This window comes from Hippopotamus amphibius, chromosome 6, assembly GCF_030028045.1.
Source record: "Hippopotamus amphibius kiboko isolate mHipAmp2 chromosome 6, mHipAmp2.hap2, whole genome shotgun sequence".
Lineage (NCBI taxonomy): Eukaryota > Metazoa > Chordata > Mammalia > Artiodactyla > Hippopotamidae > Hippopotamus > Hippopotamus amphibius.
This window is the reverse complement of record NC_080191.1, coordinates 147,424,147-147,496,235: the sequence shown is the minus strand read 5'-3', so window position 1 is coordinate 147,496,235 and position 72,089 is coordinate 147,424,147. Positions and strand designations below refer to the sequence as shown.

General features: G+C 37.6%; 2 protein-coding genes across 6 annotated transcripts; both read left to right on the top strand.

The window, feature by feature from the left end:
- The first annotated feature begins 13,955 nt into the window (after window positions 1-13,955).
- EIF5A2 (eukaryotic translation initiation factor 5A2) lies at window positions 13,956-29,432 on the top strand. Of its 2 annotated transcripts, XM_057740009.1 has the most exons (6): window positions 13,956-14,088; window positions 14,760-14,959; window positions 15,500-15,604; window positions 24,798-24,929; window positions 25,514-25,605; window positions 26,406-29,432. In XM_057740009.1, the coding sequence occupies exons 2-5, from the start codon at window positions 14,795-14,797 to the stop codon at window positions 25,571-25,573; spliced, it is 462 nt and encodes a 153-aa protein (XP_057595992.1). In that variant the 5' UTR covers window positions 13,956-14,088; window positions 14,760-14,794; the 3' UTR covers window positions 25,574-25,605; window positions 26,406-29,432. The 2 variants fall into 2 exon arrangements, with proteins under 2 accessions (XP_057595992.1, XP_057595991.1); XM_057740008.1 differs by having other exon boundaries at window positions 25,514-29,432.
- Window positions 29,433-40,168: 10,736 nt separating this feature from the next.
- RPL22L1 (ribosomal protein L22 like 1) lies at window positions 40,169-43,785 on the top strand. Of its 4 annotated transcripts, XM_057740379.1 has the most exons (5): window positions 40,208-40,220; window positions 40,569-40,703; window positions 41,840-41,932; window positions 42,101-42,222; window positions 43,530-43,785. In XM_057740379.1, exons 1-5 carry the CDS (start codon window positions 40,212-40,214, stop codon window positions 43,672-43,674), a joined length of 504 nt encoding a protein of 167 aa, XP_057596362.1. In that variant the 5' UTR covers window positions 40,208-40,211; the 3' UTR covers window positions 43,675-43,785. The 4 variants fall into 4 exon arrangements, 2 of the variants coding, with proteins under 2 accessions (XP_057596363.1, XP_057596362.1); XM_057740380.1 differs by lacking the exon at window positions 40,569-40,703 and having other exon boundaries at window positions 40,169-40,220; XR_009054448.1 differs by lacking the exon at window positions 40,569-40,703 and having other exon boundaries at window positions 40,193-40,220; window positions 42,034-42,222; window positions 43,530-43,555.
- Window positions 43,786-72,089: the final 28,304 nt, after the last annotated feature.

Below are 72,089 nucleotides of genomic sequence, written 5' to 3'. Positions count from 1 at the left end.
GTGACCTCTACGAGCTGAGAACAATCTCTATCTGACAGCCATCAAAGAAATAGGGACTCCAGTACTAAACTGCATAGAACTGAATTCTGCCAACAACCTGAATAAGCCTGGAAGTGGATTCATCCTTAAAAGCCTCCAAAGAAACAAAAAAATGAAACAAACAAACAAAAAAACAACACAGCTCTGCTGAAAACTTGAATTTGGCTTGCCAAAATCCAGAGAAAAAACTGAGCCACACTCTGCATGGACTTTTCTTTTTTTTTAAACCTATTTTTTTAAAATAAATTTGTTTATTTTATTTATTTATCGGCTGCGTTGGGTCTTCATTGCTGTACATGGGCTTTCTCTAGTTGCTGAGAGTGGGGGCTACTCTTCATTGTGGTGCGCAGGCTCCTCGTTGTAGTGGTTTCTCTTGTTGTGGAGCACGGGCTCTAGGTGTGTGGGCTTCAATAGTTGCGGCACATGGGCTCAGTAGTTGTGGCTCACAGGCTCTAGAGCACAGGCTCAATAGTTGTGGCGCAAGGGCTTAGTTGCTTCGTGGCATGTGGGATCTTCCCAGGGCAGGGCTTGAACCCTTGTCCCCTGCATTGGCAGGCGGATTCTTTACCACTGTGCCACCTAGGAAGTCCCCTGCATGGACTTTTGATGTACAGAACTGTAAGATTTTAAAATGGGTGTTATTTTAGGGCACTAAATTTGTGACAATTTGATATTACACAATAAAAAAGAAATACAGAGAGAGTACAGTCAGTCTTTCACTGTTGAATATGATGTTAGTTTTCCACCTCCACCCGACAGGTGTCCTTTATTGGGCTGAAGAAGTTCCTTCATGTTTTTAATTTGCTGTTGCTCTCAGGAAAGGGTATTGAATTTTGTCAAATGCTTTTTCCTCATCCATTGAGATAATCATATATTTTTCAACATTTTTCTGTTAATATGGTTAATTATATTGATTTTCTCTATATGCTTTTTATTAATATTCAGGAAAGTCATGATAACAAATGGAGTTTTTCATGCAAGGCATACAAAGGAGTAGGCTTGCAAAAGGGCCCTCAGTATGGTATGGCAAAATTATTTATGCTGAGTGGATGAGTATTGATCCTTACTTTTTAATCTTTTCTTAAGTAACAGCTTCATTGAGGTAAAATTCATATACTATATAATCCCCTCTTTAAAGCATACAATTCAGTGATTTTTAGTACATTTAGGGTTGTACAACCATCATATTATCTATTTTCAGTACATTTTCATCACCCCAAAAGAAACCCTATGCCCATTAGCAGTCATTTCTCATTCTCCCCTCCACCCAGGCCCTGACAACCACTAATCTCTTGTCTGATTCTATGGATTTTCCTATTCTAGACACTTCACATAAATTAAATCATTCAATATGGAGCCTTTGAGGCTGGCTTTTTTCATGTAGCAAATTTTTAAGGCTTATCCACATTTACTATTTATGTTGGGTTGGCCAAAAAAAGTTCCTTTGATTTTTAAGTAAAAATAAAAGACATTCTTCATTTTCACCAAGAACTTTATTGAATAAAGTATTCACCATTTTGTTCCACTACCTTCTGCCATTTTTCAGGCAACTTCATAATTACATCTTCCCAAAACTTTTTATCTTTTTGAGCAAATAACTCTTCCAGGTGCCTTTTACAGTCTTCCAGGGAATTGAAATTTTTTCCATTAAAAGAATTTTGTAAAGACCAAAATAAATGGAAATCCAAAAGGTGCAATGTCTGGTGAATATAGTGGCTGAATCATAACTTCCCAGCCAAGATGTAATAGTTTTTACCTGGACATCAAAGAAACATGTGGTCTTGCATTATCCTGATGGAAGATTATGCGTTTTCTGTTGACTAATTCTGGACGCTTTTTGTTGAGTGCTGCTTTCAGCTGGTCTAATTGAGAGCAGTACTTGTTAGAATTAATTGCTTGGCTTTCCAGAAGGAGTTCATAATAGAGGACTCCCTTCCAATCCCACCATACACACAACATCACCTTCTTTGGATGAAGACTGGCCTTTGGTGTGGTTGGTGATGGTTCATTTTGCTTGCCCCATGGTCTCTTCTGTTCCAGGTTATTGTACAGTATCCACTTTTTATCACCCATCACAATTTGTTTTAAAAACAGAAAGTTTTCATGATGTTTCAGTAGAGAATTGCATGCAAAAATATGGTCAAGAAGGTTTTTTTCACTTAACTTATGTGGAACCCAAACATCAAAGCAATTCACATAACCAAGCTGGTGCAAATGACTTTCAGTGTTTGATTTGGATATTTTGAGTATGTCAGCTATCTCCCAAGTGCTATAACATTGATTGTTCTCAGTAAATGTCTCAGTTTGATCACTATCAACTTCGGCTGGTCTACATCACATGGAGCATCGTCCAGCAAGATACTCCAGCATGAAATTTCGCAAGCCACTTTTGATATGTTCAATCAGTCACAGCATCTTCTCTATACACTGCACAAAAATTTTTTTTGGGTTTCAGTTGCATTTTTAGCTTTCTTGAAATAATATAGCAAAATATGCCAAAAATGTTGCTTTTTTCTTCCATCTTCAATATTAAAATGACTACAAAAAATTCACCATTTTTAAGTTTTTTTTAAAATGCACGCTGATATGACAGCTGTCACAATACAATCTAACAAAATTGTTTTGAATGAAGTTAAAGACAACTAAGCGCTACTAGAGCCACCTTACTGAAAAAAATTGAAGAAACTTTTTGGCCAACCAATACTTCGTTCCTTTTTTATTGTTGAATATTCCATTACATGTAATAGCACATTTCACTTATCCATTCATCTGCTGATGAACAATTAAGTTGTTTCAAGTTTTTTACTATGATGAATAATGCTGTTGTGAACATCAATGTACAAGATTTTGGAGGGTGTACATTTTCAATTCTCTTGGGGATATAACTGGTGTAGAATTGTTAGGTCACATGTTCTCTCTCTGTTCGATATTTTGAGAAACTGCCAAACTGTTTTCCAAAGCAGCTGAGCTATTTTATAATCCCACCAGCAATGTATGAAGGTTCCAATTTCTCTACATCCTTGTCAACAGTTGTTATTGTTTGTGTTTTTATTTCAGCAGTCCTAGTGGGTGTAAAGTGGTATCTCATTGTGGTTTTGGTATGCATTTCCCTAGTACCTAATGATGCCGATAATCTTTTCATGTGCTTAATGGCCATTTCTATATCATCTTTGAAGAAATATCTATTCAAATCCTTAGCCAGTTTTAAAAATTGGGTTGTCTGTTTATTTTTTATTTTTTAAAGGTTTTTTTTAAGGTTTATTTATTTATCTATTTATTTACTTATTTTTTGGCTGCGTTAGGTCTTCAATTCTGCACACGTGCTTTCTCTAGTTGTGACGAGTGGGGGCTACTCTTTGTTGTGGTGTGCAGGCTTCTCATTGTGGTGGCTTCTCTTGTTGTGGAACATGGGCTCTAGGCACATGGGTTTCAGTAAATGTGGTGTGTGGGCTCAGTAGTTGTGGCTTGCGGGCTCTAGAGAGCAGGTTCAGTAGATGTGGCTCACAGGCTTAGTTGCTCCATGGCATGTGGGATCTTTCCGGACCAGGGATTGAACCCACGTCCCCTGCATTGGCAAGGGGATTCTTAACCACTGCACCACCAGGGAAGTCCCTGTCTGTTTACTTTTGAGTTGTAAGAGATCTTTATATATTCTATATACAAATCCCTTATCAAATATACGATTTGCAAAGATTTTCTCCCATTCTATGGTTTTTTCTTTTCACTTTCTTGATGGTATCTTTTGAAGTACAAATGTTTTTAATATTGATGAAGTCCAATTTATGTATCTTTTTTTATTACTTGTGCTTCTGGTGCCATATCTAAGAAACCATCACCTAATTCAAGGTCATGAAAATCCATTTACTCCTACATTGGTTGATTTTTAAATATTGAACAGACTTTGCATTCCCAAAGTGAAACCCTCTCGACTTCTTGATCATTATATATTACCCTTTCGTATATATATGGTGAATTAAACTTGCTTATATATTGTTAAGGATTTTGACATCTATTTTCATAAGGAATATTAGATTATAGTTTTCTTGTAATTGTCAGGAGTTGGAAACAGGGTTATGCTGGCCTCAGAAAATGACTTGAGAAATATACTCTTCTATACAGTCTAAAAGCATTTGTGTGAAATTGGTGTTATTTCTTAAAGTTTTGATAGAATTCAGCAGAAAACATATGGAGCTTTCTTTCTGGAAATATTTTTGATAATGAGTTCAATTTTTAAAAATAGACATAGGGCTATTCTGACTTTCTGTTTCACCTTGTGTCCATTTTGATATGTTGCACTTTTTTAAGGATGCGTTCATTTTATAATTTGTTAAAATTATTGCCATAAGTTGTTCATACTACTTCTATATTACCTTTTCATTTTGAAGAATCTATGGCAATTGTCCTTCTTTCATTCCTGATATTGGTCATTTGCGTATTTTCTTTTTTTGTTGTTTTTGTTGTTTAGAAGTCTATCTAGGCTCAGCATTGGCTATTTTTAAAGTACCTTACTGATCCTGTGTTTAGAGTTATTCTTTCCTGCTTTCTACTTCCTCTAAATCATGGGTTTGTGAACTACAACCATAGGACAAATCTAGCCAACCTCTCACAAACTGCTGAGAAAGGTATTTAAAAATACCCAACTGTGATTGTAGACTTGTCTATGTTTCCATTTACTTCTATTAGTTTTTGCTTTATGTATTTTTAAGCTCTGTTACTAGGCATATACACACTTAAATTATAGATTTTCCTAAAGATTCAATCCTTTTATCATTATGAAATGTCTCTTTTCCTTTGGTAATATTCTTTGTCTTAGGGTCTACTTTATCTGATTATCAATATAACCACTCCTACATTTTAATGCTAACTGTTTGAATAGCATCTACTTTTTCATCCCTTTACATTCACCTGTATGTGTCTCTATTTTTAAAGTATTTCTTGTAGATGGCATGTATTGTGTGATTTACCAGTTGGACAATCTCTTTTAATTGGAATGTTTAATCCATTTATATTTAATGTAGTTATTGATAAGGTTAAATTTAATTCTCTTTTTGCTATTTTTTTCTATTTACTCCATCTAATTTTTTGAAACTGATAATGTATTTTTAATCTAACATATCCATAATATCATTTCAACATGTAGTCAGTATAAGAAATTATTAATGAGATATTTTACATTCTTTTTAAAACTTTACGTTGAGGTATAATTGACAAAGTTGTAAGAAAATTAAAGTGTCCATCATGATGATTTGATACATGTATATGTTGTGAAAGGATTCCTCCCATCTACTTAATTGGCACATCCACCATGTCATATGCCATACATTTATTTTTATTTTATTTTTTGGGTGAGAACATTGACATTCTACTCTCTTATACAATACAGTGCTAACCAAATATAGACATCATGCTATACATTAGATCCTTACACTTCATTCATCTTATAGCTGAAGGTTTGTACCCTTTTACTAACCTCTTCCTATTTGTCCCCAGGCCCTGGAAACAATTTTCTATTCTGCTTCTGGCTTTTTGTTTGTTTGTTTGTTTGTTTTTAAAGATTCCATATATAATGAAATCTAAATGCAGCATTTGTCTTTCTCCATCTGGCTTATTTCATTTAGCATGATGCCCTCAAGGTTCATCTATGTGTCAAAAGTGGCAGGATTTCCTTCCTTTGCATAAGCTGAATAATATTTTATTCATTGTGTATATATACCACATCTTTTTTATCCATTCGGCTACTGACACATTATTTCCATACCTTGACTATGTGAACAATACTGAAATGAACATGGGAGTGCAGATGTCTCTTCAATATCCTATTTTCATTTCCTTTGGATATATACACAAGAGTGGGATTGCTGGATCATATGGTAGTTCTATTTTTAATTTTTTGAGGCACCTCTATGATGTTTCCTACAGCAGCTACACCATTTTACATTCCCAAAAACTATGCACAAATGTTCCCATTTCTCCACATCTTGCCAACACTTGTTATCTCTTGTCATTTTTTATGATGGTCATTTTAACAGGTGTGAGGTGATAATCTAGTGATTTTGATTTGTATTTCCCTGATGATTAGTGACGTTAAGAACATTTTTATGTACCTGTGGGCCATTTGTATGTCTTCTTTGGAAAACTGTCTATCCTATTCCTCTACCTATTTTATTTATTTATTTATTTATTTATTTATTTACTTACTTACTTATTTTTGACTGTGTCAGGTCTTCATTGAGGCATGCAGGATCTTTGTTGCAGCATGTGGGACATTTCGTTGCGGCTTGCAGGCTCCTCGCTGTGGCACATGGACTTCTCTCTAGTTGTGGCACATGGACTTCTCTCTGGTTGTGGCATGCAGGTTTTTCTCTTCTGTAGTTGTGGCGTGCAGGCTCCAGGGCATGTGGGCTCTGTAATTGTGGCACTCAGGCTCCAGAGTGTGTGGGTTCTGTAGTTTGCGGCACACAGCCTCTCTAGTTGAGATGCGCAGGCTCAGTCGTGGTTCACAAGCTTAGTTGCCCCACAGCATGTGGGATCTTAGTTCCCTGACCAGGGATTGAACCTGTGTCCTCTGCATTGCAGGATGGAGTCTTTACTACTGGACCACTATGGAATTCCCCACCTCTGCCTATTTTAAAATCAGATTTATTTTTGCTATTGAATTGTCTGAATTCTTTATGTGTTTTGGATACTAAGCCCTTATCAGATGTATGATTTGCAAATATTTTCTTCCATCCCATAGGTTGTCTTTTCACATTGTTGATGATTTCCTTTGCTATACAGAAGCTTTTTAATTTGATGTAGTCCTATTTGTTTATTTTTTCTTTTGTTACCTTTGCTTTTGATGAAATATCCAAAAATATCACTGCCAAGACCAATGTCAAGAAGTTTACCCCCTGTGTTTTCTTCTAGGAGTTTTGTGGTTTGGGGGTCTTATGTTCGCCTCTTTAATCTATTTTGAGTTGATTTTTGTGTATGCTATAAGATAGGGATCCAGTTCCATTCTTTTGCATATGGCTATCCAGTTTTCTCAACACCATTTATTGAAGAGACTATCATTTCCCAATTGTATATTCCTGGCTCCTCTTTCATAAATTAATTGCCCATATAAGCATGGGTTTATTTCTGGGCTACTTTTCTAGTCCATTGAACTATGTGTCTGCTTTTGTACCAATACCATACTGTTTTGATTACTACAGCTTTGTAATATGGTTTGAAATCAGGAGGCATGATGCCTCTGGCTTTGCTCTTCTTTCTTTAAATTACTTTGGCTATTTGGGATATTTTGTGGTTCCATACAAATTTTAGGATTTTCTATTTATGTGAAACATGCCATTGGAATTTTGATAGGATTTGCATTGAATCTGTAGAATACTTTGGGTAGTATGGACATTTTAACAATATTAATTCTTCCAATCCATGAGCATGGAATATATTTTATCTGTGTCTTCTTCAATTTCAAAGTCTTAGAGTTTTCAGTATATACATCTTTCACCACCTTGGTTAAATTTATTCCTTAGAATTTTATTCTTTTAGATGCAATTGTAAATGAGATTGTTTTGTTATTTTTTTATTAAAGTATAGTTGATTTGCAATATGACACTGGTTTCAGGTATACAGCATAGTAATTCAGTATTTTTGCAGATTATTCTCCATTATAGATTATTACAGGTAATGGGTAAATTTTTCTGTGCTATACAGTATATCCTTGTTTGTAATCTATCTTATATAACAGCTTTTAATCTGTTAATCCCAAACCCCAAATTTGTCCCTTCCCCCCTTTGATAACCACAAGTTTGTTTTCTGTATCTGTCTGTCTGTTTTGCATACACATTCATTTGTATTATCTTTTTAATTCCACATATAAGTGATATTATACAGTATTTGTCTTTCTCTGACTTATTTCAATAAGCATTAATATTCTCTAGGTCCATCCTCATTGCTGAAAATGGTAGTATTTCATTCATTTTTATAGCTGAGTAATATTCCATTGTGTGTGTGTGTGTGTGTGTGTGTGTATGTATGCCATATTATCTTAATCCAACCATCTGTTGATGGACACTTGGGTTGCTTTGGGAATTGTTGTTTTAGTGTCCCTTTCTTTTTTTTATACATACATTTTTTTCCTTCTTTCTTGCTGTACTTGTGCAATAAATTGTGTAGATTTTTTAAATTAATTAATTTATTTATTGGCTGTATTGGGTCTTCATTGCTGTGCATGGACTCACAAGCTATAGAGCACGGGCTCAGTAGTTGTGGCACACGGGGTTAGTTGCTCTGTGGCATGTGGGATCTTCCTGGAGCAGGGATCGAACCCATGTCCCCTGCATTGGCAGATGGATTCTTAACCACTGCACCACCTAGGAAGTCCCTAGTGTCCATTTCTGATAGTTCATTGTTAGAGTGTAGAAATGCAACTGTTTTTTAAATATGCATCCTGCAACTTTATTGAATTCGCCTATTAGTTCTAACAGATTTTTTGGTGGAGTTTTCAGGGTTTTTGATATGTAACATAATGCCACCTGTGAATAGAGACAAGTTTACTTCTTCCTTTTCAATTTGGGTGTCTTTATTTCTATTTCTTGCCTGATTTCTCCGGTTAGAACTTCCAATACTATGTTGAATAAAAGTAGCAAGAGTGGGCATCCTTGTCTTGTTCCTGATCTTAGAGAAAAAGCTTGTAGCTTTTCACCATTGAGTATAATGTTAACTGTGGGTTTGTCATATGTGTCCTTTATTATATTGAGGTACATTCCCTCTATAAAGTTTGTTGAGAGTTTTTATCATGATGTATGTTGAATTTTGTCAAATGCTTTTTCTGCATCTATTGAGACAATGATTTTTATCTTTCATTTTGTTAATGTGGTGTATCACATAGATTGATTTGCAGATGTCAAACCAACTTTGCAACCCTAGAACAGATCCTTCTAATATACTGAATTCAGCTTGCTAATATTTTTGTGGAGGATTTTTGCACTACGCTTGTTATTTTCTTTTCTTGTAGTGTTCTTGTCTTGGTTATCAGAGTAATGCTGGCCTCACAAAATGAGTCTAGAAGTGATCCCTCCTCTTCAATACATTGGAAATTTTATGAAAAATTGGTATTAATTCTTCTTTAAATGTTTGATATAATTTACCACTGGAGCCATTTGGTTCTGAACTTTCCTTTGTTGGGAGGTTTTGATTACTGATTTTACCTCCTTGCTAACAACTGATCTGTTCAGATTTTCTGTTTTTCATGATTCAGTCTTGGTAGGCTGTATGTTTCTAGTACTTCATCCAGTTCTTCCAGGTTTTCCAATTTTTAGCATATAATTGTTCATTGTAGTCTCTCACGATCCTTTGTATTTCTGTGGTATCATTTGTAATGTCTCCTCTTTTGTTTATTTTATTTATTTGGGTTTTCTCTCTCTTTTTCTTGGTAAGCCTAGCTAAAGGTTTGTCTATATTGTTTATTTAAAAAAAAGAACCTGCTCTTATTTTCATTCTATTGTCTATTTCATTAATTTCTGCTCTAATCTTTGTTATTTCCTCCCTCTTGTAACTTCAGGCTTTTTTTTTTTTTTCTTCTAAATTCTTGAGATGTAAACTTAGGTTGCTCATTTGGGATCTTCCTTTTTTTCTTAATGGAGGCACTTATTAGTGTAACTTACTTCCTAGGACTACTCTTGTGGCATCACATAAGTTTGGGTATGTTGTGTTTCCATTTTCATTTGTCTCAAGATATTTGTTATTTTTCTTTTGATTTCTTCTGTGATCCATTGGTTGTTCAGTAGCATGTTGTTTGATCTTCACATATTTGTGAACGTTCCAGTTTTATTGCAGTTGATTTCTAGTTTCATACCCTTGTGGTTGGAAATGATGGTTGATATGATTTCAATCTTATTAAATTTATTAAGATTTGTTTTGTGGCCTACTATATGATCTATCCTGAGGAATGGTCCATGTGTTCTCGAGAAGAATGTGTTTTCTGCTGCTACCAGGTGGAATGTTTTGTAACTGTTAAGTCCATCTGGTCAAACATGTAGTTTTAGTCCAATGTTTCCTTATTTGTTTTCTGTCTGCATGATCTATCCATTGTGAAAGTGAAATACTGAAGTCCCCTACTATTATTGTATTGCTGTCTATTCTTCCCTTTAGGTCTGTTAGTATTTGTCTTATATATTTAGGTGCTCCCATGCTAGGTGCATAAATATTTACCAGTGTTAACCCTCTTTCTGGGATTGACCCTGATATCATTATATGACTTTCTTTTCCTGTTACTACAGTCTTTGTCTTAAAGCCTATTTTGTTTGATATAAGTATAGCTACCCCAGATTTCTTTTGGTTTCCATTTGTATGGAATATCTTTTCCATCCCTTCACTTTCAGTCTGTGTGTGTCCTTAAATCTGTAAGTCTCTTGCTTGAGCTGTAATCATTATCTATATACTGATGATTCACAAACATGTATCTCTATTTAAGATATAACTTTCTCCCACAGGAACCTTAAACTTGATCTACCCAAAAGCAAACTCAACTTTCCCTGGAAGCTTGCTTCTTCTCTTATATTTTCTATTTCAACAAATGGTGCCACCATCTTCCCAGTTTTTAATTCAACCCTTTCCTCTTCTTCACATCCTGTGTCTCCCTTCCCTTTTGATCCTCAACATTCAATTAATGATGACAGTCTTTCCACTTACCCTTATAATTCTCTTGAATCTTTCTTCTCTATATTCTCATAGCCACCACCTTCATTCACCAACATAACTATTTCTTCTTAATTGGTTTCATATTTCCAATATATTTCCCCCTAAAAAATTCTCATCACAACCAGAAAGTTCTTTCTAAATAAAAAATAAATTCTTGTCATTTTCTTATATGTACCATTTCACTATTTCTCTATTGCTCGTGGGAGAAAATCCAAACTCACCCATTTCTTTTTAGAGTAAACACCAGTCACACTAAACCATATGCAGTCCAAGATGATGCCACAATTCTGACACCTATAGGCCTTTGTACTCCCAATCCTTTTGCCTAAAATGATGTTTCCAAACTCATCATTGCTTTTACTCATTTTTCACATCTCAAACTAAGATATCATCCCCAGAGAAGTAATCTTTAAATCTTATAGACCTGTGATGTACAATATGATAGCCACACACAGCTACTGAACACCTGAATATGGCTAGTCTTAACTGAAATGTAGTCTATAGCAGATTTTGAAGGCTTAGTATAAGAAATGTAAAATTATCTTAATTTTTATATTGGTTACATGTGAAATAAAATTTTTGAATGTATTGGGTTAAATGAAATATATTATTGACATTAATTTCATCTTTTTTACTTTTTTATGTGGCTATAATAAAACTCAAAATTAATTGTTGCTGGCATTATATTTCAACTGGACAATATCTGAACCAGATGAGCAGGACCAAGCTACTTTTTCCAGCACCCTATAGTTATTTCTTTAGCAGTATCTTATCTGTTAAAATGCTAGATTGTATCCTGCAACAGACTGCAAGCATCTAATGAATAAGGGGCTGTCTTGGTCAACACAGTAATTCCAGTGCTGAGGGCGCTAAGATAAAAAGTCAGTCCTCATTTTTCATGGATTCCATATTTGTGAATATGTCTAGTCACTAAAATTTACTTGTAACCCCAAAATCAATTCTCACTGTGATTTCGTGCTCATTTTTGGACATTCACAGAACAGCAGAAGATTTGAGTCATCTAATACACATTTTCCTAGCAGAGGTCAAACAAGGCAATGCTCTGCCTTCTTGTTTCAGCTATCAAACTGTAAACAGGTTTTTTTTTCACAGTCTATTAGTGCCACTTTTTGCATTTTTGTGACTTTCGTTGATGATTTTAAAACGCTCCCCAAGCATAGTGCTAAAGTGCTGTCTAGTGTTTCTAAGCACATGAAGGCTGTGATGTGCCTTACAGAGAACATATATGTATTAGCTAAGCTTCCTTTGGGCATGAATTACAGTCCTGTTGACTGTGAGTTAAATGTTAATGAAGCAATACATATTAAATAAGGTGTCTTCAAACAGAAACATACATAAAGCAAGATTATATATTGGATAGCTGACCAAAATGTTGCCACGCTTGCAGGAGCATAGTATGTACTTCCTCTAGTAGCAATAGTTCAGTATCTGCTAATTCAATGTTCCAGCAACTTTACTAGAATCAATATATTGAATGAAGCTGGATCATCTGATTCCAAATCCAGCTCTTGTGTGAATGCAGTATATGATGGTATACAAGCAGCATGTGGTAGTATATGGTGGTAGCAGTGATTGCGGAGCCAAACTGACTTAGAGTTCAATCCTGGCTCTCTGACTTGCTAGCTGTGTAACTTGGGGCATACTACTTAACTCTTCTCTGCCTTTTTCCACAACTGAAAATGTAGACAAAAGAGTAGTTGCTAATGGTGGCCAGAGGCTGGGTGTTGGGGGAGGGGACTGACCACAAAGAGGCACAAAGAAACTTTTGAAACGAGGGAAATATCCTATATCTTGTTTATAGGATTATAGTGGTAGTTACATAACTGCCTATATTTTTCAAAACTCATAGAACGAAAAAGGGTAAATTTTACTTTGTATAAATTATAACTTACTAAATTTTAGGTTAAAAAAGGAGTAACAGTCAAGATTAAAAGAATAATGCACATAACACATTTAATGCACTACCTGCTTACATAAATACTTTTTAAATATTTGTAGCTTTTCTAATAATAACAGGGAAAGGTTAGGTCGTGTTAAGTAAAAGCGGAGTGGGCTCATGATCCAGGGTTCTAATCTGGCTCTTTCACATATTAGCTAGAGGCTGAGCTCAGTTTAGGGAGTTCACTTGCTTACTGGAAAGGTTAGAAATATCTGTGAAAACCATACAGCCACAAAGGAAAGTGAGAGATGGGATTTTTCATTAGGAAGCAATACAAAATCACAGGGCCACATAAACTGGGGCGTAAAGGTCACCTCTCCAAGGTAGGCGAATGTGGTGGGGCTGTGAAACCACTGAGAAAAGGAGAACGATGCACCTCTTTTTAAGAACCTCAGTCCCAATCGTATTCAAGTCGCTATTGGCTCTACATTGATTCCAAGACAACCCAACCTGTCTAATGAGGTACGGACATACCTCAAACTGCAAGGAATGCCAATGCCAAGAGGAAGCAAGAGCTGAGTCTGGCAGAACATCTTTCTGCTGTAAGATGCAGTAGGAGTCAGGCACCCATTCGCCTCCAAAACTCCATAACAGCTTCTGATGTGAGGAGTGAGGTAGGTCATTTCCCACTGCTTTTTAAGTTGCCGGATGTCTCAGGAGTTCCCACCCGAGAGCGCTGCTGATTCTAGCGGAGGAGCAGAGGCAGTCACTGCCGGAATCTCATCATGGGTGGCTGGAATCCACCCCCGCCAAAGTCCACGGTGGGAGCCGGGTGATAACACACTGCACTCGGGCTCTCCCTCGAGGAAGAAGCATGGTTTTCAACGCCAAGTAGGGCTGCACGTTGGGCCAGAAGTTGGAACCCAAAAATTCCCTCCACAGCCACGAGGAGCGCCCGTTGAATGCGCACGCCTCGCGAGTTTTGACAGCCGTCACACTACAACCGCCACGCATCGGAAGGCAAGGGCCAGCGAGTTTGTGGCCTGGTCCACGTGTTAACTTCGACTGGGACCCAAACTTAACGAACCTAAACGTTTGAGGGAGCAAGTTTCCTTGCCGGCGAGCTTACCCTCAGCAACCGAACTCCAGAAAGTGCTCTTCACGCCGGAAGTGCACTAATCCGCAGCACGTGGGGTTGCCAGGGCGCTCTTCACGTGACTGGGAGGGGCCTCGGGAACCGCGTAGCCAATGGTAGCGCGAGAGGGCGGTGCCTATGACGCGCTGGGACCTATCCCGGAAGTGGGGCTGAGGTGGGGGCGGGAAAGGGCGGGGAGGCCGGGGTGTGGAAAGTGTGGCGGCCCCGCCCCGTCTCTTGGAACTGCCGCGGCCGCCACCGCAGCCGCCGCTGCCGCTGTGGGGGACGCGCGAGGGTACGCAGGCGAAAGGCGCTCTTTCCCTGCCGAAAGGTGAAGACTCGGGGAGAAGGTGGTGGGTCTGCGACCGGAGCGGGGCAGGGCCGGGAAGGAGGCCGGAGCCGAGCCCCGAGCGAGGAGAGGAGGAAGGATGGATGGGGGACCGAGCGAGCACGGGACCCGCCAGGGCTCAGGCCCGGGAGGGCCGGGGATGCCGGCAGGACGGGGGGAGTCTGAGAGGTCGAAGGGACGGCTTTGCGGGCTGGGGGGAGAAGTGCGCGCCGGCTGCCCGCGGGCCAGAGGCTGCTGGCCAGGTCCTGTTATCTCCGTGCTCCTTGGGGACTCGCGGCCTGGGCTGGGCCCCCCGCAGTGAGGATCCGGGCGGCGGCGGAGGGCCGGGCGGCGCGGCGCGGTGCGGGAAGGTCGCCGGCTTCTCCTGCAGCGGGACGGTGGGGGCCGGGATTTGCTGCCCCCAGCGCGGGTGAGCGCCCTGGGCGGGTATCCCCCCCACCCCAGCGATCTCTTCTGCGACCTCCCTCCCACCTCCTCACCACGGGATGGAAAAGTTTGTAAGGCCGGAGTTAGAAAGTCCCCACTGTTCTGGGTGGGTGTTCTGTAAATGCAAAAATAATAGGTCCATGATGCTTGGCTCGTAAGCTGTCCGAAATGAGGCGTTTCCCTGCCTGCATGCCAGTTGTTAAAAAGCAAACAAACTTTTTGCATAGTACCCTCAGAAAAGCAACCATCTCCCAAGCCCACCATGGCGGATGAAATTGATTTCACTACTGGAGATGCTGGGGCTTCCAGCACTTATCCTATGCAGTGTTCGGCCCTGCGCAAAAACGGCTTCGTGGTGCTCAAAGGACGACCATGCAAAATAGTGGAGATGTCAACTTCCAAAACTGGAAAGCACGGTCATGCCAAGGTAAATGCCCTTCCAGGTCTGTCATGGCGTTGGGATTTTGATCATTTGTATTCCGTTACAGAACATGAGATTTCTGTAGTTATGTGTATAATAACACGTTGTTTTTTTCTTCCTACAATTACTGGGTGATCAGCTATTTGAATACTGAAAAGTAGCATTTCCTTCTTTGGGCCCTTATAATGTGTCATTAACTGGGAGCTGAAACTTTCCTGAATTCTAGTGACTTAGACAATCTATTCAGTTTACAGATGAGAAAACCTGCTCTAACATTCTAAGGAACCTCACGTCATTTTTCTTAAGCACTCTTATGATTGAATTACTAGACTATATGATATTGGGTCTTGATATGTCATGATACTGTTTAGTTGTTCACTGCTTCTCAATTGTATGACCACTGCATTTTTTTCTAAAGTAAAATTAAATGACCTTGGAAGGAGAAAGAATATGTCATAATCAGCGTTGGTATTATGCTTCTGTGTATGTAATGAGTGATATCTTGGCAAAGATTAAACAGGTTTCCTGTTCTCCCTTCTCTGTTAGGTTCACCTTGTTGGAATTGATATTTTCACGGGCAAAAAATATGAAGATATTTGCCCTTCTACTCACAACATGGATGTTCCAAATATTAAGAGAAATGATTATCAGGTAAGTACTAATTTCCTTTAGAATGCTGCTTGTTTCCTAAAAGTGCAAATACTTTCTACTGTCGATTGTAATAGAATAAAACCCATAAGTAGTTTTGTAGGTTTTTCTAACCAATTGTTAGGTACCAGTTTTCTTAGAAATTGGAGAAATAGTGCTATTTAACACTTGTACCTTATCTAGGATGACTGCTAGTTTACCATTTTTTAACATTCTTGCATTTTAAAAAATTCAAACACATGATTTCTCAAATCAAGTGACTCCATATTGTGAGTCCAATGTTTAGTAAAATTACTATTCTCTTTCTTGTAAATTATTTCTCTTTGTTGTAAATACCTTCCGGGTATTTCTTTTCCCTTACCAGACCTAAGACTTTCAAGAAATTATTGGAATTCATGTTCCACCAGCCAAGTTTGTGTGTATTAATGAATGTGTGTCAGAACTTGGTATTCCTAAATAGGGAAATCAGTTGAACGCCATAAATACAAAGGGTAAAGTGTATGGTCCTTGAATATGGTGAAGAAAAGACAAAAATGTCGTAATTGTTTTATTTATATTCAGTGACCATGCTGTGACCTCCTGTTAAATTATAGGTATAAACTGCGAGTTTTAGTTCCAATTATACATTTGGATAAGTCATGTTTAATGATAGCATTTTCTTGTTTGGAGTATTGATGGTAACCAAACCACTGACCTCATGGGATGTGGGAGCTCAGATTAATCATAACTAAAGTCTTTCTTGAAAATCTTCAATTTCTCTTTCAAGCATACTATATATAGAACTCTTTTCATTTTACATAGTGAAAAATACAAGTGACACTCGGATTTATTTTACCCAATTTAAACTTGTTTCTTTCCATACCTTATATTGTGTTATATAATTTTTAAAGAATGTCGCCATTAACTGCAATTATCCAGTGATTTCCTTTTACTTTTTGTCAACATGTAAACATATTTTTACACAGTTTAAATTTAGTAAGCAGTTTTATATTTTCATTTTCCCACTTATAAGTGTTTTCTGGGTTGCTTTCGAGTCTTTGTAGAAATTTGAATTGTCTTAGTATAATAATAGCAAGTGTTTTTGTTTTTGTTTTTTTAAGTCAGGCACATCTAAGTTTTAATTTAGTTTTGCCACTTTCCAGCTGGGTGACATTCAACAAATTATGCAACCTCTCTGAGTCTTCTCATCTACGAAGGAGGGATAATATGAAGATTAAATGGAAAAATGTACCCCATAATTCCCTCATAAGTAGATATGTACCAAAAAGTAGTTTTTTTCTGCTTCCCCTTTTCCTATATAAAAACTTCACTTAATTATTCCATTATTCTTGGAGCACCTAATTTAGACATGGCATATAGTGGATGATCAATAATCATTTGTTAAATGCATACATGATTATTCAGTGAAGTAAGGATAGTACAGCCAACTAAAACTAAGCATAGAATTTTCTTTTACCAAAAATGGATTTCTGTTTTCATCTTTAACATATGAATGCTTTGAATATTCAGTATTCATTTATATTCGTTCAATATTACAATGCTTTTGCCCTTGAGTGTTTCAGAAAGATGGTATCAGTAGTTCAGGTGACTACCACTGTGATCAAATTAGCCAATCATTGATTGGAGCTCAAGATTTGACATAAAGGAAAATTTTGGTTTGGGTTTTATTTTGAGATAAAGCAGGACCTGGACCAGGATGAGGGGAATAAGATGAGTGGGGCCCTTGCCTCAAGCACAAAATTTTAAATAAAGACAGGACCAGTAACAATGCCAAGCCACATAGGGGCCTAAGTGAAAAGGAAAAAAATCCGTAATTCTGCTCCTGTCTGATGTTTTGTTCATTATAGAATTTTTGCATTGATTCTAATTTTTAAAAATATTAATCTGATCACTGAGGTGGGGAGTGTGTGTGTGAGCGTGTGCCACCTTAAATTTTGTACCCAAGACGAGTGCCTTGCTTCCCAGCCTTTGGTATGCAGTTTGTGTTGCAGAGCGGATAAGAGAATGACTCAAGCCTAACAGTCTGGGTCCAGATCCTTGCTTTGGCACTTACTAACTGCATGACTTCGGTTAGCAAGTTATTCAATTTCTCACCTGCCTTTATTTATAAAATAAGGATAAGAATAATAAACTCCTCCTGGAATCACTGTGAGGTTTAAATAGTTAATTCTTAGGACAGTGACTTGCAGAGTGAGCACTCAGTGATCACATCCCTTCATTATCAAGTCACCATAGAATACTTATTTCTGTTCATGAAAGAAAATTAGTTCTATGAGCATTTCCAGTTATATTTATTGTGCTATGGTGATCTGCACTCATCTATACAAGTGCCTTGATTAAATTTCTACTCATTATTTAGCTACATGTAGTCCTTTGTATTTGCTGAATTCAGTATTTCAAGTGCCAGTTTGACAGTCAGCTAAAATGAAATATATATATATATATATCTGTTCATTATAATAATTAAAAAGTAACTATTTAGGAAAAGAAATGTATCAATATTTATAATTTTAATTTTACATATTTTAAAATAAGTTCAGAATGAGAGGAGAATTGTCTCCTGAATTCCATTCCAAGATGTAGCTTGGATTGGGGTTGCTAATTTCCATCCCTTCTCCCAAAAGCAGTTATGGTTGTCTGGGGCTCACTGATGATGTAAAATACAAATACACCCAGACACCTTTGGGAGTCCCCAGACTCTTAAATATAGAAACACTTGTTCAAACTCTGGTACTCACTTGAGTCATGTTTCTTTAGAAAATTTGATGTTCCTGTGCACCACACCACAAGTTAAATGCCTTTTTTGCATTTATTAAAGTTTTATCTGTCATTTAAAGACCACTTTTCAGAAGGAAAACTAATCACTACAGGACATGTTAAAGTGTATGTTATGAATCTTTGGATTATTGATGAATTGCCAAAGCTGTGAATATTAAATCCTAGTATATTCTTCAAATAAGTGGTATGCCTTTTGCATATGGAGTTGAATTTTGTTGTTGCAACTTAAAATAGATAACAGAGAAAATAATGATGCTATGAATTCTTTGTGCCTAAAGTCTTTTTATAATTTTTACCTGTTCTGTGGAATCTTTGTGTTCCCTGGTAGAAGCAGTCTTTCTTTGGAATAGAAAACCTCTAAACCAGCAGATCCCAGTATTGCAGGGACAAGAAACAAATATTTTGCTACAGTATCAGTAAGGGTAATAGTGAGAAGAGCCTCCTACCTTTGGTTCCTAAACCTGTGTCTTCTACCTATGGGAGAAATAGTACCCTATACTGGAATATATTTAACCTATAAAACAACGCCAAGGCCCACAATGTGTCATTCAGCAGGTGGCAAAGATGAGTCTTCAGTAGGCAAATGCACGGAGGCAAACTGTCTTAGAATGATGGAGTACATGGACCAGTGAATTCTCTGAGCATTGTCCTATTGTCTTTTTATTTTGCCTGTCAAATGAATTTTTTTAGCCAGAAATGATGCAATGTGAGGTCCTGAGAGTAATGTGACAGTTTATAAATCCACAGATGAGATTTTAGCAGAAGCACTGCAGGCAGCAAAGGCAGGTTTGGGTGTGGAGTAAGGATCTCTTACAGTGAGCAGAAACTGCTGCCTCTTGTGTGATGAGAGGAGTACATTATTACCAGGTAGCTGGCTCCTCCCCCTGGGAGATGGTGCCATATCAGGGACATTGTATTGGTCACTGCTGTGAGGTACCAGCAGGGGCTGTAGTCAGATCAGCTTCCGCAAGAGAAAGCCGGTATCATTGAGCCTATGCCACCATGGTCAGTTGTTCATGAGCCCATTGAGCAAGGACTGGGAAGACTACAAAAAGAAGCTAGATGACATTCACAGATAGAATCATCTTGTCACCCAATTGTCTACCTCCTCTGTAGCATGTCCCCTTGGTAAGCATTTATATGGACACATTCTCTAACTATTTGGAGAAGTCCCTCCACATATCGCTTCCCCAGACCTTATCATCAGCAAGTTTCCCCTCTTTTTTTTTTTCGGTGCTGTTGACTTTCCATCCATACTCTTAGCCACTGTCCATAATCAGTGTAAATCCAAACCTTTGGTTCTCTCTTCTTTCAAGTCCAGTGCATGAAGTTCTCATCCCCTCTGTCTTTCAGGGCCACCTCTGAGTAGTTTCATCAGATCATACAGAACTATCTAGAAACCATTGTGAATTTTGTTTATCGGTCAACTGATCATAGTGAACTCCCCACAAAGTCATTGGTATGAGTTGAGGGAGAAATTGTGGGTGCTGTAGAAGGTGCTCTGAGTCTCATACAACTTGTTTTATGCCTTCAGGACCTGCTCAAGTTGATGTCACATATGCAACTTCCACTTGATGATGGAGTGCTGCTGTGCATTCCCAACTTGGTGGCTTGGTGTGTCAGATAACACTCTAGTTGATGATAGTGTTATGTGCTTGTGTTGTCTGATAACAGTGATCAGACATTCAGTCCCCACCCCACCCCCCACCCTGGACCAGCAGCTCTAAAGAAGTAGCTTGATAGTACTGAGGGAAGAGGAAAAAGAAGAAGGAGAAAGGAGGCGGTCTTGCCTAAAAGTCTGATTGTTTTGAAATAGATTGAGAAATAAAATTAAATTCAGAAGTTAGGGCTAAGAAGGCACCTGTAGTGATGCTATTTCTTCTCCAGCCTTCTTCTGTTGTATACCAATAATACAAATACAGGCAAAAAAGTTCCCCCATAATTCTCCTTTTTCATGTTCTTTCTTACCAGACCACATCATGGACAGAATCTGCAGTCACTAACTCTCCCCACAGCCTTCCTTTCAGTTCATGCTTTGCTTCCTCAGCTCCCTGTACCTCCAACTATTTAGTGGTTACAGTGCTCTTTCTAGAATTCTGATACACCATAGCATTTTTCTTTCTTACTTTTTATTGTGGACATTTTCAAAACATGATGAACCTCACACATCCATTATCCGTCCACCTTCAGCAGTTATCAGTTATAGCCAATCTTGTTTCATCTGTACCCCCTCATCTATTTTTATTTCCTGTACCCTCTACCTCTTGATCATTTTGAAGCTAACCCTAGATATTATATCATTTATCATTTCATTTGCAAATATTTTGTTATGCATTTTTTAAAAGGTCTGTAAAAAACAAAACCAAAGCATACTGTGGCACCCCCAAAATTAGTAATTCCTTAGTATCTTCAAATATCCAATCAGTATCTACATTTTCTTAATTGTCTTAATTTTTTTGTTTGTGTTTTGCTTTTTTGGATGTGATGGTTGTTTTTGTTTTACAGTTTTTCTAAATCAGGATCTAAATAAAGTCCACACATTGAAATTGGTTGAGGTATCTCTTAAATCTACTTTATGGGTTCTCCTCTCTCATACATGCATTTGAGTCTCTCTTGCCTCTCTTTCCTCCCTTCCTTCTTTCGCCCTCTCTCCCTCTCTCCTCCATTTTTGATGAAGAAACTAGATAAGTGGTTCCGTAGACTTTCACACAGTATATATTTTGCTAATTTCATTTCCTTGTTGTTTAACACGTTCCTTTGTCCCACATATTTCCTGAAAATTGATCATTAGATGTACAGACTTGATCAGCTCCAGTTTAGATTTTTATTTTCTTCCTCTTTTTTCTTTAACAAGAACTACTCCATAGATGATGTTCTGTGCAACCATCAAGTAAATGAGTCTGATGGTTTTTGTGTGTGTGATGTTATTAGATATGTAGTAATTGCTTCAATCCATTAATTTATTACTTTTTTTTTTAAAGCCAGAACACTTCTATAAAAGAGAGTTTCCTTCGTCAGCTTTTTTGTCTACCCTATGGTACAGTGTATAATAGGAAAGCCAATATACATACTTGATTCTTTCCTTTTAATTACCAGTTTTCAAAATTAGTTGGTTTCCTGGCATCTACTGAAAGTGGTTTTTTTTTTTTTTTCCACTATGAACTCAAGCATTTAAACACATTTATGTTTCAATCCATTGTAGTTACTATCATAATTGATTCTCAAATTGTTCTGTCTTTGGCCATAGGGACCTTATTCAGGTTAGCTCCTGAATCCCTTTGATATGAACCTAGTGGTCTTTGATAGCATCATGCTTTCTCATCTTGTATACTAGGAAGTGTGGGTTCCCTGGACCTGGAATTATCCATTTTCCCAGGAGCCCTATGGAGAGAAATGGCACCATACGTTGGATTCTTTTAGTAGGAAATAATAGATACCACATTCTGGTACTAGTATTTGGGGGGTATGGTATAATTTCTAATGTCATTAAGTTTGGTACACCACTGCATGCCTGACTTCTCTATTACAAGTCTTCTGACCCTGCCCACTCCTGTCTCCTTGCTTGCTGTTAGGAAAATGATTGCTCCCTCTAGGAAAAAAAAAAAAAATCATAAACACCTCAAAGTTATCAAATAAGTAGAATTTGCTTACAAGTGAAGGATCAGAAAGAAATATTTAGAATATAAATATAACTTTCTTCTTACCATCCTCTCCTTCCAACTCTACAGAGTTTGAGAGGGCTTTGAGGGAAGATTGAAAAATTTTCACAGAAATAGTCTTGAAACACAAAAATGACACCCTTAGCTTTTTTTTTTTTTTTTTTAGGATTGAAAATTACAAAAGGGGAAATGGTACCTTGAGAGAGGAAAAATCTTGCAGATACTACCTTGGCCAGGTGATCAAAGTTAGTATCACCAGTAACAGGACAAATTGACATCATTTGCCTCTTTTTTTAAAAAAATAAATTTGTTTATTTTTATTTATTGGCTGCGTTGCTATGCGCGGGCTTTCTCTAGTTGCAGTGAGGGGTGCAGGGGGCGGGGAGGCGTCTCTTCCTTGCGGTGTGAGGGCTTCTCATTGCAGTGGCTTCTCCTGTTGTGGAGGATGGACTCTAGGCACATGGGCTCAATAGTTGTGGCTCTCGGGCTCTAGATCACAGGCTCAGTTGTTGTGGCACACGGGCTTAGTGGCTTTGTGGCATGTGAGAATCTTCCTAGACCAGAGCTTGAACCCATGTCCCCTGCGTTGGCAGGTGGATTCTTAACCACTGCACCACCGGGGAAGTCCCTCATTTGCCTCTTGATGTGATACTCTGAGGACACATCATCTATGTAGTAATCCTTCTAAAAATGCACTAGCTGAATAATTAGGAAACAAACTCAAACTGAGGAACATTCTATCATACAGTGAACCTGTGCTGATCAAAAATGTCAATGTCATGAAAGACAAAGGGTCAGGAACTGTTCCAAACTAAGTGACTAAACTTACATGATAGGCAAATAAATTAGAAGGCATGATCCTGGAGTTGGGAGGGAAAAATTCTTATCAAAGACAATATTGGGACAATTGGCAAATTTGAATATGGACTATATATTGAATAATATGTTAGCAATATTGAATTTCCTGATTTTGAAAAATAAACTGTGGTTATATGAGAGTATGTCCTTGTTCTTGGGAAAAACATACTAAAGTATTGCTGCTGAAGAGTCATGATGTTTGAAACTTATTCTAAATGGTTCAGTAAAAATAAGAAAAGAATAAGAATGTGTATGGTATGCATTTTATGTATTCCATATTACAGAGAGAAAAAAAAGCACATGTGATTAAATGTTAACAAAGTAAATCTAGATAAAATATAAAGGATATCGTTGCATTATTTTTGCAACTTTTCTCAATATCTGAAAAGTTTTAAATAAATAATTAATAAGATCAAATAATTCATTTTTATTAATTTTATTTTTCTATAGCTTAGCTTTATTTTTGAAATTTTATTTCTTATAGCAATTTATTTTAATGTTTAATGTTTATAAATACATATTTTAGTAGATGTTTTATAATATGTCTATACATTTTGTATTTGAAATGCTTTGTATTTCATCCCATGGCTTATTTTATGAATTCCTCTTAAAAATAAAATACCATATAAATATCAAAATACCAGTATTATTATTTGGCTTATGTGGTTCAGTCACTTATTTTTGGAGTGGGAACTTTTAATTCTTAAAATTGACAAGTTCTACTTCAGGAAATTGCTAAAAAAGCCGAAATAAAAAAGATGAGCTTGTGGTTGTTTAAAGATTACTTCTGTCTCAACCTCCTTGCTTCCCACTTTTCTATCTCACAAATGTTTGAATGACCAAAAGATTAATTAAAAGTTTTTGTGGTGGCTCAATAGGATGGTTTTTTGTTTTTCAGATTGTAGACATGTGCAAAAACTGAAATCTCCTGTGGTAGGTGGGGTTTCTGTGGAAAGCCATTGCCAGAGTTGGTAGTGCCACAGAGGAGAGCTTTGAAACTCTACCTTTATGGTATGCCCGTGTTATGTCATAGTGGCTAAAGGGGACCAGGGACCATGTCTGTAACTCTTTTTGTGTATGTCAATGTAAGCATCCGGTATGCTAGGTGACTGCGTTTTATAAAACCTGTTAGAATTCTAGGCACACTGATGGTGTGCATGCTTGTAGGATAAATGAATGTAGCGTGGCTGTTTCCTCATACCTATAATGAAAGAAATTCAGTGATATCAAAACTGTGCCTTTTTGCAGGTTAGGTTGATGACTGGGTTTGTTTCATTAATGTCATCAACAAGCTCATGTTTTTCTTTCTTAAAAAATCTAGTGTTGTTAGCAGTGAGCTGGAGACCAAAAATTTTCGACTTCAGTTTGTTCATAATCAAATTATAAAACACGTTGTTTGTAATCATGAAAAAATGAAAATAATTTTTATACCCATTAATACAAAAATGGTTAAATCAGTTACAGTATATTTATGCAATTGTAAAGTGATTAAAGAGACTAAGGTAGGTCCATATTTTCCAAAATGGGAAGATTTATAAGACATGTTAAGTGAAAACAACTTGCTGAAAAATACTTATAATATCTCATTTATTTTTTTAAAGCAACTACATTTATATTATGTACATAAATGAAAATGCTTCGGGATACCCTATAAAAAAGCCTACACTGTTTAATAATGTAGAGATTTGGGGGAGGGGAGAGTGCAGGAAGGAATGAACTTGGACTTTTTGTCTATACCTATTTTATGCTTTTGTATGTGTAGCGTTCTTAAGCACCAAAAATTTATTAATGTATTACTGTGTACTTATACAAATTAATGTAGATGGCAGTTTAACTATGTAAAAATTACAAAGGAGTGGATATAATCTAACCAGTGCAAATGATACAATTTCTTTCAATAGCTGATATGCATTCAGGATGGTTACCTTTCCCTGCTGACAGAAACTGGTGAAGTTCGTGAGGATCTTAAGCTGCCAGAAGGTGAACTAGGCAAAGAAATAGAAGGAAAATATAATGCAGGTGAAGATGTACAGGTAAAGACCTATGGGGAGATTGTTTTTTAAACCATTTCATAAAAACTTTGACCTAAACTAGTTAGCATAATATACTGTATGTGAAATATAGCTTTTAAATAGTGCTAAAATGTTGAAAATGATCTCTAGAACTAGGCCGTTTTCCCATACCTTTTACCATGCCCATTACCAAAGAAAGTATGAAAGTTCATTTTTTACTACATAGATACTGTCAACCCAAAATTTGTTTTGAAGATCAGCCTGAACTATTCTTAAGGATGAGAAAGGATGTTATGGGAATACTAAAGGGTGAAGGTGATTTACTTTATCTTTGTTGTAACTTTCAGAAGTATAACATCTAATAAGTATTGAAACATTTATAGTTCTTATTCTCCTTTTCCCTGGAAATTGTCTTAAAAACCACAATTTGAGAAATTCAGATTTAGAAAACTATAAAGAAAGTAGATTATTTGCTCTTGGAATACCTCTTTCCAAAATCAATATGTATAAAACATCCACAAATATCCAGTGTATGATGAATTAACTATATCTTATATATGTATTGCCTTTTGAGTAACTTTTTGCCTGCCTTTTTTTCCTTCTAGGTGTCTGTCATGTGTGCAATGAGTGAAGAATGTGCTGTAGCCATAAAGCCCTGCAAATAAAGGGGAACATCAGGCATGAGCAAAATGTTTAGGTCTGGATCAACTGCAGATCTAAAGTTTGGTTCTAAGTTGTCACCAAAGCTATGGCCTTCATAAGCAACCTCATTTCTTTTTTAATTGTTTTGAAATTGTGCTGAGTTAGTTTTGCAGGCAATTAGTAATTTTAAAAAATGATCAAGATGTATAATTTTTTTTTTAATTTTGTAGGTGTCTTTCCTATAACATTCCTGTGGTTTTCAGTATGTAAGTCCAAGAAGCAGACAAGATAGCTTCAGCAGATATGATTTGTCTGAGCAAATCATTTCTAAATTTTAGTTAAATGATAAATAAACCAGGGTTTTAAATCAAACAATGTAGCATCTAGTGGTATTGAAGTACCACATTTAAGTTGAATTGCTCTGCATTAATTTCAAACATAATATCATAGAATAAGTAGATTATAGATTGGAATTGTCAGAGTTTCAGCATGGGTGTGGCAAGTACAGATCCTTAAACAAAAATCATGTTCTCAAAAAGTGCCAGTTATCTTAGTAACCATGTGCAGCCCACCTGTATTACCTCAGTCATCCTGTTCTTTGCCAAATTGCTGGCAGACTTAATATAACCTGTATTATGGTGATTTTAATACTTTCTTGTGACTGACAGAAGCATTAAACTGTTGCGTGACTGTTAGCAAGTCATATTGTAAAGAAGACACGAAGGACAGTGGCAAAGGGTGTTGGTTAAAGCTATAGGTTTTTATTTGAGACCTTTATATTCAACATAAAAACAGGAAGTTTCTATTTGTGTTTTTGCTTTATAACTTTTGTTTTCTGTCTCTCTTTATTTAAAGGAGTGACCTGCTTTACAGAATACTATGCAGTACTTCTTATCAATTATGTTGAATAAATGTTGGTATTTGTAGTAGTCACTCTTTTCCAGCCATTTTAAAGTAGATTTTGACATCAAAATATTTGTTAGACAAAAACTGGAAATTGTTACTTTAAATTGATTTGGAATATTTGTTAAATTTATGTATTTTTTTTTAATGTGAAAGTGAATCATAGAAGAAAAGTTACTTTATGTGATAATTATTACTTAAGAAGTGTATATATTTTATCTGATTGTCGTGACTTAATTCAGTTACTGCTGTGAGATATAACTAGGAAAGAATTCTATAAACTGAATTATTTTTAAAAGTGTTTTAGGTGATTCTGCTACATTTCTGTTTAATCTTTTGGATCATATACATCTTTATTTCTAGAATTCTAGGCATCGTCACAGGGTTTGTGAGGACCTTTGACTCAGTAACAGTCATTATATCACAGTGAAACTTAGAACAAAATCACCATTTCAGTAATACCTTCATTCTCTAAGACTGGTTATGAGACCTCTCCCATCATGCTTTGACTTCTAAAAGGCCTTTGTACCTATCATCTAGAGGAAAATATGTATGATGCTATAACTGGTCTACTCAGTGACTGGAAATAGCATTAGGAACAGAAGATTCCAAAGTTTTAGTTACTTAATTTGCACACACTTTTAAATTTTGTATTGGCTTCAGCAAACCTATTCGGAGAAGAAGCAAGATACTTTAAGGAAATGCAAGAGGAATTCTAAAGCACAGGAAATATTAAAGTTGTAGTTAATCATTTTTAGCATAACATTTTAGGTTTTGTGCATATAAAGCACAATTAATAATTAGGCTAAATTCTTTCCAGTATTCAAGTACTACATACTCCTCTAGTTTTTCAGTACTCAGTATTATGTATCTTTACTTGTGACTGGTTGGCATTGTTACCCACAGGAACCCCAGAAAGTTATCAATCTGTGCTACTTGCTGGTCACTCATATGACCCCAGTTAACCACACTCTAGTGTTCTGGTTTAGTATTAATTCTGGATTAGCATGCCCTTGTTCTTCCTAATTTGTCAAACTTCACATAAATATATTTTCAATTGCGCGGTAAGTGTATATAAATTATAATGCATCTGTACCTTCATATCTTGAATGGCAAAAAACTATGCTTAAATATTTCATTTTAAGTACTATAATGAAGTGTAAATACTCTTCTGACATGTAATTAATTATAAGTATAGATTTTAAAGATATGGGACTGTTTATTTTCACTTAAATCAATACATGTTTCTCTAGAACAGTATATTCCATTTAGAAAAGCTTTATTAAAAGGAAGCAGGAAACATATTTTTTAGCAAAACAGAAGTGACTTCATTCTTTTTTTGACATCAGAAATGTTAAAAGTTGATTCCTAGTATTTGTTGTACTTTTTTGTAGCAAATGTTAAAAATCACAGTTACCATGTATAGAATGTAGACTGTCATGTTGATAGATTATACAGTGATACACCTTTTTGTCTGTAGGCATTTCACCAATATATATACAATATTATAGTAACAAGTGGAATATTTGTTTCTTTCTAGAACAACATATTTTATTTCTACTGGGAAGACTTTGTTATACCTTATTTGCTACAAAGTTGTATACCCTCTGAAATAGATCATATTATTGCTACTTTGGCTTAGCATTTGCATCATAAACATAATTATGATGTTTCTTTCATGCTCCCCTCCAAGGGCTGTCAGTCACTTGAAATTGTTGCTAACCAAGCTCTTGAATCCGTTTCCATTTATGGTACAAAATTCTGTACCAATGCTTTATACCAATTACCAAAACTCGCCTGCAGCCAGAGCATGAAATCTTTAATAGGAGATGCTGCAATAAAAGGTTTAGGTTATAAAATTTGGGGACACAACTTTTCATTATAGCACAATGAGTGTGCATGTGCACACATAGCTTTGTATGTTTGTTCTTTTTACAAAGTCCTTCCAACTCTTAAAAGTACTGTAGTCTGGTAGTGCCTCAAATGTTGGTAACTTTTTTTTTTAATTTACAATTTTTCCGGAATTTGTTTTTGTACTTTAAAGTTTCTCAATTAGATTATTTCTAGTTGAACTGTAATTTGAATGCATCGTTCTCAGGGCTGTTTGTGCTAAGAGCTGAAGTTTCATTATTTTAAAGCTAACTGCCTGAAAGCATATTGCATATTTTTCCCAAATTGTGATACAGTGATACATACAAATAAAAATCCGTAACATCAACATACTGAAACTGTATGCTAAATATTCAAGGAAAAAAAATGGGAACATTAGTAACATCTATACTGGAATCTTGCCATATTTTTTTCATTTTAGAAAAGAATTTGGTAGTCTTATCTTAGAACCTTGTCCTTAATGATATATTTGAAAGCATTCCTTTGTCATGGACCCCAAAGATAGTTTTAGAGCCAACATTTGATGTGATTCTCAAACATATTTAGGGACAACAGAATGAAAATTCATAGTACTGTTTTGGATGCATTAAAATGTTTACATATTGAATTGTGTAAAACAAACTAGGAACAAATTTATTATGAGAAAATATGACCCTTAAGCAGTATATGTGAAAACTAATAAGCATGTTTCCATAAACAGTATATTATATTGAACTGGTTAACAATTTAAAATTTTCTGATATCATCTAGGCATAATATTTCACAGTTTTCAAGTGTTTTTTCCTCCTAGCCTTGAGACAAGTAATAGGCAACAAAGGCTTAAGAAAAATTTATTGTGGAAAATCTTAAAATTGAGAAAATTCAATCTATTAACTTTATTAAATTTTTTTTCTCTGAATTGGGTATATGGCATTATTTGATTTTAGCAGGGAACATTTGGATTTAGCTTACGGAACACAGATGTTCTGTGGGAACATGACTTGAAGTTCTATATAATTTAATGTTTTTTCATTAAAAAAAACATCTGAACACCAACCTAACTACCAAGTGAGGTCAAGTGCCTGAAAAACGCTGTATACATCTGATGAGCAGTTTTCCTTGCATGAAAGATACATCTTAGAGCAGTGCAGATCAGGCTTTCACCTGCTAAAAACATACTTGTTGCCGAACTTTACCATCCACCATTATTCCTGTCTCCTTAGAACAGGTCGAAACCTATTTTACAATTGAAAGAGAGGTTCCTTTATTTATATAAAGTCCCTAAAACTGTCTTGATATTGGTAGACTTAAGTTTATCTTAGTTTAAGATTGTACTTTTTTAAAACTCTGGATTTAAATTTTATTCAGTGATGACTATACAGTTTGTCATAAGTCATAGTTGTGACCTTTCTTGAAAGGAATTCTTTATTGTGGTTAATATCTACTATAAGTAAGCCCTCTTGTGCTTGTTATAAAGTATAATGCAAATTTAGTAGCTCTGTATTGTTTTTGTCCTCTTCTCCAAAAAGAAAATAGTTGAAATGGCATTGTCTAATCCAGCAGCACTTTATTAGTAATACATTTTATTTGTCATAGGTATAAGGGAACTCATGCTTTTACCTGCAGAGACTCATATGTTTTAGCAAAAACTTTAAAATTGTAAGATATGTAGTATGGGTATTATTATAATTATGTATTTTACATTTCAAAAATGGGTAAAAATCAAATATTAAGCCTTTGACTATATTAAAATGATTGTGAAATCCTTTCAAATGTAGATGTTAAATTTATCAATTATAACTTTTGTTACATTAAAATATATTTGTCTGTTAACTTCAGTTATATTAAATAAAAATAAAGTTAATTTAACAGCTTACACTATTCTTGTATATATACATTCCTAGAAACATTTTCATACTAGAAAATTCAATGAATTAATGTGTCTATTACCGTCAAAAGAAAGTCTATTTTTTTTTTTTTCAGGTTCTTACTATATAGCACCTTAGCTTTACATCTGGGAATGTTAACTTCTAAATTTTAGTTCCAGATTTAGGTACTTTTTTAATCTTTAAATTGTTAATAATTTTTAAAAATACATAAAATACATGGTTCAAAATTTTATTGGTACAAGAATAAATACATCTTCCCATCTTCATCCTCTTTCTGTGCATTCTTCCAGAGATATACAATGCAAGACAGTTTAGTGGTCCCTCCCCCATCCCAGACCTCTCAGGTACGCGGTGTTCCTTCTGTACCAGAGTTGTTCTCTTTCCACAGCGATGTGACTGGTGTGATGAGTCCCTGAAGCAAACTCTTTACCCTTTTCTCAGTCCTCGCCATACCTAATCAACACCACCTGGTCAGGTTCATCCTGAGGTGGCTCAGCAGTTTCTCCCTTTTATACACTGTACCATTCTAGGTCCTCCCTCTCACTTCCTGACATGTGGACCATACCAAGACTTCCAACGTAGTTGTCATCTCACATCCATGATCAGTATCACTGTGATCCATAACCTTCCAGATCCAGCAAGCATAACTGGGCAGTGGAGAAGCACTAGATTAAAGTTTTCCACCTCTCAGCCCCACTCTTTTTTGCCACTTGCAAATACCAGTACCTTGTTGCCCAGAAGGAGGCATGGGAGGAAAAAAATAGTGAAATGTGACTAATTGTTACAAATCAGCCTGTCTGAGTTTCCTCTTCCCCCCACCCCAAACTCATATTTAAAACATGCTCTCCAAATAGGCGGTGTCCTATGTTATTGCCACTTTCAAAACCCTACTGCCTGTCTAAAGTGTGTGTTCCACTGGAAACTTAAAATATCCACTCTCTCAATACATTCAGCAGGATCACTTACAATCATTCGATGTGATCAGCTCAAAAGAACCCACCTACAAGGTTTTATCAATCCATTTTTGAATCTGAGAGTGACTTCTGAATCCAGTCAAAATAATATTTTGACCCCACCCATGGGTACTACCCAGCACCACAATGACTTGTGTCCCAGTGTTTAGGAGGGCCAAAAAGGCCTGGCAACCACAGTGGCTATCAGATTCCCAACAAAGATTCTAATTGGGAAAATGGAGGTTTATCTACCTAATAATGACAGTGTGTCTGCTTTTTTTGGTTCACAGTTATGTGTGTGTTTCACTTAAATTGTCACGCTAGTTCATCTTAATTTCTGTACAATCAAATGAGGTAAATCCTGGAGAAAAAAATATATATACATGGAACTTTCAGGAAAAAAGGACATTTAGGGCACAAAGGAAACAGTTTCTATGAAGTGGAAATACTAAAAATAACGCCCTGATACCAATCCTAAGTGAAATTAAAAACAAAATTAGAAAATAAAGGACCCTAAACTTGATAAAGATAATAAAAATATATACACGTACTCATGCAAATATCCTACCATACTATGCTAGTAGTGATATAGACTCAAAACTCCTTATGAAGAAAATGATACCCATGCCCACATGGAGTTTATATCAGAGATGCAAGAATAACTCAATATTATAAAACCTATTAATTCACTCCCACAGGAAATAGATTAATATCTTAGGAAATCTCTCTTAATAGTATTCACTATATTAATGAGTCTAAAGAGAAAGGTCATAATATTTTCTCCATAGATACTGAAAAAAACTTTGGATAAAACAATACCCATCCTCAAAATATCTCTTGGGAAAAAAAACAGAGGTGGATGAATATTTAACATAAATATATCTACATTTATACATGATAACATGGTATATATAACGTGTGTATGTTGTGTGTATTTGTGTGTAAAGTTGTAAAAGCTAACCTTTCACCTAATGGAAAAATACTAAAGGCATTCTCAGTGAGGTCAAGAACTAGGCAAGAATGCCCACTACCTTGACCGCTATTATATTGTTCTAAAAGTGTTAGCCAATACTATTGGACAAGAGAAAACAATTCAGACACATTAGAATCGTAAAAGTAAGAAAAAAAAAACTTTTCTGTTTTCAGATGACCTAATAATACACCCGGAGAATCCCACATAATGAATGATAAAGCTAACTCAAACAATAAAATTATTCATCAAAGTAGCAGGATATAAGATTAGCATGCAAAAATCAATAGCTTTTATATACAAAAATAACAACCAATTAGAAGATAAAATGGAAGGAAAACCTCATTTAGAGTAGCAACAAAAAGATAAAATATAATGAAGAAACATACAAAGAAATGTTCAAAATCTATATGAAGAAAACTATAGGGCTTCCTAGGTGGCGCAGTGGTTGAGAATCCGCCTGCCAATGCAGGGGACACGGGTTTGATCCCTGCCCCAGGAAGATCCCACATGCCGCGGAGCAACAAAGCCCGTGCACCACAACTACTGAGCCTGCGCTTTAGAGCCCATGAGCCACAACTATTGAGCTCATGTGCTGCAACTACTGAAGGCCATGTGCCTAGAGCCCATGCTCCACAACAAGAGAAGCCAAGGCAATGAGGAGCCTGCGCACCACAATGAAGAGTAGCCCCCCACTCACCACAACTAAAGAAAGCCCGTGCACAGCAAAAAAGACCCAACACAGCCAATAAAATAAATTAAAAAAAAAAAAAAGAAAAACTATAAAACACTCCTGAAAGACACAAAGTTGACATAAACAAATGGAAAGACATTCCTTATTCTTCGTTGATAGCTCAATGTTACTGAGATGCTAGTTCTACCTAATTTTATTTATAAATTTAATCAGCCCCCTCAAAAATACAAGCTTTATTATGGAGTTAAGCAAGTTGCTAAAAAGTTCATACGGAAATATAAACATGCTAGAAATAGCTAGGAAAACACTGAAAAGAAAGAGCTATGAGGGGGGACTAGTACTGCCAGAAATTAAAACTTACTACAAAGTCTGTGTAATGAAAAGAGTGAGGTACTGGCAAATGAATAGACAGACCAATAGAGCGGAATATACAGTCTAGAAATAGACCCAAATACATACAGAAATTTAATATTTGATAAAAGTGGTATTGCCAACCACTGGGCAAATATTAATTTAGCTAAATTGTGCTGGGACAATTGGAAAAAAATAAATTTGGAAAAAATAAAATAAATTCCATACAACATACACAAGAATAAACCCCAAATGAAGCAGTGGTCCAAATGGAAACAATGAACTATACAAGTCCTAGAAGACAAAAATGGGTGAATTTCTCTATAACTTGGCTTCTTTTCAACTATGACTAAAAATACAGATACAATAAAAAGATTTATAGATATATAGATATAGTGTAGATAAAGAACAAATAATAAATGGAGCAAAATACCAATAGTAGGTAAAAACCCAGATAAAGGATATATGGACACACACACACACACACACACACACACACACACATATGTATTCTTTATCCAGATTTTTAGGTATTTCTATGTATAATTATATAACATGTGGTGTGTGTGTTCTGAACTATTTTTACAATTTTCAGTAAGTTTGAAATAATTTATAAAGTTTTTTTAAATTTCAAAAAAGTATGGATGGGTGATGCCTTAGAAGGCAGGACAGGGAGGGTGGGAGGGAGTCATGGGAGGAAGGAGATAAGGGGATATATGTATACATACAGCTGATTCACTTTGGTGTACCTCAAAAGCTGGTACAAGAGTGTAAAGCAATTATATTCCAATAAAGAGCTTAAAAAAACAGTATGTACAGTGCCCACCAATATTTACAAATGTATGTAATTACTTGTATAATCTAAATGATATAGGATAAAAACACACATTCATAAACATGCATGCCCCAAAGCATTAAATAGCTATTTCTAAGCAGGTGGGATTTTAGATATTTTTATGCATTACCTTTTTTGCTTCTCGACATCTCCTCTCATGAGCATTTCTTTCGGCATAAGAGGATAATAATTTTGCTATTTAAAAGTTACTCAAAAGTTACTCAAAGCACGGTTTACAGCAGTGAAAAAATGGAAATACTCTACATGGACACAAATTGGTGAATGACTAAGCTAAAAATGACAAGCAGTAAGATTAAACAATGAAAAAAGACACTTGTTCTCATTTTAAAGGTTGATCAATTATTCGGAATTCCTGTGGCACTGTATAACGAGAAACTCTTACTTCTGAAACTGCAAATGATAAAAATAATTTAAAAATAACTTAGGTTTTTCTAAACACACACTGAGAGAAAAGATGCACTGAAGCAAGTACACATTTTTCTATCATAGGTTTTAATGCTCTCCTATTAAGTTAGTAAAGAAAAGGGCTAGCAGTGACCTCAGTTCCTATTTCCCCCACCCTGATACCCTTGACTTTCACTCATGAGTACCTAACAAAGAACATTCTTAGGTTGGAGGAGTTAAAAGCAATATTCTTCAGTAGTAGTAAGTTTCTCCTCAGCACCTGACTGTTGTTTGCACAGAAGGGCCAGTGCACATCCTTTGTCAAACTGTGCAGTTTACTTCCATAGGACTGTTTGTCTGCAATTTTGTTTGAAAATATTTTTTTGGAGATGGGTAGTGCAATGTCTCGTGACACTCAACATGCTTCATTTTGTAGCACATGGCACAGAAAAAAAATTCCATTAAAAAACTATGAAATGGTATTTATCCTACATATACAAAATCCTTTTTTTTAAATACAATGCTTGAATTGTGATAACACTGAATACTGGAAGATTTGGATAAAGAGAAATTTACAGATTTCTATTTCATAAATCAGCTTCTAGTAAACAAAGTGAGTTTTAATAATAAGTAAATTTCAGATATGCAGATACTCTCTACTTCCTATGTTGCAGTGTGATCCTTTTTGCTGTTAACAGAGCTGAGGTCTTCCAAAAGAGAGCACTGTAAGAATGAGGTACACCATCTGATCCTGTAAGATATTTTGTGTGATGCATAAACCCAGCACAGACACAGAGCTGCAGGAACAGCTCTGTGTATGAAATACAAATGCACCATGGCAGAGAACTCTGTTCACAGCGTTGTTTGCCTAAATGTCATAGCATTTTGTATGCATGTGGTTCAAAATACATAAATGGATAAATGTACTTAAGTGGATAAATGTTTATTAGAATATTACAAACATTCATTAAAATATCTATAATATTTCCTGTACAAAATACTAGTGTGGATTTTAAAGTTTTATGTTGACAACAAGGTTTATGTTTTTGCAGGTGTACATGGATTTGCATACCAGAAAAATAATTAGAAAAATAACCATGGTTGTGAGAACTTTTCCCCCACTGTTCTTAAGTGCCATTTTGCCATAAATGGCAGAAATGCACATTTGTGTGTGTTTATTTCTGGGCTGTTTATTCTATTGGTCTGTAAGTCTAACCTTGAAACAATATCCAATTGTCTTAATTGTAGTGTCCTTAAAATAAATCTTAATCTATAGAGCAAGTCCTCCCACTTTATTTTTCCTTCTTCAAGTATATTCTGGCTCTTCTGGTATCTGTTTTTCCATACAAATTTTCAAATTGGTTTGAAGAAAGAGAGAGGAAAGGAAGGATGGAAGGAAGGGGGAAAAGGAGAAAGAGAGAAAGGGAGAAAGAGGAATGACAGAGGGAGGAAGGAAGGAAAGAAATATGAAACATCTGTTAAGCTATCATTTGTGATCACACTGAACCTATAATTCAGTTTGGAGAGAACTGACATCTTTATTATATTGATTCTTCCTATCAAGGCACAATGAATGTCTATTTAGTTTAATTTTTCTCAATTATATTTTATAGTTCTGCATAGATGTCTTGTACATCTTTTCTTATTTTTTTTGTAGGGATTTGATATATTTATGTTACTGAAAATACCTTCTTTAATTTTCATCTTCTAATGTATTGCTAGTTTATAGATATACAATTGATTTTTGTACCTAAACTTTGTATCCAGCAATCTTGATAAATTCACATATTAATTCTGATAATTTATCTGTAGATTCTTTCAAATTGTGTACATATACAATTACAAATCAACCACAAATAATGGCCCATCTTGCTGCATGACATATTGCTGGATATAGTTTTATTAATAATATATCTGTGATTACAGTATATTAATATAAATATTTATACTAATATAAAGAAGTTGATGACTGAAAGAGTTTGTATCAAACTGGTGTCTTAGCCTGCATACATTTGGTTTATTTGGCGAAATGATCCCAGGTAACAGAAATAAGGAACCAGGAAGTGTGAAACTGGGAAGGAGCAAAAGCAAAAAGGAATGTGCTGGGGACAAATGAGGCTTGATCCTGCTGGGATCTTCCATGCCATGATGCAGAATGTACTTCTGAACTGTCCACTCAAGAGAAAGAAGAAGGGAAGAGCAAACAGTTTGGGGCAGGTGTAACTTGGCAGCATCTCCCCATATATTTTTCACCTTTTATCTCTACGGCTTCTCTGAGAGGCATGGGAACCTCCGTACTAACACTCACTTACACATGTACAACCCTGAAATACAAGGCAGTTAACACCCCATGTATAACCACTGACCAATGGGGAACAGGAAACTATGGGTAAATGCTCCCCTCTTCTGGATTAAAAGGAAAGTTGACCAAATGCAAGTTTAGGCATAAAAGCTATTTGTTACAATTAGCATTATTTTCTCCTCAGATGTGTGGTAGCATTCACTGGTGAAGCTATCTGGATGTCTTTCTTGTGGGAAGGTTTTAATTACAAATTCAATTTAGTTAAAAGAGGACTATCAGATATTCTGCTTCTTCTTACGTAAATTCTAAGTTGTATTTTTCTGGGTATTCATTTCTTCTAATTTGGCATATAGTAATTTAAAGTATTCTCATTTTTAATTGAAGTGTAACATATACATATATAGAGAAGTACACAGATTTATAAATTTACAGCTTGATGAATTTTCACAAACTACACACAGTCACGTAAGCACGGCCAAGATCAAGAAACAGAACATTACTAGTACCCTAACCCCACAAAATAAATGTTTTTTTTTTTTATACAGTAGGTGTTTGTTTAGATTTACTCACAAGTTAGCCATTTTCTTTGCTCACTCTTTCCTTTGGCATATAGGCCTTCTTTCTAGGATTATTTTCCTTTAGCCTGAAGTATATTTTTCAGAGTTCCTTTCCTGGGAGTCTGTTGATAGCAAAGTTTCAGTTTTGTTACCTAAAAATGTCTTAAATGTATCTTTACTCTTGAAAGATAGTTTTATACTTTTTAGTTCTAGATAGACAGTTATTTTCTCTCAGTACTTTGAAGATAATAATCCTCTGCTTCTGGCTTCCACTATTGCTGATGTGAAGTCAGCTGTTAATATAACTTCTGTGAGTAAATATTTTGGGTTTTCTTTCTGGATGCTTTCGAAATAATTTTGCGTTTGTGTTTTGGAGTTTCACTACAATGTGTTTTGGTGTGTGTTTCTTTTCAATCACCCTGTTTGAGGTTTATTGGGCTTCCTGAACCTAAGAATTTGGCCCTTACTTCTCTAAATTTTCCCTCTCCCTCATTTTCTCTGTTGTATCCTTTTAGGTCTCCCATTTGACGTAACCGGAACATTCTTACTCTGACATCCTCATCTCTTAACCTGCCTTTTATATTTTCTATCTCTTTGCATTTCTATGTTGCATTCTAAGTAATTTCCCATTCACTAATTTTCTCTGCAGTTGTGTTCTCCTCTCCCGTGTAATCCATCCACTCTTTCTAATTAAAGATTTTCCATTTTTAATTTCTAAAAGTTCTATTTGGTTCTTTCTTTAAAAAAATTCCTGACCAATTTTGATTGTCCCTGGTTCCCTTATCATATTTTAAATAGTTTTAGCTTTTAAATATATTAAAGATACTTATTTGCATTTGTTTCTGCTTGGCACTACCAAGCCAAGCACACTTTTAAACTACATTTTTAGGCTGGAGCTTTCTTGTGCTATTTGAACAGAGCTAATTCTAGCCCTAAACTGGTATGAGCGTGAGGACTGGTCATTTCTGTCTCCAAAAAAAATTCTTTTCCACTAACTCCGCCAACTTAATCAAACATTAGAAATTACTGTTAAAACTATATTTTAGTCAGTTTTTTAAGGTGGCTATATATGGGAGGGTTTCCCTGTGAATCTAATCTGCCATACACTTCTATATTTTATTTTACTGCTCTATTTAGGCTCTATTATGATATAGATCCAATGACTGAAGTTTATATCAGAAATGTATCTATCATATATTATAGACTCATATAGGAATAGCAGAAAATTGAGGTTTTGTCTTGACTCCTTTTAGACACCTAAATTGTCTTGGCTCTTTTTAGATACCTATCATTTCATATGTTTTGGAATCTATTGTCAAAATAAAAATTATCTGTAGGGTGTTGACAGGCATTGTGTGTATGTATGTGTACATATATATGGAGAGAGAAAGAGACGGAGAGAGACAGGGAGAGAAAATCTGTGTGTGTAAAATTTGGTTATTTACAATATTTAACCTTTCCCTCCCCCAATTAAGAGATTTTTTTTCTTGGTTATAGTTTCTACTTCGTTATTTGGGGATTACTAGTTATTCTGAAACACGTTGTTTTTAATACCCACTTTGTACAAACGGCTTAATAATTTTTAAGGATGTTTTGTCATGACATGGAAGGCTGCCAAAAACAAGCAAGAAAGGAATAAGTGCCTCAATTAATGGCTTATTTTCAAAATATTCAATACTACAAGGATCATTTCTGCTTCTCAGCCTAGGCAGCCCTCAAGGAGAAAATGCCAATGGCTCTTCTTTCCCCTTAATGTTTGGAAAATAAATGAAATTATAACTAAGCCCATGAGCCACAACTACTGAGCCTGTGCTCTAGGGCCCGCGAGCCACAACTGCTGAGCCCGCGTGCCACAGCAAACAAGCAAAAAATCTTGAAATGGATTTCTCCTAAGAATTCAACACCTCTATTTAGAACCTACGCGTTGTATGCTTCATTAAAGCATAGTTCTCACTATTACTAATCACTGTCATAAAAGACATACACAGCTGTTGCTTTCTAGGGTCACTCTCCAAAGTAACAACAAAAGTCCACCCCATCTTCTATCCCTGGCCCCCACGTGATAGTTTAACCTTAACAAAAAAATACAGCAAAACACTGAAAGGCATGCCACTTTTCTGAAACGACGTCAACTTACAATCCTTCAAAGCTCAAAAACTACTTTTTTTTTTTCCTTTTGTCATCAAGACTATCACCACAGCACATCCATCCTCGTGTGTCTTGTACATTTTAGCAGTTACGTCTCAGCACATATTCCTTGAATATTAACTGGAAGGCATTTTGGATGAAAGTCAGGAGTCCTAGGATTAACTCTAAAACCTATAAAACAGAATAAAATATAATAAATTACACACAATGTGTGAACAAGTGACCACTAAGTATTTTTCTTAAAGGTTCGCTTTTGGGTTTTTTTTTTCCCTTAAGAACCCAGTTTGTTTTGTCTCCAGGAAACACTGATTTCCCTCAACAGTCACTTAGAAAACAAGACACAGTCAAAACAAACATACAGAAATAATTTTTTTGCTGGGACACTGTAATTGCAATATAGGACAGGAGATCCCAGAGGAACCTGAGACACTGCCTTGCCCTGATCAGAAAAAAGATCCAGGCGGTTAGTAAAAAGTGTTTCCTGCATCTCTCGGCCGCGTGCACCTGGAGCGGCCTCCCAGCAAGCAACTGCGTTTGTCGTCACCAGCGTAAAACCGTGAACGGTTTCAGCTACCACCGTGCGCAGGCGCTCGCAGGAATCCTGACTGCCCACAGCCCTCCAGGCTACGCCCTGGGTTTCCTGGGTTACTGGCCTCCGCGCTCCTCCCAAGTTCTCTTCCGGTAGGCGGCGATCTTACGCTCTCGGCGCGTGACGCAGCACGCTTTCCTATAAATACGTGCCTCAGGCAGTCGCTTCCTCTTTGATCGCGCGGCCAGCTTTCAAGATGGCGCCGGTGAGTGAGGGTGCTCGCCTCGGGAGTATGTACCTCCGGATGTGGATGATTTTTGTAGTTGGCGAATTGGGAGTGTCTCATGCTAGGTAGAGGGAGGATAAAAATGGAGACTTGAGTCAGGAGCACAGCCAGGATTTTAAGGTTATAAGCTTTTTCTGACTCTTGGCAACTGCCATCCGGTCGGGTGGGGTTCCAGCTGGGCCCAGAATTGGGTTAGGATCGGCGGCCGTCGGAGCGCAGGGAAGGAGGAGGCGCGACGGTGAACGGGGCTAGTGGGACAGCATTTGGGCCATTTTTTTCCTCCTTCGAGCCTGGTAACGCCGATGATACCCTGTTTGTTTGCACTAGGGAGCCTGTGTGGGTAATCGTTCAGCCCCTTGCCAGAGCGGAGGGAGAGTCGCGGTTGCAGAAGTTTCAGAGAACTTTAAAACTAAGTTAGGGAAGAAGTTTCTTCACTATCTCATGACGAATTTTTTTTTAAAGGTGAAAGCCACGACTCTTAGCCAAACATAAAAGACTTTATTTATTAATAAGGGAACCAGTAATGTGTTAAAGCCGGGCCAAAGAACATTTGAAATGTTAGGGTAAAGTTGCGGGGTTAAATACAAATTTAGGTGATGTCCAAAACTCGCTGGGCTTACCTCTTCCACCGGATGTATCATTTGCCTTTCCGAAGTTAACTGATGCCCCAACAGAGGTATAAATTGCCCAGTCAAGCCCAGCTCCTAGCTTTCCCTTACCAGTTTCAAGTTTTGGATAAATTGTCTTGGCACAGATTATTCCACTGCCTAAGAAAGCAAACTGGCATTAGGGCTTGGTATCCATTTGGTTGGATTTCGCTTGTGTAGCCTTATTCCGCGGTATTGGCCTGAAAGCTTGGGGTATTGAAAACTTAAGTGACATATGTTTTAGAAAGAAATTACCAGATTAAAGCTCTCTCTTCCCTAACCTTCACCCATGGCAGCGTTAAGGATTGAATTCCCTAGACATAATAAGTAGGCGGAATATCCTATTCTGGCATGCAGCTGAGCTTCTTGGACTGGGTGGTACACTACCTGTTTCCCCATCTGTGGTGGGGAAAGTAGTGCCTGGTAATTTAAAATTGAACATCTGTGGTCTGGAAAATATCAATAATAAAAGCCCACAAAACTTAAGTCTTCTAACTTGACCAAAATGGGCCTGGTTAGATAGTTCAAACCAAGCAAGGTCGGTATTTTCTAGTTTTAACTTGTAGTAGAAAGTAGATTGATTCTCTTAATGTTTTCCTTTTGCAAAAGGATTCTTTGGAATCTTCTGATGAAGGAAAGTAATAGTAGCTCACTATATACTTTGAGCTTTCTTGAGTTTTGCACTTGGGAAACATTTATATGATGAACAGGGGAACTTTCCATAAAATTTCATGAAAATTGATTTTAACTAAGGTAATGAGTACTCCCCTATGGGTAGCCTGGTTAAAGAGAGGGTATATCTGATAGGTATTGAGCAGTTTTTTAGAATTTTGCACCATTTCATATGTATATAACCTCATTGTACAATATTGCACTGACACAGGTTTTTGATTTTGTATATAAGGTAAATAAATTGTTATAGAGAGCCATAATTATATTAACTTTCTGTAGAAGAAAGACAAGAAGCCTAAGAAGTCAACCTGGAAGTTTAATTTGGACCTTACTCGTCCAGTAGAAGATGGAATTTTTGATTCTGGAAATTTTGTAAGTATCACTCTACTCAGCTTGTTTTTATCATTGTAGTAGAGTTCTTAATAATGAATCGAGTATTTAGTATTTGATTTTAACCTAAGCTCTGTTCCTAGGGTACCTTCCCTAGTGAATTTCTAGGGTTTTCTTCCCTAGTGTGGCACTCTTTCTGTTTTAAAATAGGAACAGTTTCTACGGGAGAAGGTTAAAGTGAATGGAAAAACTGGAAATCTTGGGAATGTCGTTCACATTGAACGCTTCAAGAATAAAATCACAGTTGTTTCTGAGAAACAGTTCTCTAAAAGGTTGGTATTTGTTTTCCTTTTTTTTTTTAAAACAATGTTGGGTGCTTTAATATTAGAATAAGTAGAATGGGCCAAAGGTAGTCTTTAACATTAGTCTTGTGGCCAGTTTTCATTCATTCAATTTACTTGACAAATAGTAAATACTTAATACGTGGCAGCACTATTGCAGAGCTGAGTAGCCTAGCAGTGAACCAAGCAGAGTAAGTACCCACTACCAAGGAACTTAAATTTTAGTGGAGAAGAGAGATAACGAAATGCAATACTAAGTAGTTGATAAGTGCTGTGTAAGTGCATAAAGAAGGTTGATGTTTTTATGTAAAGTGGTCAGGGAAAGCGTCATCTAAATGAAATGTAGTTGTGAACCATGCAAATTAAGGAATTGATCGTTGTGGCTGAAAAAGATTGATGGTGGAAACTGAAGATTTAGGAGCCTGTTGTGATGAGGTATTCCTAACAGGGAGCAACATTAAACAAAGGGCAGGGAGGCTTGAGAGGAATACTTGGGAGTTCAGAATTGCTGTAAAGTGTGAATGGAGAGAATGGCTGGGATGATGAAATTAGGCCATGCTGAAAACTTTTATAAGGGCTGGGCCATATGCTAGTTGCAAGACTGGATAATCTTGAACTTGTAAATTGGATTCAGCCCTGTTGACAGGTTGCCTCTTGTTGAGGTTAGAGAGGTTGATAGTGGAGAAGAGAATGTTGACATTTTAGTACATAACATTTGAAGAATGAGATTGTATATTAATTAAAAATCTAATGTGGGGACTTCCCTGGTGGTGCAGTGGTTAGGAATCCCACCTGCCAGTGCAAGGGACACAGGTTCAATCTCCAGTCTGGGAAGATCCCACATGCCCACAGAGCAACGAAGCCTGTGCTGCACAACAAGAGAAGCCTGCGCACCGCAATGAAGAGTAGCCCCCACTCGCCACAACTAGAGAAAGCTTGCAAACAGCAACAAAGACCCAAGGCAGCCAAGAATAAACAAATTAAAAAATAAAATCTAATGTGGCAGTAAGGCTGAAGAGGAAGCTACTGTTAATTACTGCTCTCATTTATACTGGTCTCCAGCCTAAAGTTTATTGGGGGGGTGGGGCATAAGGATTTTATAGGGCATAAACTGATTCTGTTGGGCTTGAGATGCAGCCTTATTTATATCCCTAGCAACCTTGCTCAATGCTTAATACAAATGAAATACTTTGGAGGGAACTGGGAACACAGGATGAATATGACAATGCATATCTTATGTAATAAGCCTTTACATAGTAGGTATTATATATAATGAAATTCATGTTTTTATTTTAAAGGTATTTGAAATACCTTACCAAGAAATACCTCAAAAAGAACAGTCTTCGTGATTGGCTGCGTGTGGTTGCATCTGACAAGGAGACTTATGAACTTCGTTACTTCCAGATTAGTCAAGACGATGATGGATCTGAGTCTGAGGACTAGATGAAGTCATCCTTTATATGGCTTTGCTTGCTAAGAAAACAAATGAAGTATACAAGAGCAATGTCTTGAAATGGACCTTTAGTTTATCAGTGAATAAAAAACATTACTCTGTGTTAAGCATTAATCTCTTTTAAGTGTATGCTGTTTATATGATGCTGGCAATAGCTTATAGCTAGTGGAATTTCTTCCAAAATTTCTGAAATGTACTGTTTTTACAAATGTCCTTAAGTTAAAGTATATAGTGAAAAAATGAAGCACAATTTTGGATACAACTTCATATAATAAAATTTAAACTTACTTAAATTGTCTTGACAGTCTCAAATATCTTCGTACAGTTTATAAATGAAATCCTGAGTGCCTAAATAGAACAGTTCTTGCGCATAGGTGCTCAGTATTGAATCACTTCTGCCTGCCCTTTGTTTCAGAGGAGCAGCTTTCCTAATTAGCGTAAAGGCTCCATGAGTTGAGCATAATACTGCTCTGAACCCATGTGCCTGTTGGAGATCTCCATCCAGGTACCTTGTGGACAATAGGAACTCAAAACCTTCAAATCTGAACTCTCATCTTGCGCACTAAATCCGCCTCTCTGTTCCTTGTCTGAGAAATTACAATTCACTCACCACTTGGAATCTTCTCTCAACCCCCTAACTGATCATTCTAAAAATGTTGGTCTTCTGTTGCTTAAAACTTCTCAGTAGATAGACCCTTACTCCCAAATAACACAACCTTGGAGAGCTCTAAGTAGAATGGTTTGTCAGAATCAAGTTTGTTTTTCCGCTGGTCCCAAGGTGGTGTTAGTACCTCAGGTACTTAGGTGGTCCGTGAGAGTCCTGATGCTAGTAGAATCATGTTGCTAGATCTTGATTATTCCAACCCAATACTGATGTGTATAACTGGTATGGGGAGTGTTAAAAGTTTTAATTCTCTTATTCACTTAAGTGTACTCCCCAACTTACACAGCAACTCCTCACTTAACTCTGCCCCGTTCTTTAATATGTTTTCCACCATCAGTTACCAACATCCTACTATGTGCTTGCTCTGTTGAGCATTGTGGATGCAATAGAGTAAAAACACAGCCTGTTTTCTGGTATGGTGAGGGAAACTGACCAAATAATACAAAAACAATATGACAAAGGAGAGGGGGTTTTAAAAGGAATTTAATGCAGTCAAGGAAAGAAACTGAGGAAGTGTCTGAGCTGACCTAGAACAGGCAAGATAATCTCTGGGTAAAGAGGAGGGTGTTCCAGGCAGAAGGAAGAGCATAGGTAAAATTCTGCAGACATTTGAGGATCTGGTTGGCATCCAGTGCATCTGGAATAGAATAGTTATGAGAAGAATCTGGGAAGGTAAGCAGAAACATACCCATGTAGGGCAGAAGTTGATTCTTTTAATCTTGAGAGCAGTGGGAAGCTACTGAATTTTAAGTTGAGGGTAATAAGATCCAATGAGATGAGCATTTTGAAAAAGATCAGTGGCTGCGTTATGAAGAATGGTTTTCAGTGGCAGTCATTGGATGCCAGGAGACAGGAGGCTTATGGCTGTATCCATGATGGTAGATAAAGTGAGGTGTTGGAGATGGGAGAAGTCGATAGGTTTTAGAGATTTTCAGAGGATAAAATTTGTGGGACTTGGTGATGGACTTCGGTGGGAAGGGAGAAATGTCAAGGGTAACACAGCAGGCGTAGGTGGTGGCATTTGCCAAGTTTGGTGGTAACATTGGAAGAAGGCAACAGTAGGTTTAGGCCATGCTGAATTTGAGGTCCAGAAGGTATCACACATAAAGTTGAATACAGTATAGGTTTAGAGCTCAGAGGAAGGACCTCGCTGGAGATACCTGCTAGTCTTCTGCACGTGGATAGTAATAAGCAGTGGGCATGGGTGAAATTGCCTGTGGAGAGTGCAGAGTGAGGATCAAGTGTTGCGAACACTAGCTGCCTCCTTAATTTCTCCCCTAGAGTAATCTTTCAGAAGCACAGTTAATTTAACATTTGATGTTGTGTGCAAACCTGGGTACACTATACAAAGTAAGATGCAGGCCTTTAGGGAGCTGGCAGCTTAGTGGAGACAAGTGCATTCATTTAACAGATTTATTTAGAGCAACTGAATGCTAGAATTGGGGATACTGCAGTACAAAATAGAAACATTTGTCTTTGTGAAACTTATACTCCAGTGGAGGAAAACAAAGTAAAATATGGTACATGGTGGTAAATGTTATGAAGAAAAATCAGAGATAAGGAGTGTAGGGAGGAAGGTGTGTTGAGTTTGTCAACAGGGTCAGGAAAGGCTTTACTGAGAAGGGCTCAAATGAGGAAAGACCTAAAGGAGCTAGTGGATCCAGCTAGATCCTTGGGGAGAAGCATCCAGGCACAGAACATAACAGAAGGCTCTGAGAATAACATCCAGGCACAGAGAATAACATCCAGGCACAGAGAGAATCCAGGCACAGAGAATAACAAGGGTTCTGAGGCAGCAGTGCCTCTGGTACATTCAAGAATAACAAGGAGGCCACCGAGCTAAGCCAGTGGAGAGTAGGAGGATGAGGTAAAACTAGAAAGGTGAAGTGGTATGTGTGTTGTGGGGGGAGGGGTAATAGGGGAGGGTGTGTTATTTCCATTATGCCAAGTGTAGCAGCTTAAAACCATCAGTTTACAGTTTCTTAGAATCAGGAATCTAAGGAGCAGCTTAGCTGGGTAGCCCTGGTTCAGGGTTTCATGATACTGCCATCAAGCTGTGGGCCTGGGCTGCAGTCGTGCAAAAGTTAACAAGCTACTGCCTGTTTTTGTAAATAACATTTTATTGGAACACAGCCATACCCATTATTTTTTGTGTACAAGGGACCATATGACCTGCAAGAACTAAACTATTTACTACCTGGCCCTTTAAGAAAAACTTTCCTTTAGGCCTAACTGGAGCTCAAGGATCAGCTTCTAAGCTCCTTCCCAAGGCTGTTGGTAGGAAAATTGAGTTCCTTGCCAGGTGGACTCTGCATGGAGCTGCTCATGACATGGCAGCTGATGTTACCCAGAATGAGTGATTCAAGGGAGAGAGCGAAGGCCACCAAGGTGGCAGCTACAGTGTCTATAACCTAATCTCACAAGCAATGTGCCATTTTACCCTCCTACTAGCCTTCCCGCCAGTAACGTATGAAAATGTGCATTTTCCCATGGATTCACTAACAGGTTTTGTTGTCCAGCTTGGGTATTTTTGTCTGATGGGTAAGACATTGTTTTCAGGATAGTTTAATTTACGTTTCTCATGAGTGAGGTTGAGTGTCAATAAATTAAAGACCATTTGCATTTCTTTTTCTGTGGGCTGCCTGTTTATATCTCTAGGATGTATATGGGATTCTTGGTCTTTTTATTCTTTATTTTTAGAATCTCTCTGTATATTAAGGCTATTAAACTCTTGCCTGTGATATAAGTTGCACATATTCTTTTAAATTTGAATTTGTCTTTTCCTTATATTTATGGTGTTTTTTTATCTTGTTTGAAGTATTATTTTTATGCAATTAAATCCCAATCTTTTCCTCATTGTTTCAGAATTTTTGAGTCAAAGTTAAAGATTTTCCTATTTCCAGGTTACAGAAGAATTCATTCCTGCTTTCTTCTAGTGCTTATATGGTTTCATTTTAAAAATTTAGGTTTCTGTTCTATTTGGAATTTATCCTGGTTTACAATTTGAGAAGTAGATGTAATTTTACCTTTTTTTCCCCATGTGGTTACCTATTTATACCATTACCCCTGATTAAAAAGTGCCCAGGAGTTTTGATTAGCATTAATTTTCCTACTTGTCTGGAAATCCTTGTTTGTGGTTATGCTGTAGTGATTGGAGAGTCTACATTTATAGCTTTAGTGTGCCACTCTTTCACAAGCTGGATGATTTAAATGCTAGAAAGGCCACTTTTAAATACCGTGTTGCAGTGTATAAAAGAATTTCTCTTCTCTTTTGATCCTTCAGCAGCCCTGTGCAGGAGAACGTTGTCTTCCTCATTTTGCATATGAGCCTGTGACCACTGGCTTTCCCGGGATCGCACCATGCCTTCCACCTCTCAGTCCTTACCCCGTGCTCCTCTCGCGCTAGGGCTGTGCCACCTCTTCACCACAGAAGGCCCTGGTCAGGCTGAGATGTAGTGGAGGAATGCTCATCTGGGGGTCACAAATCCGGCCTCTGCTGCCTACAAGCTGCATCTCCTTGGACACACCTCTTTATCCCCCTGGGCCTCAGTTTCCTCATACGTATGCAAGTAAGTGGTTGAAAATAGGTCAGTGTTTGTCAGACTTCAGTGATGCCTGCCTCCTTTTGATAGATACAGATACCTCATGTTTCGCCGCCCCGGTTCTGATTGCCCTCCCATGATATGACTGATGCGTAAATATCCCCACCAACCAAGGTTTTCTTGGGCTTTCCATTCCAAACACAATGAAGTAAGGTTCTTCTTTAACTTTTTTCAAGTGTAAACTTACAATGTTGAATACGTTTTTTAAGACACACAAGATCTTTGAGACATTCCCCCCTCCTGCCATGATGAGGCATGTTCTGTTTTCCTGCCTTGGAGCCTGTGATTCAAAGAACCAGACTGAGAATCAGGGATCTGCCCTCTCAGTTTTGATTGATTGGATGTGTTTTCTCTCAAGGGAGGGACATAGTCTGCTCTATGAGTTGGCATGGTGTGAATTACACAGATCTCATGTATGTCATACATGTCAGGTCATTGATTTCTGTTCTTCCAGGCCCTGTACTCTCAGGAGTACAGTGTTCTCTGGACTCAAGGAGCCCACAGTTCTAATGGGGAACGCGACTTTACAGTTTCAGGTAAGTGGTTAGTGCCGCAATAGAGACATCACAAGATGCTTTGGAAGCACCTGTACCGTAATGAGGGGGAAAGGGAGTAGAGGAAAGCCTACTGGAAAAGATAGCTGACTGAGCTATCTTTTTTTTTTTAATTAATTAATTTATTTATTTTATTGGCTGTTCTTCTTGCTGTGTGCGGGCTTTCTTTAGTTGTGGTGAGTGGGGGCTACTCTTCATTGTGGTGCGTGGGCTCCTCATTGCCCTAGCTTCTCTTGTTGCGGAGCACAGGCTCTAGGTGCGTGGGCTTCAGTAGTTGCAGCACATGGGCTCAATAGTCATGGCTCACGGGCTCTAAAGCGCAGGCTCAATAGCTGTGGTGCACGGGCTTAGTTGCTCTGTGGCATGTGGGATCTTCCTGGGGCAGGGATCGAACCCATTTTCCCTGCATTGGCAGGCGGCTTCTTAACCACTGCGCCACCTAGGAAGTCCCTGACTGAGCTATCTTTAAGGAAGAGTGGGAATGAATGGGGCAAGGAAGAAGGAGGAAGGGATTCTGGGCTCGGAAGGATGGTGATGGTGGCTATTACTCATGGAGGGCCGTCTGTTTCACAGCCGCTACATACAACATTTCATTTGATCTCTACAGCCATCCTTAAAGTTAGCTATTATTTCCCTTTTACAAGTCAGAAAACCAAGGGCTTAGAGTGCTAAACTGTCTCCCTGTGGTCACACAGCTAATAAACTCCGGGTCTGACTTCAATGCGTCATTCTTTATAAATGTCTTAGTGTAAAAATGTTGCTAAACTTCTCTCTCTGCCAGGCGTTCTTTCTCATAGTGACGCACGCTCAACTGGCTTCATTTAGCTTCTTACGAAAACCAATGTTTTGTTTTGTTTTGTTTACTGCTTGAGACCCACAAACTGGCTTAAAGCAGTTGTCTGACACATTTCTTTGTTGTAATAAAGTCAGTCATGGGAGCTGGCCCACTGTTTTCTAGAAACAGCATGGAAGATTCCATATTTCATCACTCCTATACTCTTCTTTTAGGCATGAAACAAGCTTTTACAATGAGGCTTTTTCTTTTCCTTTCCAGCTAAGATCTCAAAAACTGAGAACAAAGTTAAAGGTGTCAAATTTTCCCACTTCCAAAGTAAGGTGTTTATAAGTCTCTGTAGAGCTTACAAAGGAAGTGCTCAGATTCTAGTTTTATAAGCCTTGGTTCACTACCTACTTCCAGGACGTATGAGAAGTTGAAGACTCCTAGATGTTTGACTCATTCTTGAGAAATTAAGGCCCACGGCAGTGACCTGAGCAGTTTACTTATAGCAGAGCAGTGAAAGATGCATTGCCACAGATGCAAGGATGAATGAATGTTTCTCTGGACCAAATGTGGTCCATGAAGAAGGACCAGGCCTGGGTTAAATTTTTGTCCACTTAAGAGGACTACTTGGGAGAAAGATGGGACCCCAAACAAAAAGAATCTTGTGTAGAATGAACCACCAAGTACTCAGAGGCTACAAGCAGAAAGTGAAAGTTCTAAGAAAAGGCATTGCCTGTGTCACAAATGTTGTAGATAAAGATTCTCAGTGATAAATCTTTGAGAAATTCAGATATGTATTGTCTACTGAAATAGAAACATATAGCATAAAAGTTGTGAGTTAGGTTTCATTCGTGGACCTTACTGAGGACTATAGCCCAGGAGACAGACTCTCAGATAGCTTCAAGGAACTGCTCTGAAGAGGTGAGGGAGGAGCCAGGATATATATGAGGGTTTTTGCTGGGGAAAAAAAACAAAACATGTAGTCACATATCAAAGGATTATTGCTATTTACAAAGAATAGACATCTCAAATTAATGATTTTAGTGCTTTTCTATGTATGAGAAGATGCAAGAATCTGGGTTCATTGAAATTATCCCTTAGATATGCATCTTAACTATCTAAGGCCAGTATACCAAAGCACAGATGTTTTTCTCCATCCTGAATTCCCCTAAGGGCGACTGCAGTGGCTAATGGCTTGATCCTTGTAGAACTGGAATGATGGACACCATTCTTTGTTTACAGTATCCTTTGAGATAAAGGATAAGGCTTGAACCTTCTTCTTGTCCAGAGAGCCACACCACCAAACCGTTGTCCTTAAGTCTGACCTTTCTGCCCTTACCGTTTCTCTGCAAGCCCCTACATTTCCAGCCCAACCCAGGAGGAGCTGGAGGCAGCTACTGAAGTTGGGTGAGGGGCACACTTGGAATTTGCTGGCACTGATACCAAACTGATACCACCACCTTTTCCTTTTGCTTAAAATGCACTATATAGGCATTCTGACACTTTGACAGCATTTTTGGTTTACTCATTTTCGTCCCTCACTAGACTGTGAATACCTCGAGGTCAAATTTTTCTCTGTGTGCATTTCTATGTAAAGAAATCTAGGGCTTCCTAGGTGGCGCAGTGGTTGAGAATCCGCCTGCCAATGCAGGGGACATGGGTTCGATCCCTGCTCCAGGAAGATCCCACATGCCGCGGAGCAACTAAGCCCGTGCGCCACAACTATTGAGCCTGCGCTTTAGAGCCCATGAGCCACAACTATTGAGCCCATGTGCTACAACTACTGAAGCCCACGTGCCTAGAGCCCATGCTCCGCAACAAGAGAAGCCACGGCAACGAGGAGCCTGTGCACCACAACGAAAAGTAGCCCCCACTCACCGCAACTAAAAAGAAAGCCCACACATAGCAAAAAAGACCCAACACAGCCAATAAAATAAATTAATTAATTAAAAAAAATCTATATAACTACAAATGAATCCCAAGCCAGATCATAAACAGGACCTTTCATTTATAAATCTGGAAGGGTCAACCACGGATGACCCAAAATGAATAAAACAGCAAAGAAAAAATGACTGGGATGAACAAATTGAAACAACTGTCCTAGGTATAGAAATGCAAGGAAAAGATGAAGGTTTCCCTGAGCCTAAGGAAACTTGGATCTTTGCATTAAAAAGCCTGACTTGAAGCCACGCAGGATGAGGGAAAAAGCTCATACTCAGACACACTCTGAAGAAATTTCAGAACTCCAAAATGTAAAGAAAAAATCCTAAATCCAGAGGGAAAACAAAACCATTTACCTACAACAAAAATAATTTTGAAAGGGACTTTTTCAGGCTATTATTCAATTTAGCAGCAGTAACAGCTGGCTTTTCGTTCTAAGCTGTGTCCCTCATTTAGTTCTAAGCTGTGAGAGTCCTTTCCTTTTCCTGGGTTTCATGTCCTCTGCAAATGAAGAGACTAGACCGGGTGATTTCTGGGGTCTTTTTCAGCTCTGACTTGCTGCCAATTCTGTGGCTCAGCTGCAAAGCTGACCTCACCACTGGAGCTTACCCCCAGTGAACCCCACCAGGCCATTCCTCTCCATGACTGCAGTCTACACAGCTGATTTTTTTTTTTTTACTGCCTTAGCCTTTAAATGAGCACATGTGTTTGCTTCCTGGACACCTGCTGATTCATTAACTCAATTTATGGAGAACAGGAATAGTGTTTTCAAGTATAGTACTCTGTAAATAGAAAACACACAGTAAATGTCTGCACAATCAATCTATCAGCAAACTTTTATGAGTGTCTGCAGTGTGTCTTGCACCGTACAAAATTATGGAATGCTGAGAAGACCATTTAGATCTTTTCCTCCAGTGTGTATCAGAGTGTGTAAAACAGGACTCTAGTTCCATGTGAATGCAACAGGTAGTACAACAACAATGACAACGACAAAACACATGGCAAATGCACAGTTAAGCAAAATTAAACATATCCTCACTTGGGAACTTTTTTAGGTCTTTATTTGTAAATCTCCATGTATTGATTTGCAAAAATATATAGCATTTCCCAAACGTACTACATCAGAGAGCACTTCTGTTTACCAACTCAAGAAAGCACATTGGAGTCTCTAGGTCTGTCTGCTGGCTTACAAAATATATGGTGGATAAACATGTGTTAACACCAGGAGGATTCAACCAGCCAGATGTGATAAATGACGAGTTTCTTCAACAACAAAGAGGTAGCATTAACCAAAAGGGATGGAACTTTTACAGAATAGAAAGATTCAGAGAAAAATCAACCAAATAAACTGGTACAAGAGTGTAAAGCAATTATATTCCAATAAAGAGCTTTAAAAAAAAATCAACCAAATATAATATGTGGACCTTTTTGGACCATGACTCAAACAAATCAAATGTAAACAGACTTTTTTGAGATAAGCAAAAAAAAAAAAGTTGAACATGAACTAGGTATTAAAAAGTTTAAGCATTAAATATTTAAAATTCTAATTATTGTTGATTTTATTGGGTATGATAATGGTATTATGGTTATGCTTTTACATTTTTTATTATTTTATTAATGGTATTATGGTATATGTTGAGTGTCAGTCTAAATAAAGAGGTAAACTGAGGCAGGCTCTAATTGTTAGAAATTGAGTTTATTTGGAAATAGCAGGGGAATTGCACTGTGGAACACACACCAAGCTACAGGTGAGTCTGTTGAGGGTTTGGGGCAGGTGGTATTCATGGGCAAAAAGTGCAAAGAGCAGGGAGTTGAACCAGAGTCCAGGCAGCAAGTTCATAGAAAATGGGGAGAGATTCTTGGTGGATGTTCATTGGTCAGGGGATAAGTTTCGGGAAGTCAGTCTTTCCGTTCTTAAGTTTTATTTTCCTGAGGGCGCATGCCTGAGATTCTCCATTTCATATCCTCCCGTTCCACTTTAGGCTGAAATCTTTTCTCAAGGGATATATACTGAAATATTTACGGGTAAATTTTTTAAATGGCTGGGATTTTCTTTTAAATATACACTAGCAGTGCTCTTTTTCTTGATATGAGTTTTTGTTAGTTGGTTAACTTTATGAAAATTTGTTGTCCTTTACACTTAAGGTTTGTACATTTTTTTGCATATAAGTTCCTTTTTAAAAATTTTAGGAAATTCCCTGATGGTCCAGAGGTTAGGACTCCCTGTTTCCACTGCAGGGGGCAGGGGTTCCATCTCTGGTCCAGGAACTAAAGGTCCTGCATGCCACGTGGTACAGCCAATAAATAAATAAATTAGTAACTTTAATTAAAATAAAAATTTTACAACACATTGAATTCATTAAATTTTTGATTTATAGAAAATACATATAGATGGTTAAAAAAATCAGTTTATACAGAAAGGGTATAAAATAAAAAGTATGTCTTCCTCCCCCTGACCTGTTTCTTCTCTCAGAGGCAATAGGTATTACCAGCATTCATCTGGAGGTATTTTTATACATATACACTTATGTGTGTACAAGCATGTCTTGGAGGTAATTCCATGTCAGTATACATAGATTTTCTAACTTTTAATAGTTACATGTATTTCACTGCATGCGTGACACTTATTACCTAGTGCTGGACATTTAGGTGACTTACAGTTTTGGTGACTGCACATGGTGGCTGTGTGACTGTCCTTGCCTATAGGTTTTAGTACTCATGGGTTTTAAAATGTTAATAGATGTTGCTAAATTGTCCTCCAAGATGTTTATATTCATTTATTTCTGTTTCCACCCACCAGTATGTGTCACAGGGCTGGAGTTTAAAAGTATAGTGGTGCATAAATAGTAACGCCCTCAAGAGGGAGATGTTTTCAAAATGAATGGACCTTCGATTATAAATTCTTATTCAAATACCTTAAACAAGGAGGACATGGCTTGTTTATATAATTAGTACTGAGAAATGTCAACTGAAGTATACTTCCATAGTGAAAGGTTTTCTCTTCTAAATACTGTGATAAATAAATATAAATTTTGGAAAAATAAAATCAGTAAGAAAACTTTGAATTATCCTTATTTAACAAGAAGACTAATGAGATAAACTCAAAATTTTGAAGGAATGGATTTTGATGCCTTTTCTCTCTAACCTTACCCTTGCTGTTGGGTAGATCTTGCTGTTGTTTGGTTTGAAACAAATGCATATAAACCTTATGTGGCAGGCCTAGTGTTAGGTGATTCGGGGAGGGTTTAAAGCAGCAGCAATTTGTTCAAGTTTGGGTGCTATTGGGAAGTAGGAGTAATTCTGTGATTGGGTTTCTTTATGAATCTTACCTAGGAGGTAGGAAGAATTAATTGGGGCTAAAATTGTAATAATAAAGCAACAATTACTTATATTAGCCAGAAAATGGGAATACTTGATCATTTTTGTGTTTTGGAGAGTGTTGTTTTTGTCTTTGCTCAGACGTGGTGACTAAATTGCCTTATTTTTGTCTTGCTCTCTCATTGTCACAGAGTGACTTTGTCCGATGTTAGTGTTTTGTGAATTTTTTTAATGTTTTACATAATACCTTTGTCAGCCTGTGAGTGCCAGGCCAGATCCTGGCTGCTTTTCTCTTTTTTAAAGAGGTAAGAAGTTGCAAAGGATATAAAACCCCAACCAAACTGACTTAAGCAAAAAGGTAAGCCCAGGGCTACACTGTTTATATTATATATAATATTTTTATAGGTGAAGTAATTGAGGCTCAGAGTGATTAAGTAGCTGAGCTCAAATCTGAACAGTCTGATTTGACGAACTCTGTTTGTTCCATTACTTCTAGGCGCTAAAGTATGAAAGAGCAGAAGGAAATGGAGCTACCAACATGGCATGAATGGATGGGAATGGGGAACAGAAAGGGTTGGATAGTTAGGATGGGGTGAGAGTAAGGAACAAAAGGAAATGGAGATGTGTGTTTTAGGCCAGGGGAATGAAACAATAACGACCATGTTTTAGGAAATTTAGTCCGAAGATAATATGCAGGATGTATTAGTTGAGAGAGAATGAAGGCTGGGAAATTAGCCCCCCTCAAAAAAAATTAGCTAAGAGACTGTAGTAGTTACCTGGGCAGGAGGCATTGAGGGTTTGGTTTGAAAGGAAGGAGTGGGTGGATCCAAGAGATCCCAATTTCATTTATTTAGTCCAAATCTAAGGGAAAGAGCAGATCTTGCAAAAACTATGATTAAGTACCTTTGGGTCCCATCTGGTTTCAAAAACGGAAGTGGCACAGAAAAGCACACGTGTGCGTGTGTGTGTGTGTGTGTGTGTGTTTGTTTGTGTCTGTGGCCTGCACATACTTAGTTTTACTAACAACACTCATGGAAATATGCCTAGCTCCATGAAGGACTGTAATTGGATGTTTTTTCCATTAGGTGGAGCTATATCTTTGTTACAGGAGAATTTATGAATTTTAGAAAAGGAATGCTTGATAGGTAATGAACTTTAATGTGGAACAGGAAAGAACTACAAATTAAAATGGTTTGTAGAGTAACCATTTTATTTATAACTTTTGAAATATCTTGGGTTGTTAACATGGGTGCTCTTGCACGGATCTTATATTTTACATACTGTGTTCATGTAAAGCATATTTAATAAAACTTTGTTTCTTGTGACTCCCTTCAAAAGGGCCCAAACTAAACCCTACCCCTGGAACAGCAGTAGCTGTAATAGTATTTCAGTTAGGAAATTTCTTGATACAGGTCCACAATCACTTGTTTGCAATTCTGAAATCCAAAAAGTCAGAGTTTGCAAATAAAAAACCAGAAAACTCCGTTAAATTTGAATTCTAGATAAATACTGAATAACTTCTCTAGCACAGGCGTGTTCCATGCAATATTTGGGACGTATGCTTAAAAATTATTTGTTGTTTATCTGAAGTTCAAATTCAGTTGGACATTCTGCATCTTATCTTGTAAGCTGTTCTGAAAACCAAAGGTTTTTGTAACTTACTTGATTGGAAAATATAGCCTAGGTTGATGCGATGCTGTTTATAGTCTTTACCTCACTTAATGCAGATATTTGTATGAATAACTGCAGAAATATTAATATGTTAGATTATGGACACTGCCTCAACTTTCCTGGGGGTGCCACATAATTTATGATATTTGTACCATATTGTTGTTTCAAAATCAGAAAAGTGATGAATTTCTTAAATATTTATTTATTTATTTATTGGCTGTGTTGGGTCTTCCTTGCTGCACACAGGCTTTCTCTAGTTGTGGCGAGTGGGGGCTACTCTTCGTTGTGGTGCGCAGTCTCCTCGTTGCGGTGGCTTCTCTTGTTGTGGAACATGGGCTCTAGGTGCGTGGGCTTCAGTGGTTGTGGCACATGGGCTCAGTAGTTGTGGCTCACGGGCTTTAGAGCACAGGCTCAATAGTTGTGGCACACGGGCTTAGTCGCTCCGTGGCATGTGGGATCTTCCTGGAGCAGGGATCGAGCACATGTCCCCTGCTGTGGCAGGCAGATTCTTAACCACTGCACCACCTAGGAAGTCCCAGTACTGAATTTTAAAATACAGTTTTCTCCTGGCCTTTTAGAAAAGAGATTATGAAACTGTGGTAAGTTTTCTTTTTTTTTTAGTAAGCAAGAAAAATAACTATGCAAAAAGTTATTTCTGAGGTAGTATAGGAAATTTTTTTTTTAAATCCAAAATTAATTCATCACAGGTAGTATGACTGGAATTAAACCTAATTGCTTTTGAAAAGAGTATCTTGGTTTTCTGCTGCTTCAAAAAAAGTCAGAAAAGTAATGTAGAGAGCAGGGCACCTACAGTTGAAACTGAAAAAACACCAGAGAAATCATTTAGTCATCCCAGCCAAAACAAAATCACCTCAGATTCTGAAAGAGAGGCGGCCATCTTCCCTTTCGTTAAAACAAAACAAACCTTATGGAGGGACACTGCCTAATTTCCTTGGCATTATATGCCAGAATGTTGTTACCTTGCTACTTAGGAAATGCTTTCTAATTTGTCTTAAATCTGTCTACTTTCATCAGATATTTGATAGAGTCAGTGTTAATGACCATTAAAAGAACTTTTCATTAACATTTTCACAAATATACCTTTACCTCACTGAATATTCATTTTCTTCTCAGTTTCTATTTCCAACTTAAGTAATCTCAATTCCCTTCAAGATTTTTCCATTGTAACCATTTAACAAACTTTATAGTTATTAAAAAACAACTAGCCTCAATCTTGCATGAATTGGTGTATTAAGGGCATAATATATAGGAGAATTACTTTTCTGTAGGCGTCTATTAATATATACACACATCCCAGAATTATGCTCCAGAACAGTCTCGGTGTTTAAAATGTGTCTACTCGGGCTTTGCTGGCTAGGTCTTTTTATGCTGAGTCAATTTCTTCTGATAACTTTGAAAATCAGTTTTTGCCACATAAGTTACCTAGTGTTCTCTTTTTTATATATAATTATATTTTGCCTCTATCTTCCAACTTCCTAAAATCAACTTAACATCTTATTACATATCCTTACGTTGTCAGCACATTGGTGGTGGTCTGTGTCATTAATTAAGAAATAATACTAGTCCTTCAGTTGTGCATTTATAACATGAAACATATCCAAAGGGAAAAAGGTGTTGTTTAGGACCATTGTACTAAGTGGTCTGCTCACAGTGAATGTCAAAATATGTACAAAAATATACGTGTATAAGTACATTCAACATCTTTGTGATCTTACTGTATGAATAATTTTGTATCCTTATTTTTTGGTTAATATTATAATGTAATCACTTTCCCCACAAACATAATTTTTATTGGGTACCTCATGTAGAGTTACCATAATTTGCTTAAATTACTTCTCTATCATGGGACACTTTTTGGTTATTTTAAATTAATTTACTACTGTAAACAGTATGGCAATGAACATAATGTTTTGTTTTTAAACATCTAGGATTCTTTAGCAGAGATTTCCAGCAGTTGAATTGCTTGGTAAAAGAATGAGAGGTAATTTAAGGCTCTTGATACATATTGCCACATTTCTTTCCAAAAGGATAGTGTCAAGTTATATTTTAACCAGCAGTATATGAAAGTGGGTATTAAGAATCTTAAATACAAGCCTATTCCAACACACAGACTATTTTTGTACTAGAATTTGCTAACTGGTAATATGGAATTTTCCTTCTGGCCAATAATCAGGATATCCCTATAAGTCACTTGGACATTGGTCACTTGTAGGAAATTTAAACTCTAATTATGACAGCTACATTGAAAAATAATTGTACTGAAATTAACTTGTCTATCTTCATTTGGTTTTCATTTTTAAATGTTTGTAAAAAGAGACTTTTTGGGGGGATGGGGCAGAGGGTGGGCGATTTCTTTTGTAAGTGTAAAATAAATGAACACGCATTGGATACCAAAAAAAAAAAAAAAAGAATCTTAAATACAATTGTCAGGTACCTAAATAGTATGATCCCTTTCTTATCACTTTTTAAAAAAATAAATTTGTTTATTTATTTATTTATTGGCTGCATTGGGTCTTCACTGCTGCACGTGGGCTTTTTCTAGTTGTGGAGGGTGGGGGCTACTCTTGTTGCTGTGCGCGGGCTTCTCATTGCAGCGGCTTCTCTTGCTGCAGAACACGGGCTCTAGGCGTGCAAGCTTCAGTACTGTGGCACGTGGGCTCAATAGTTGTGGCTCGTGGGCTCTAGAGTGCAGACTCAGTATTTGTGGCACACGGGCTTAGTTGCTCTGTGTCATGTGGGATCTTCCTGGCCCAGAGCTGGAACCTGTGTCCCCTGCATTGGCAGGCAGTTCTTAACCACTGCACCACCAGGGAAGTCCCTCTTATCACTTTTTGATATGACTCTTCACTCAAAGATTTTTACCTAAAGATAACTAAAAGCATTACGTGGAAATGACTAAATCCACCTTTAGAATGAATGACATGCACTTTACTAAACCCAACATTGATATGGGTTTTAGTTGGTATAGAGTTAGAAGTACAGAGAGTTGCTGATGCTAATTCTAATCCCTCTTCATCAAAGAATGGTGAGGCTAATCCAGCATGGCTGGTCCAACTTGGGGGCACGTGGACAGCCTTTGTGCCCTTCTTTGGAGGCACAGAAATTGGGGAAGGACAACCTGTCGCCCCTCCCTTATTAAAGTAGCAGCTTCCACAGCCAGTTCCTGTGCAGTGTCTTTCTTCTCCGAAGTGCATAAGCCATCTTTTCCACTCATCACATCATACCTAATTTTTGCTTGGTGAACTCTGCTTCCTCTGTTCAAAGGCAGGAAAAAGGAAGCTCTATTTGGTTATATGCAAGGGTGTAGAAAAAGTTGTGAGTGTGGTGCAGGGGAAGGCATTGAGAGTTTGCATCAGGACTCATTTTGACTAGTAAAACTTTTACTCATTTTACTGGGTCTGATCTCTCTTTACCCAGGTTCATTCATTGTTGTCCTGTCTCCCATGGTTGCTCACACCTCAGGCAAGTCACAGTTCCCTTACTTGATAAGGACTGGTAATAAAGGTGCAGATTTTCTTAGTCTCTTTCTACAGCTCTCAGGTCCAGATTTTAAAGTGTAGAATCTTTGCCAACAGTGTTTCTACTTCTATTGCCCCACCACACAATTTATTTACTACTACATGCATCTTTATAAATGCTGGAAGTTAAGAATGTTTGGTTTAGTTACTCTGCCTACAAGCTTGACGCCCCAAAATGATTTCGTCTTTTTATGTGACTCTGATAGGTAGGGTGTATAGGCTGTCCAAGAATTGTTTTTTTAAGGGAGACAACCTCATAGTTGGAGTTGACCTTGAGGTGTTTTCCTTCATTATTAGAACAAAGAGACAAACAAACAAAAACACAATTCTGTAGTTATTTCTTGTCTTGCATTGTAAAATCCATTACTGTATCTGTAGCTGCCTGGATTTGTGATGTTTGGGTATTTCACACTGATTTATGTGAGGGTTATAGAGACATCTTTGGATTGCACAAGGAAATAAACATTGTATAGTAATTTAGAATGATTCTCTGGAGAGAGAGAACCTGGGTTTGTACCCTGGACTTCCTCCATGTAAACTAGGGATGCTGAAACTGATCATGAAGGCTTGTTGTGAGAACTTAGTGTGAATGTAACAAGAGAAAATAAAACTGTTACTCATAAACTCCCTCCACTTTATAAAGAAGTGTCTTAATTTTCTGACAACTGGGTATATAAGCATGCAGGTTGGAGATGAGAGATTGAGGAAAGAAAGGGAGCCAGTGGGGCTGGGGGCTCTCTGAAGGATGAAGGGTGACAAGTAAAACCCCAGCTGGCATCAAAGCTGGAGAGTGGGGGAGGAGAAACAGCACTGATTTGGATGTTTGCTGGAATTTGTTGAGAATGTGTAAGGTAAGACCTCTTTTCTACTTCCCATTTGAAATCTGTAGTAAAAAAAAAAAATCCCAAAGCACGAGGAATGACTGTCTTTCTTGCGTAAAGTGGGGCAGGGGCCTAAGTGCCTACCGGTGTTGCATGAAAACAGAGTCAGCCTGTGAGAATGAGTGACAGCCTCTATCTTCATTATAAAGAAAACTACTGCACTGCCTGGCAGGTCCAGGAGTCTGACTCCCCTGTGCACTCATTGTCTGAGAGAGAAGAAGGTGTTTTGTACCAGGAACAACAGTGGACATTTACGGCATTTGAACAGAGTCATATATGCAAAGGTTTGTGATACAGCAATTAGAGACTGGAGTAGCTGGTGATTAGCAACATAATTAAAGAAGACATTGTTTCTTGAAGTCTGAGACTTGAACAGTTGGAGACAGAAAGACTAAGAATTCAAGCACAGTATAAAGAAATGAAATGTTTGAATGAGGACTGAGATTAGCATGTGATACTGTCCAGCAAAGGGCACAGAGCTGTAGCCCTCGAATGATACTGAACAAGGCTTTGAGAATCCAAGACTCTAGATGGGACTGTGACTTTCCTAGCAACTTCTCTAATCGTTTCTGATTCATGGTTTCTTCTGCATCCTAGAGAGAACAGTTTGGGGATAATACAATTTTTTTTCTTGTTTCCTTCATTTATGATGTTTTTAAAGTGTACAATTTGATATTTTTTCTTATTAGTCATCTATTTTATGCATATTAATGTATATATGGCAATCCCAATCTCCCAATTCATCCCACCCCAACCCCCGCACCCCCTGCTTTCTCCCTTTGGTGTCCATATGTTTGTTCTCTACATCTGTGTCTCTGTTTCTGCCTTGCAAACCAGTTGATCTGTACCATTTTTCTAGATTCCACATATATATGTTACTATAAGATATTTGTTTTTCTCTTTCTGACTTACTTCACTCTGTATGGGATTCTCTAGGTCCATTCATGTCTCCACAAAGGAATCAATTTCATTCCTTTTTATGGCTGAGTAATATTCCATTGTGTATATGTACCATATCTTTTTTATCCATTCATCTGTCGATGGACACTTAGATTGCTTCTATGACCTGGCTATTGTAAATAGTGCTACAGTGAACACTGGGGTGTATGTGTCTTTTTGAATTATGGTTTTTTCTGAGTTTATGCCCAGTAGTGGGATTGCTGGGTCATATGGTAGTTTTTTAAGGAACCTCCATACTGTTCTCCATAGTGACTATATCAATTTACATTTCCACCAACAGTGCAAGAGGGTTCCCTTTTCTCCACACCCGCTTCAGCATTTATTGTTTGTAGATTTTCTGATGATACCCATTGGGATAATACAATTTTGTTTGTATACTATTTATATGATATTCTTTTTATTTTGTTTTGGGGCTCTGTTTAAAGCTTTTTGGGGCTCTGCTATTAACTTTATCGTAAGCCATTTTATTGGGTTCTTCTTTTTTATTTATTAGTATTTTTTAATTGAAGTATAGTTGATTTACAATGTTGTGCCAGTCTCTGCTGTACAGCAAAGTGATTCAGTTATAAATACATATACGTTCCTTTCCATTGTGGTTTATCACAGGCTATTGAATGTAGTTCTCTGTGCTATCCATTAGGACCTTGTTGTTTATCCATTCTAAATGTAATAGTTTATTTGCATCTACCAACCCGAAACTCCCAGTCCATCCCTCTCCCTATTTGTTTCTCCTTAATTAAACTTTTAATAAAATTCTTAGAAAAGACACTTAGATACCTAACCCAGATGGATACAAGTTTACATCTGTGGCTATGTTAATCCCAGCATGTAGAGCTGGTCAGTAGCCATCCTTATGAAACCTTGTCTCAACAAAACTCCTTTCTTCACCATTGTGCCATGATTTGTAAACTGCACAGTGTGTGTATGGTAGCCCAGGATTTTTTTTCCAATATCCTCCCCCCAAATTATGAAAGTGATAAAACAGTATAAAAACAATACAAAATAGGAAAGCATAAAGAAGAAAATGAAAATCATACTTAATCCCATCACCCAGAAATAAACATTTTGTTTCCTACAATGTTAAATTTGAGTTTTGGAAACTAAGTTGGTGAGCTCTATAAAGAACAACCCTGGAAATCAAAGATTTGCCCTTGGCCAAGATTGAGGTATATATGTCCTATAAAAATTCTTCAAATTTTGCAGGAGAAATCTTCAGTTTTTAAAAATTACTTCTTAAGCACCTTAGGATTTAAGTATTTGGAACTGCAGAAATGAACATTTGATTTGTTAAAATAATTGTTAACTATATACTTCCTTGCTGAATTTGCTTAACTACCAAACTAGGAAAGTATTCATTGCTCTAGGTGTTCTATCACAGCCAATATTTGTGTGTGCAGACACAGGGGAAAAGTATCCACTCTCTCCCTTGTTATCATGAGAAAAAGGGACTTCTTTTCTCTTTTTTTTATTGTGTATCTTTTATTGCAAGTATACTGTTTATTGCAATGTTCCTTAACCTCTTTACCTGTTGTCTTCATTCTTTGTGTTGCTTTCCTGATTTTACTCTGAGAAATAAGATGGAAATGAATGAATAATGTAATTTTAAATAATTAAGACTCTATATATGGACCCATCTCACCCTGTAGTCACTTAGAAATTATTAAATTCTGTGAACAAAGTCACAAAGCACAAAGTCTACTAAGGAATCTGTATGCATGTCTGCTTCCGGGTGTTTGATACAGAGCTGTGGTAAAACAGAGGCCTTGCCTAGAAAGATAAAATTCAGTGAGAGCAGTGTTTTCTGGGGATGTGTCTAGTGGAGGGGAAGAAATGTAGAGAAATGCCCCAAATATTTTGATTAGCCTAAAAAATGTATCTAATTAGATGATTTTCTCTAAGCACATTAAACTTGCTAATTAATTTTCACTTAATTAAGTTGGAGAAAGCTGGTCACCATTGAAAAAACCCTCGCATTCCCTACACATGTATAAACTAGATCATCTTTATGGAGACGTTTAGAAATGAACTGAAATGTCGTCAGCATATTTCATCTCATAGTCAAACCAAATAAGGCAGGACCATGCTACAGAAAACATGCCACTTCATCTTGAGCTAAACTTAAAAACAAAATCTATCTTTGACCAGATTTCTCCTCAAATCACTATTTTAGGACCACGTCTTATTCCTAACAACAATCATCCACCAAAGAGGAAAAAGCATCAGTGATGTTGAAAACATCCCTGCTCCTGCTGCGTTTAGGAAGAAAAATGTGCCTTATTAAGGCATCTCTGGCTGGCATTTTTCACGAGCTGATGGACATCGAGTCAGCCTGGGCGCTGTGCAGCTCAAAACACGGTTTTTTTTCCTCTCAGCATTCTTAAGGGGCTCTGTGCACCCGCTGGACGCCAAAGATAACATCTAGATCAGCAATTTCTCATAAATCACTGGAACACGGAACATGAAACAAGAAGAAGAAATCAGGAATTCAATAATAAATATGGCAAGGTGCACAAACAAGAGAATTGAAACCAGATGGAAAGGAGCCTTTCAGAACAGAAGGTCAAGAAACGCGTTTCCCCCGCTCCCTCAAAGCCTTAGCGTAATCCCTCTGATTGTGCTTCCCAACCAGCCATCAGCTTACTGCTCTGAGTTGGTTTTGGAATATTTATATGGTGGATTTAAGGCTTTGACACACAACTGAAAAATTAGTGCCATTTATTTTAGTTTGCTCGAGGCCCCAGGCTATTATGCAGTGAAGAGGAAAATAGTGTTTATTGTCCTTTAAGGAATACTGTGCCCACAAGTCTGGGAATAAAGTCTAGATACATGTATATAAATATAGCTCAATATATACAATAGATTTTTTTTAAACTTGAAGTTATATGTGTGATAATAAAGGAATGTGACTAGTTCTGTTTTTAAACAAAATGTCAGCATTTCTCAGGAGCCATCTAGGAAGATATACTTATCTTCACACTGTTGACATTACGAAATATGTTATGGGAATATCTCTTTGCGTCTCGAAACGCTGCAGGTCATTTTTGAAATAACTTCTCTGGCGGCAGGTCATCATCATTTGTCAGTGGGTTTGAACTTCTGGAAACATAGTCATTTGGTGACAAGAATGGTAAACGATGTAGGTGAAATGATTTGTTAAAAACAATGTAGAATAACGAATAATGAAAGTGGTTTTGAAATCATTTCCAAAGAGAAGTTACAAAATATGAGCAATGTCTCCCCACACAATGATTCAATATGTAAGCAGAATATTAGGATTTTTTGGACTTTGTCTTATAACAGAGACCCTCATTTTACTCTCTTATTTTGAGTATTTTAATTTAATTTAAAGTGCCCAATGAGAGCTCACTTGTAAAGGGCGTCCTAAGCAATCATGATAGACTAAAGAAACTATGATGTGAGAAAACAAATAAATAGTTGATCACTCTGTGAGTTCAGCTTTATGAACGCTTGAATGTTGTTTGTTTTTCTAAATCTGAACGCTTTCATGGCATATTTTGTGGTTTAATTATCTTTAAGATACTGAGTTGATGTATTTTCGTCCCTTCCAGGTCTCCTTAGATTTATTTGTTTACCCTTGATTGCAGTTTCACCTATCAGCCCTGTCAGAACTGAACCCTTGCACCACAGGCTGACCGGCCTTGGACCCGTCTCCCTCACTGCCTCGCTTAAAGAGCTGCTTTCAGAAGATGAGTTCCTTCCATGCAGAGATGCATTTTCTCCCCTATGGTCACCATTTAAAAACAGCCTAATTCTGTTTTGTCTCCTGGGTTTCTCATACATAAGAAGGCATTGTCACATGTGGTTAAGCATGTATGTATAACCAGAAGACCTGGGACCAGTTACCAACCTTCCACTTGCCAACCATGCCACCTCATCCAAGTTGCTTAACTGCTCTGAAGCTCAATTTTCTTATGGGCAAATTTGAAAAAAATCACAACTCCTAACTTTTTGATATTGTAAGGTTTAAAGGAGTTAACGAATTTAAAATGCTGCAAAGAGCATCTGGTACATAGTTTTAATAAACATTTGCTGTTATCATTACATTAAAATAAATGTACAGAGTGAGCCTTCTTGCTGTTGTAATTTTTTGTAATTTTGAAATTTATGGAGAACGTCTTCTCAAACGTGTGAACATGTTTTATAGCTGATAGTGTTTTCGCTTGTGGATGCACTGTAATTTACTACATTAATCCCTTATGTTTGATATGTTGGATGGTTTCCATTTTTTGCTGTTTTGAATAATGAGATAAATTCGTTCATCCTTGTGTTCCTAAAATAATAGGAGTTCCTGAATAATTCCATAGGGTGTGTGCATTTTAATCCTTTTGATATTTTTTTTCTAAATTGGACACTAGAAATATATCAACTTACTTTCCCATCTGTAGGGACTGCCTTGATTTCCACAGCTCCCTGTGTACTTTTCTGTGTACATTTCCGCCTGCCCATCCAGCATCATCCCTCTTCTACGGCTTTAATCTGGGATACACTTGTGCACATTTACCAGACTCCTCACACAGAAAAACAGCTTTTACTGGTTCAATCATCCAAATCATCATCGATGATGGATATATTTGGGTTGTATTATCCCAAGTGTTTGGTTCTTTCACGTCGCCTTTGTCTTTCATCTTGGTTCTATTTCCCATTGTTCCTACTCCTTGCTCCTTATGTCCTGTGACATATCTGACCATATCTCTCTAAAAAGGTACAAACTCCCAACCTCAGGAAATTTCTTCAGACATGCTACTGCCAGAGTTCTTGGAAGCTTAGGGTCATTGCAGCACGAAGATAGATCTTCTTCCTTTAAGCCAGATGTGATGTAAGAGGACCAGAAAGGAAGGCTTACAACAAACGCGGAGACAGAAAAACCGTAAAATAAGGGACAAAACAGACACAAACAAAGGCAGTTAGAAGGAACCTCTCTTATGGGGCATAATTTTGAGGTAGGGATCATGTATGGGGAAGTTCTTTATATACTGAAATGAAAGCATATTCAAGAGATATTGTCAAGTGTATAAACAAGGCATGGAACAGTGCGCTTGAACAGTGTGTTTCTATTTGCATGAGAAGATAGGGCCTGAGGCTATATGTGTTTTGCTTGTTTAGGCATAATATACCTCTGCCAGAACACATAGAGCTCTGGAGGCTCTGATTACCCCTGGAGAGGAAAACTGGAGGGTGGAGAAGAGGGATGTGAAAAGATTCTTTTCATTCTCTCTCCTTTTGTACTGTCTGAATTTTGACCTATATGAATGTGTTATCTATTTGAAAGTAGGTAAGTAAAATATATTAAAACTTCTCTCTCATACGTGAATGCCTTGTTTTACTCTTTAACTTACATAATGGTGCTTTTCTTTTTAGAAACTACTTCCTGCCTTTATCCTAAATTGTCCTATTAGCATACATAATAAAGGACCCCTGAGACTAAAAGGCTTTCTTCTGACAAAATTGTTAATTGTAAATTTCAATTATCCACAGGCTGAACATGACAAATCTCTGTCATATAAAATCTTTGCAGAGTATCTTCATTTTCATTTTATGTTTGGTGAAAACTAAGGGCTTGGGAGGGTAGGAGGACAGTAATTGATTCCAGATTTCATAGAATCAGTGGCAGGGTTGGGAAAAAAAGCTAAGCTTTTCTATCTCTTTTTCTTTCTTCCTTTCTTCCCTTTCTTCCTTCCTTCCTTCCTTTCTTCTTTCTTTCTTTCTCTCTCTCTTTCTCTCTTTCTTTCCTCTCTTTTTTTTTTTTTCAAAAGAGGAAGCTCATTATGTTTGGGCTCCCACAGCTATATAGTCTGAAAACATTTTGGCTTTTTTTTCTTTTTTGCGGTACTTTAATAAAACTCAGAATGATACACTTGGACAATGGTATTAACTGCAAGGAAAACAAACACTTTAAGAAAACAACATCTATAAGCCTCAGCCTCCTGTCTTTTATCTTTACTGTTTTCTCTGAGTCTGGCATGAAACAGGCATACACCAGTCTCCACAGGGGTTAAATACAGAACCATCCAAACATCACAAAGCGCCGTCCAGAATTTTGATGACTTCCATTCCGCAACTGGTGCACAAGCCCTGACGACTGGTGGTGCAGAGACCACAGTGTCCTGGCCGGGACAGGCGCTCACCGTGTGTGCCAGAATCAGCAGTTCTCCTCTGCCCAGCACAAGAGCCGCACGTCTCAGAACAAGCCTCCATCCACTGTCTAGGGAGCAGAGCACACATTTCTCACCACATCTGGCTCAAAGTTCATTTCTGCTCGATCTTAGAGGAGGGTCTTCGCTCCCACTTTGTTTTAGGTCAGCTTTCACATCACTTGTTTAATTCACTAAGCTATTCCTTCTGTATATGATCAAAGGTAGGGATGGAGGGAGAACCAAAGGATCCAGACATCTGATTTTTAGGGGGATCAGGACAAAGCTGGGGGCTAAGGTATTAGTTCCGGGGTCTTCAGATCCCGGAGAAAGGAACCTCCTCTAGATCCTGAACTCTAAATCCAGAGGGGCTGTACACAAAGGAAAAATAATACTCTACAAAGATACATTAGATGCTAACTTTGAGTGGGGCTGTAGGTAATTCCTGTATTCTTTTTTATAACTTTTTATACTTTTCAAATTTCCTACTGTGAGCCCACTGCTTAGTGGGTCTGTAAGCTTGAAGAGTTACATTAGCATGTGGAATCTCTCTCTTTAAGAAACCTTTAAAATGGAGACAAGAGTAAACTGCTTAGGGCTTATGGAAGGGTGAGATCATGAACACACAGCGCCTGACGTGTAGTCGTCGCTCCAGGGACACTAGTTCCCTCACCACCGTGCTCTTCTTCACGCTCTCCTTTCGTTACGGGCCAGTGGTTTGATTTAGGACCAGAGGGTTCCTTCTGTGAGAGAAGACCTGTCCACAGCTGTGCTTCTGAAACTGTGCATCAGAATTGCCTTGAGGGCTTGTTCAAAACAGACTGCTGGGTCCCCTCCCTGATGTTTCTGATTCAGTAGGCCTGAGGTGGGGTCTGAGAATTTGTCTTTTTAACACGTCCCCAGTGATGCTGATGCCACTGGTCCAGGGAGCACACTTTGAGAAACGTGGATCTATAAGATGCACAACAAAAATTAATTTCAAGTTATTCTAAACATAAATATCTGATCTCTGTCTTTCCTCCCTCCCTTTCTCTCTTCCTCCTCACCCCCACTATTTTTTTGGGGGGGGGTTGTTTTTTTTCCCCATATTTGGAGGTTATAGAAACCACCAGACTCTCTATTTCTCACCTCTGTATTTTTTGTCAACGGCTCAAGTCTCGTATGTCAAAAAACCGGGGTTGGAGGGCGGGGAAGCAATAGTGTTGTTTTGCTCTAAGTATCTTCTCTCATTCAGATACCAAGAGAAAGAGGAACAAGCATTCTCTGGATGGTCCCTGATCTGAACTGATATTTTCTACTAATAATAGAAAGATAGTCTCTTTGATGACTGATGCTTTAAAAAAGTTGGAAGCGCTATAGGCATCCTGGTGCCAGGGAATATTTTTATTTTTAGGGTCTGTTTAATCTTTTATCAATATAAATATTTGAAAAATAAAATGGTCAGGAAAATGGCTAAGGAAAACATTTCAGGCTAGTGCATGAAATAGCAGGCCATGTTTAGCTTGAAGCCTGAAAAGGCTCTCTTTGTCTTTCTAAACTCCGTAGGATAAAAGTTCTTTGCTTGGGATTCATGAACCCCCTGAAGCTGAGTGCAAGATGGTGTTTGCTTATGTGCATTTTTCTGGGAAGAGAGTCCATGGCCTTCAGTGTATGATCAAAGGGACTGTGACTCAGAAAAGATTAATACTACTATGGAGACTTGCTTGGTCAAAAGCCACATGTTAATTTCTTGATGAAGAAAGCAAATTCCTAGCATTGGAGAAGGAGCTGGGCTGGCGAGTGGCCCATTGAAAGATGAGGGAGGCGTGAAATCTACCGATGAACTCTGTCGGGGAACCACTGCTTTAACTTTTCTCAGCTTTAGTTCCTTCACCTGTAACATGTAGTTAATAAAGACATTCACCTAGCGGAGCTGTTGTCCAGTTTAATGAGATGTTTGCAAGGCCCTTAGCATAGTACCTGCTGCATGGTACATGCTAAATAAATGGCAGCCAGTAGCAGTGGACATCGTGGTTGCCATCTGGTGTGCTGTGTGGTGATCACTGTGGAAGCTTCAGGAGGAAAGATCTTGGGCATGTCTTTGGTTTAAACTCAAGGATCAGAGGTCTCCCTCTGTGAGGCAGGGTGATTACCTTCATTTTACAAATCATTGAGCAGATGCTCATTTTCAGGACTTAGGGCAAGTTGTTATTTTATGCCACATTCATTTATTAGAGCCCTGTTTTCTTCCAGTAAAACTGAATCATATCATTATGTAAAACATATAAGTGTTTCCTCCATTGTGCCTTGTAGGAAGCACTGTGATTCCCAAGCACTCAACCCCTCAAACAAGTCTGAGAAGTACTGGGCAAGGTGGTGTTTTGGAAAATAGCTTGGCTGAAGCTGAGAATCTTAATCGTTTGGTTTTAAACTCTGTGTTCTACCCATTGAGCCACTGCCCTGGCTGGGGGTAACACTTGTGGTCCCCACTTCTATATCGTGTGCCCTGGAATTGGTTTTGCATTTAAGCAAAAACAGCTAAGAAAATGGAAATATAATACACACTGACACACATAAAACCACAGCACACACCTAGCACTTAAAATGTGGTGTGTGGTTTGTGTTTTTTGAGTTTTTTTTTTTGAAAAGAGGTAAAAACAGACAGACTCTAAGATAATATTTTCACTTACACTGTTGAGGTTGATGATAGCATGGCAGAAACACTGTTACTCGCAGCTGATGAATCTCTTGTGTTTTCACAGTTCCTTCTCTTAGTCAAGGACCTCACAAATGGCGCAGTTAGGGTCTTGCTTCTCAGAATGTGAGCTGTACACAGTCGGATCAGCATCCCCAGAAAGCCAGTTAGAAATGCAGAATCTCAGGCCCATCCTCACTGCTGAATCACAGTGTACATTTTAATAAGATCCTTAGGTGATTCATATCATGTTAGCATTTGAGAAGCATTTGTTTAGGTAGCTAAAAAATTACCTCTGGGGAGTGTGAGGGCAGTGCCAGGGCAGGGAGATGGCTTTCTATTTCCTGCCTTTCCTCCTTCCAGCAAGGGTGCAAGTCAATACTGGGTGTACCTCTCGGCTCTCTGGAGCTGTACTCTTTTCCCTCCTCTGTGGCTTCTGGCTCATTGCTGCATCTGAGGATGTGCCCCACTTTGACCAGGGTTAATGGCCACCTTCTCCCGAAAAGCTCAGAACCTAGAGAATCAGCAACCAAGCAGAAATGATCCTCTGTTTCACCAAAATCTTTTTGGTTGTGCACTAATGGGCAAAGTGCTAAGGCTGTGCTCCCAGTGCCAGAGCTCCCAGAGCAAGCTTTAAATGACTTGATGGAAGCAATTGCTCCTTAGGACTGTAACTCACAGTAATTAGGAGCTTGCTGGAGAAGAGGAGGGGTTAGGAATTGATGAGTGAAGAGAGACCTATTTAAACTTGAAACATTGTTTCAACTTTTCATTTTAACCCCTTACTGTGGTCCTGTTCTAGTTGTAGGTGAGCCATTTACCTAATATAACTGCATTTGGTCAAAGTGCTTTATCCCAGTTCCAAGGGTGCTGATTTTCAGGAAGTCTACCTGCACTGGGCAAGCAAATTTGATTCCATTATTGGCCAAGAACAAGCTGACCGTGTGGATTCTGGGGCTGTCATTTCAATGTCAGTATCACAAAGGAGTTGGGGATTACTATTATCATTATTGAAATGGTCCCCAAACTTGGGGGCGAAACACCCCCCAAGGGACAGAGAAGACGATGGCGGCTCCCCAAAGAGAGAGGAAGAAAGAAGGCACATTGAGGCTCCGTGGGTGGCATCCACAGAAGATAGTTGTGGTGAGGCCAGCCTTTGACATGAGGAGCCCTGTGACGCTGCAGCAGAAAGTCCAGCGTGGTCCCCTCGCAGGCTTAGGGAGGTTTAGTGTTTTAGCGGAGGTTATGAAACTGAAAGGAGGCAGAGCTGGAATTGGAATCAAGTTTAATGAGTTCCTTGGCCTGGCAAAGTCCAGGTCAGGAAAAAAAATTTTGCTTCTCAAATTTTAGCTGCCTCGCAATCACCTGGAAGGCTCGTTGAAACACAGAGTGCTGGGTTCCACCCCAAAGTGTCTGGTTCAGTAGGTTTGGAGCGGAGTCTGAGGGACTGCATTTCTAATGAGTTCCCAGGCGATGATGATGCTACTGGTCCAGGGACCACACTTTGAGAACCTCTGCTTTATTGGCTGCCCCCACTGCTCAATAGGCAGTCCTGATGTTGCTTTCTTTTTTATTTTTATTTATTTATTTTTGTTGGTTTTTATCTTTTTCTTTTTTTTTTTTAGATTTATTTTATTATTTATTTATTTATTTATTTATTTAATTTTT

Bases quoted from the DNA above. Each gene is read 5' to 3' on its own strand.
- EIF5A2 (XM_057740009.1), top strand. From the start codon at position 14,795: ATGGCGGATGAAATTGATTTCACTACTGGAGATGCTGGGGCTTCCAGC. The intron at 14,960-15,499 runs GTAAATGCCCTT...CTTCTCTGTTAG, and splicing joins GAAAGCACGGTCATGCCAAG to GTTCACCTTGTTGGAATTGA. The intron at 15,605-24,797 runs GTAAGTACTAAT...TTCTTTCAATAG, and splicing joins TTAAGAGAAATGATTATCAG to CTGATATGCATTCAGGATGG.
- RPL22L1 (XM_057740379.1), top strand. The intron at 40,704-41,839 runs GTGAAAGCCACG...AACTTTCTGTAG, and splicing joins TGACGAATTTTTTTTTAAAG to AAGAAAGACAAGAAGCCTAA. The intron at 41,933-42,100 runs GTAAGTATCACT...GTTTTAAAATAG, and splicing joins TTTTTGATTCTGGAAATTTT to GAACAGTTTCTACGGGAGAA.